Source organism: Hypanus sabinus, chromosome 9 (genome assembly GCF_030144855.1).
Source record: "Hypanus sabinus isolate sHypSab1 chromosome 9, sHypSab1.hap1, whole genome shotgun sequence".
NCBI lineage: Eukaryota > Metazoa > Chordata > Chondrichthyes > Myliobatiformes > Dasyatidae > Hypanus > Hypanus sabinus.
Genome location: NC_082714.1, coordinates 107,824,795 through 107,892,852, shown reverse-complemented (window position 1 = coordinate 107,892,852; position 68,058 = coordinate 107,824,795). Strand labels below are relative to the sequence as shown.

Below are 68,058 nucleotides of genomic sequence, written 5' to 3'. Positions count from 1 at the left end.
AAGTCTACAATCAGTTCCTTGGTCTCACTGACATTGAGGGAAAAGTTTTACTACTCAGTCAGATTTTCAATCTCCCTCCTTTGCTGATTCTTCATCTCCTTTGATACAGTCCACAACAGTGATGTCATCAGCAAACTTGAATATAGTATTGGAGCTGTACTTAGCCCACAGTCATAGGTGTAAAGAAAGTAGAGCTGAGGGCTAAGCACACAGCCTTGTGGTGTATATGTGCCGGTGGAGATTGTGGAGGAAATGTTGTTGCCAGTCTGAACTGATTGAGGTCTGCAAGTAAGGAAATCCAGGATCCAATTGTACAAGGGAGTAATGAGGCCCAGATCTTGAAGATTATTGATTAGTTTTGAAGGGATGATGGTATTAAATGCTGAGCTGCAGTCGATAAAGAGCATCCTGATGTATGCATCTTTGTTGTCCAGATGTTCCAATATTGAGTGAAGAGCCAATGATATGGTATCTGCTGTGGACCTATTGCTCTGGTAGCCAAATTGGAGTAGATCCAAGTCACCTTTCAGGCAGAAGCTGAGAATTTTCATCACCAACCTCCCAAAACACTTAATCTCTGTGCATGCAAATGCAATAGTCATTGACGCTCTTCACGAGCACCGGTCTACAGCTATTTTAATGAAATCTGTTACAACCATGGTGAATTCATTCAGATCTCAAGATGAGTGCTTGAACATGGCTCAGTCCACCGACTCAAAACAATCCTATAATCATTCTTCTGCCTCCTGCAACCACCTCTTAGTTGCCCTAATTTCTGGAGCCTTGCTTTTTAGGCTCTGCATGTATGCAGGTAGGAGAAGGACAGCCCCCACTGATCTGATTTACCAAAATGTGGTCTGGGTAAGGGACAGTAGGCATTCCTTATCTTAGTATAACAGCGGTCTAGTATGTTAGAACATCTGGTGCTACAGCTTATATGCTCATGATAATAGGGCAGGGTTTTCTTCAAACAAGTCTGGTTAAAGTTTCCAACTATAATTTAATATGCGTTGGGATGGGCAATCTCTTGTTTGGAGACGGCATCATGCAGTGTTGCGTTTGGTTGATTATAGTTGGCCACTGGTGGTATATACATTGCAGTCAGGATTACACAGGAGAACTCCTGAGGTAGATAAAATGGATGGCATTTGACCATTAGGTGTTCTAAGTCAGGCAAAAGTGAGTTCAACAGAACCACCACATTGGAGCACTAATAAGAGTTAACCATAAATCCCACACCTCCACCCTTTGCCTTACCCGAGTCCGCTGTTTGGTCCATCTGGTCTGACTGCTTCATCCGGCACGTCCAGAGATAACCATGTTTTGATAAAGCACAGAATGGAGCAAACTTCCATCTGACTCCAATACAATAGTCTTGCCCTCAGATCCTCAGATTTATTCTCCAGCGACTCCACATTTGTCAACAAGTTGCTGGGTAGAGGAGGCCCCACCCCTCTGTGTTTCAGCCTGGCTTGGATTCCCCCTCTCCTGCCATGCCAATGAGCCATTAAGGCACCGTGTCTGACTGGTCCAGGTTCTTCAGCTGATTGTGAGATCGGAAGATCGTTGGGGTGATTTAAAAATCCATTCTTCTGTGGAAAGTTACATGCTGCAGATTGCAGCAAAAGTAATTCAAAGGAAGTACATTTAAGAGGGATTTTGGAACAATTTTCTGCAGCCCACAGAAAGCCGCTGATGATCGCTGATGCCACGTGACAGTCCAGGGCCTCCTCTTGTGCCAAGATTTACACATGATAAATAAATCTAAATCCAAATCAGAGTAAATGAGAAGCACAGAGCAGCTGTGATGGAACTGAAAGGCAGAAGAGGTTCATGGAGCTGGAAGGCATACGCCTGCTTCCACATCAATACTTTGGATGGATCACTACACAACATGAATGGGAAAATGTAAATAAAAGGCAAAGAATTGAGGTGGCCAGATTAGAAAATGTCTGATTAGTGGTCAAGTATACAGATGAGAGTCCTGACCTCACTTACTTCTTACTATCACACGTATTGAACTACAGTGAAAATCTTGTTGGTGTGCCAACCAGGCAGATAAAGCCATACGTCAAGGTACTGAAAAAACGCAGAATGCAGAATATAGGGACAAGAGATTCTGCAGATGCTGGAAATCCAGAGCAGCAAGCACAAAATGCTGGAGGCACTCAGCAAGTCAGGCAGATTATTGGAGGGGAATAAACAGTCAATATTTCGGGCCAAGACCCTTCATCAGGACTCGAAATGTTGACTGTTTATTCCCCTCCATAGATGCTGCCTGATCTGTTGAGTTTCTTCAGCATTTTGTGTGTGATGCAGAATATAGGGTTGCAGTCGCAGAGAAAGTAGTGCTGGGAAATGCCTAAGGTAGAATGAGATGAGTAATTAACTTCAAACTTTCTGCATAATTACCTAAATTGAACTGCACATGCATGTAACAAAAGCTGTATAACTCATGTCCTTCTACCTTAGGCTACAAACTTATCAATCACCCTGCTGTGGACCACTTCTGGAGGTCCAAGATGCCAACTTCTACAAAGAAGGGATCCGTATGCTCCATGACCGCTGGACTAAGTGTGTAAATGTAGGAGGGGACTATATTGAAAAATAAATGTGCTAGGTTTTCTAAAATTGACTCCTTTGACCTTAGGCGACGAACTTATCAATCACCCCCGTATATTCTGGGTCCTCTGAAATAATAAAACCTAAGAATTTAAAGATGCCAACCCTCTCCATGTCTGATCCTCCAATGAAGACTAGCTCATGGACCTCTGGGTTCCTTCTCCTGCAGTCTATAATCAGCTCCTTGGTCTTGCTGACATTGACTAAGAGGTTGTTGTTATGACACCACTCAGCCGAATTTTCAATCTCACCACCTTTGGTTCTGCCTATGACAGTGGTGTCATCAGCAATCCTGAATGTGGTATTGGAGCTGTCTTAGCCACACAGTCATAATTGTAAAGTGAGTAGAGCGTTGGGCTAAGCACACAGCCTTGTGGTGAACTTGTGCTGATGGAGATTGTGGAGGAGATGTTGTTGCCAATCTGAACTGACTGGTGACTGCAAGTAAGGAAATCCAGGATCCAGTTGCACAAGAAAGTATTGATGCCAAGGTCTTGGAGCTTATTGATTAGTTTTGAGGGAATGATGGTATTGAATGCTGAGCTTTAGTCAATAAAGGACATCCTGATATGCATCTTTGCTGTCCAGATGATCCAGGGTGGAGTGAGAAGCCAATGAGATGACACCTGCTGTGGACCTGTTAGGCAAATTAGAGTGGATCTAAGTCACTTCTCAGACAGGAGTTGATATGTTTCAATATCAACCTTGCAAAACACTTCAACCCTTCACAGATTAGACCATAGAACTTTAAGACAAAGTGGCAAATTAGGCCATTTGGCCCATCGAGTCTGCTCCACCATTCCATCATGGCTGATTTATTATCCCTCTCAACCCCATTCTCCTGCTTTCTTCCTATAAATTTGACACCTTGACTAATCAAGAACCTATCAATCTCAACTTTAACTATACTGGCCTCCTTAGTCATCTGTGGCAATGAATTCCACAGCTTCACTATCCTCTAGCTGAAGAAATTCCTTTTCATCTCTGTTCTAAATGGACATCCCTCTTCTGAGGCTGTGCCTTCTGGTCCTAGATTCCCCCACTATGGGAAACATCCTCTCCACATCAACTCTGTCTTGCCCTTTCAATATTTGATAGGTCTCAATAAGATTCCCCCTCATTCTTCTAATCTCCAGTGAGTACATGTCCAGAGTCATCAAATGCTCCTCATACATAAAGCCTTACAGTCCTGGAATCATTCTCATGAACCTCCTCTGGATCACCTCCAATGCCAGTGCATCTTTCGTAATTAATTTGTACCTTACTACTCACAATACTCCAAGTGTGGTTTGACTAATGCCTTATAACGCCTCAGTATTACATCCTTGCTTTTATATTCTAGCCCTCTTGTAAAGAATGCTAATGTTGCATTTCCCTTCCTTACCACCGACTCAGCCTACAAGTTAACCTTTAAGGAATGCTGCATGAGGACTTCCAAGTCCCTTTGTATCCCTGATTTTTGAATTTTCTCCTCCCTTGGAAAATATTCTATGCCTTTATTCCGTCTACCAAATTATATCACCATACATTTCCACACATTGTATTCCATCAGCCACTTCTTTGCTCATTCTCCTAATATGTGCAAGTCCTGAAGACTCCCTGCTTCCTCAACAGTTCCTGTCCTTCCATCTACCTTTGTATCGTCTGCAAACTTGGCCATAAAAACATCATAACATGAAAAGCAGTCCCAACATTGAATCTGTGGAACACCACTAGTCACTGGCAGCCAACCAGAAAAGGCCTCCTTCATTCCCACTTTTTGCCTTCAGCCAGTCAACCAATGTTCTATCCATGTTACATAGGAATCAGAATCAGGTTTAATATCACAGGCCTACTAAGGTAATGTACGTGGGTTTATCGTCCATTCAGAAATCTGATGCTGGTGGGGGTGGGGGAGGAGGGAAGAGTAGAAGCTGCCTAAAACATTAAGCATGTCTCTTCAGGCTCCTGCACCTCCTCCTTGGTGGTAGTAACGTGAACAGGGCATGTCCTGGGTGATGGATGCAGCTGCTTTGAGGCATTGCCTTTCAAAGATGTCTGCAATGCTGGGGAGTCCAGTGCCCCTGATGGAGCCAGCTGAGTGTTCAACTCTCTGCAGCTTTTTCCAGTCCTGTGCATTGGCCCCTCCACACCAGACAGTGATGCAACCAAACAGAACACTTTCCACCGTATGTCCGTAGAAATTTGTTAAGAAGTCTTTGGTGACATACCAAATCTCCTCGAACTCTTAATGAAATATAGCTGCTGTCATGCCTTCTTTGGAATTGCATCATATTAACTTTACTTTATTACTTTATTGTTGCCAAACAATTGAAACTAGAGTGTACAATCATCACAGCAATATTTTGATTCTGTGTTTTGCGCTCCCTGGAGTATAATCTTACAAAGTTTAATCTTATAGCCAATTTTATAAAGTTTTTCGAGGAGGTTGCCAGGAAAGGTGATGAAGGAAAAGCAGTGGATGTTATCTACATGGACTTTAACAAGGTCTTGCACAGGAGGTTAGTCCAGACGGTTCAGCAGCTTACCTTCAGGATGAAGTAGTAAATTGGATTCAACATTGGTTTAGCGGGAAAAACCAGTGTGTGGTAGTAGATGTTTGATAGCAGGTGGCGGCCAGTGACTAGTGGTGGTGCTGCAGGAATCAGTTGATGTTTGCCACCTATATCAACAATCTGATGATAATATGGTTAACTGGATCAGCAAACTTGTGGATGACACCAAGGTTGGGAGCTTAGTAGACAGTAAGGAAGACTATCAAAGCTTGCAGTGGGATCTGGACCCACAATTTAGGGGGACAAACCATAGTGAACAATAGGGCACTGAGGGGTGTGGTAGAACAAAGAGATCTGGGATTCACAATTCCTTGAATTATGAATCTTACATATTCAGAATCTGAATCTGAACCTGAAAGTGGTGTCACAGGGTTGTAAAAAGAGCTTTTGGCACATTGGCCTTAATAAATCAAAGTATTGAGTACAGGAGTTAGGATGTAATGTTGGAGTTGCATAAAATATTGGTGAGGCCAAATTTGGAGTATAGTGTGCATTCTGGTCACCTATCCACAGGAAAGATATCAATAAGATTTAAAGAGTAAGGAGGTAGTTTATGAGGATGTTGCTGGGCTTGATGACCTGAGTTATGGGAAAGGGTTGAATAAGGGTAGGGCTTTATTTTCAGGAGCATAGGAGAATAAGGGAAGATTTGATAGAGGTATACGAGATTATGAGGGATATAGTTAGGGTAAATGCAAGCAGGCTGTTTCCTTTGAGATTGAGTAAGGCACATAGTTTAAGTGTGCAAGGTAAAATATTTAAGGTAAACCTGAGGAGGATATTCTTCACTCAGAGGATGGTGTAATTGTGGAACAAACTGCAAGTGGAAGTGGTGGATGTGAGTTTGATAGAGGTTTGTATAAGTACATGAATGGGAGAGGTAGGGAGGTTTGCATGTAGGTGTGAGTCAATAGGACTAGGCAGAATAACAGTCTGGCATTGGGGGGGGGTGGGGGAGAGAGAGAGAGAGAGAGAGAGAAAGAGAGATGCCTCTATTTTCTGAGGAGGCTGAAGAGAGCTGCATTATGCACATCAATACTCACAACTTTCTACAGGTGAGCAGTTGCTCCATAACTCCATAACTGGGTGGGTATGGAAACTGCACCATGGTGGATAAGAGGGCTCTACAACAGATAGTTAAAACTGCCCAATGCATCACCAGCACCAGTCTATCTGCCGTCAAGGACATACAGTAAATACTGAGAGATGCCAGAAAAAGGCCAGCAAGATCATGAGGGAACACACTCACCCTGTTTATGGACTGTTTGTCCCACTCCCAACAGGGAAGAGGCAACAATGTGTCCACACCAGGACCACTAGACTCAAGATCAGTTACTTCCCCCAAACCATCAGGCGCCCTATCACCTCCATCATGACTACATACACATCACTTAGTGTCACTTTATGTACATAGGATCAGTCTATGTACATATATAAGAGTTACTTGTAATTGTTTTATAGGATTGTATTGTAAATAAAATATATTTATTCTGTTTTTAATGAGGTCTTTATGCTTATTGTTTGTTATGCTTCATAGAATCTGGAGTAACGATCCTTTCATTTTGTTGTGAACTGAAGAATGACAATAAAAAATTTTGAATCTTGAATCTTACCAGTATAGTTTTGATCTCCTAATCTAAGAAGCAGAGAAAGTTTGATCTAACAGCCAGAAAAGGTGGCTTTGCAATGCTCTGTGAAGATCGAAGGGCATGACAAGGCGCCAAAGAAGTCATTTATCTCAATCAAGGAAGACCCTCCGTCGACTTCATTAACTTCGCCTCCAACTTTCACCCTGCCCTCAAATTCACCTGGTCTATTTCCGACACCTCCCTCCCCTTTCTTGATCTTTCTGCTTCTATCTCTGGAGACAGCCTATCCACCGACGTCTACTACAAACCTACCAACTCCCACAGCTACCTAGACTATTCCTCCTCCCACCCTGTTTCCTGCAAAAATGCTATCCCTTTCTCTCAATTCCTCCGCCTCCGCCGCATCTGTTCTCAGGATAAGGCCTTTCATTCTAGGACAGTCTTCCTTTTTTAAAGAAAGGGGCTTCTCTTCGTCCACTATCAACTCTGTCCTCCATCGCGTCTCCCGTATTTCACGCACCTCTGCCCTCACCCCATTCCCCCGCCAGCCCACCAGGGATAGAGTCCCCCTGGTCCTCACCTATCATCCTACCAGCGTATAATCCACCATAACTTCCGCCACCTCCTACGTGATCCCACCACTAGCCACACCTTCCCCTCCCCCCCCACTCTTGGCTTTCCACAGGGATCGCTCCCTACACGACTCCCTTGTCCGTTCATCCCCCACCACTGACCTCCCTCCAGGCACTCATCCCTGCAAACGGAAGAAGTGCTACACCTGTCCCCACACTTCTTCCCTCACCATCATCCCAGGCCCCAGTCAGTCCTTTCAGGTGAGGCACCACTTCACCTGCGAGTCAACTGGGGTGATGTACTGTATCCGGTGCTCCCGATGTGGCCATTTATACATTGGGGAGACCCGCCGCAGACTGGGAGACTGTTTCGCCGAACACCAGCGCTCAGTTCTCCAGAAGTTACGGGATCTCCCTGTGCCCACACACTTCAATTCCACAGACCACTCCCACTCTGACATGTCCGTCCATGGCCTCCTTTACCATCAAGATGAGGCCGCACGCAGGTCGATGGAGCAATACCTTATCCCATCTGGGTAGCCTCCTACCTGCCGGCATGAACATTCAACTCACAGACCTCCGTTGATACCCCTGCTCCCTCTTACCCCCATCCCCATCTATTATTTCAGTCTGGTTCTCTTTCTCTCTCTTTTCTCCCCCCTCACTATAATCTACCCCCAGCCCTACCTTTCTTTCTCTTTTATTTCCCATAATTCTCCACCTTCCCCCAGCCCATTTCCCTCCAACCTATCACTTCCCAGCTCTCTACTTCATCCCTCCCCCCACCTCTTATTCCCCCCTTGACCATCCCATGTTACTTCACTCCTGATGAAGGGTTTCGGCCCGAAACATGGTCGCTACCTCCTCCCATAGATGCTGTCTGGCCTGCTGAGTTCTGCCAGCATTTTGTGTTTTTACCTCCTTTGTGATACTTGTTTGTACCACAGGACCCAGACTTCCAAAGTTGAGAGGCTGGGATGGCTTTTCTACTTTAAAATCTCTCCTGCACAGGTTTCCTGTCATCATTGGACACGATGGACAACCACTGCAGAGGAAGTTCAGTGAAGATCATTGGATTGGTAGTGTGCCTCTTTTCTCAGGAGTTCAGAGGGTAAGAGGTGATAGCATTGAAATGAACAAAAGTCTTAGTGAATTTGATAGGCTGGATGCTGAAAGGTTGTTTCCCCTTACTGAAGAATCTAGAAGCAGGGCTTACAGTCTCAATACAAGAGATAGACTATTTAGGACTGAAGTGGGGAGAAATTTACTCAAGCAGAATTTGATCTCTTTTCCAGAAATCTCTGGAGAATCTATCAATGATTGCACTCAACGCTAATAAATAGTTTTGCACTTTACCAGAATCGAATAAATATGTGGACAAGGCAGAAAACAAGTACTGAGGTGGAAGATCAGACAAAATCTTGCTGAAAGTACAGAGCAATTTGAGGGGCTGAATGGACTACTTCTGCTCCTATTTCTTGTTATGTTCCTAATTTCACTTCTGAAAGGTCTCCTTCAAATTCTCAAGCAACATTTCATTGTTCGAGACTGCACAACGTTACTACAGTGAACACATTGATCAAAAAAAACCTTTAGCCTTTTGCAACACTGGTTTGAGTCATTTCTTGTAAAGATGGGCCAGATATCTTTCTGTTGTGTTCGCTTCTAAGCTGCATTCTCCAAAGCCAAGATATTTCTCCTCATACATCTCCAAGTGTGGACTTATTAAGCTTTGTATAGCTATACATGATTTCCGTCAAATTCAGTGCCCTAGATGTAATGGCTATCATTTCATGTTTTTTTCTTTAAAACTGTTTTATTCAATTCTTGTTATAAATTTGCTGAATAATTGAAGATCTAACTCAAATCCCTTGTTAGATCTTGTTAACATAGAATGCCTTTAATTCCCAGAGACTAATATTGATTTTCTATTCCTGACACTGCTCACTCATTGACTAATATTGGTTTCTCAGTAGCTGTTAATGGTTCCCAGTGATATCAGTCTTTAGCTAACTGATAGAACACCCATCCCTCGCTAACAGATATCTTGCAGGAGATACAGAAAGCACTGGAAATACTCAGCAGATCAGGCAGCACTGGTGGAGAGATAAAGAGTTGAAGGTTAGACTTTTTATCGGAACTGGTGAAATGAGAAAACATGTTACTTCTCAAGTTGCAGATAGAGTGGGTAGAGACGGATAAGACAAGGAGGACATATTTGATAGGGCGAGGTTTAGGTTGCCTTGTGACGTGCTGTTTATGAAGCCAGCTGGTTGATAGATTGGAAGGAAACAAACACAGGAATATGGAAACACTGTGAAATTCTGGTCAGAGCTGAAACCTACAGGAAAATCTAGCAGTGTCTGTGAAAGTAGAAAAATTGAGTTATTTTTACAGATTACAATTAACTTTGTGACATTATTGACTCCAGAAGGCTATACCATTGCAGATAGCAGGTGAGGTGCTGTTTCTCAAGATATGGACTTCTAATGATTGATGTACTTCTCTCAGTAATTGGAATCTAATGCTGCATTGAGTTATACTGACTCTCATTGCTGTTATTTGTCTCTTGGTAACCAGTGTGGACATCCTTATGACTGATATCCACCCCTAATATTGACACTGGGCTCTCAGTAATTTGTATCTGCTCCCATTGACATTCCACAAGTATATCAGGAGCAGAAGGGTGGCCAGGGAATGGGCTCCTTTAGAGATCAAAAGGATAATCTATGTAACACACACAAAATGCTGGTGGAACACTGCAGGCCAGGCAGCATCTATAGGGAGAAGCACTGTCGACGTTTCAGGCCCAGACCCTTAGTCAGGACTTTGTGCTTCTCCCTATTGATGCTGCCTGGCCTGCCGTGTTCCACCATCATTTTGTGTGTGTTGCTTGAATTTCCCGCATCTGCAGATTCCCTCAGATAATCTATGTGTAGGGCCAAGGTATGTAGACAAGTTCCCAAATGAATACCTTGCACCTGTGCTCACCCAAAGAAGAACATGGGAAATAGTGAGTTCAGGGCTGTATCTGGATAAGATCAGCATTCTAAGGGGGAGATGTTAGCCAGGTAATGACTAGTTCATTAGCTGGTGCTTATGTCAGAGGGAAATTATTGAAGAAAATCCTAAGGGATAAAATTAATTACATTTGAGGAGGCAGAGTCTGATCACGGGTAGTCTGTTTGGCTCCGTATGGGGGAAGTCCCTTCTCACTAATTTGATTGTATGTTCTAAGGAGGTAGAGTTAAAGATAAAAGAAAAAGAATAGCTTTTTTGTCACATGGACATCGACACATATGGTGAAACGCTTTGTCATTTTTCTTGTGTCAATAATCAACACATTCCAAGGATTGTGCTAGGCAAATATTGCCACATTTCTAGTGTCAGTATAACATGCCCTCAACTCTCTAACCCTAACTGCATGTCTTTGGAATATGGGAGCACCCAGAGGAAACCCATGCGGCCGCAGAATGAATGTACAATCTCCTTATGGACAGCGGTGGGGATCACACCCTGAATGGCGATCACTGAAGCTGTAAAGTGATTGCGCTAACCACTACACTACTGTGCTACCGAAAGGAGATTGACGAAGGCCGGGTGGTAGGTATTCTCTAAATGAATTTTAGTGAGGCATTTGATAGAAGTTCATGGTGGGCTGGTCCAGAAGGTTAAGGTTAAGGATGATCTGGCTACTGGGACCCAAGACTGATTGAATGATGAAGATAGAGGTTTCTCTGACAGGAACACATGAGCAGTGTTGTACTGGTTAGTGTTAGTACTGGGACACTTGTTATTTCTTATATATGTTAATGACTTGGATGTGTAGGAGATAGTAGAAAGTCTGTGTGTAACACAAACGTTGCTGGTGTTGTGGATAACCAGTATGGTTATCTTAGGCTACAACGGGATATAAATCAGATGGAGAATTGGGCAGAGCCTTGGCCGATTCAACTTAATCCTGTCAAGTCTGAGGTCATGTGTTTTGGGAAATCAAATAGGGGTCAGTAACAAATCAAGTACATGATAGGGCACTAAGAGATGTTGAGGAACAGAGGTTCAGGTCTCTGTTATAGTTTCCTGAAAGTAGCAACACAGGTAGATAGGTTGGCGAAGAAGGCATATGATATGCTTGTCTTCATTGATCAGAGCATTGAATTCAAAAGCTGGAATGTTATGAACTTTACAAAACCTTGAGGGCTGCATGCAGTTGTGGTTGGCCCACCATAGGAAGGGTGTGCCTGTGCAAGAGAGACTGCAGAGGAGATTCATCAGGCTACTGCCTTGATTGGAGGGCTTTAGTTATGAGGACAGACTTGTTGGAAATCCTTACTTAGCGATGCAGCACAGAGTAGACCCTTCAAGCTACACTACCCGAGCAACACCCGACAAACCCTAACCAAATCACAAGACAATTTACAATGGACAATTAAACTACCCGGTAGGTCTTTGGACTGAGGGAGGAAACCAGAGCACTCTGGGAAAACCCACAAATTCCATGGACTCCTTACAGACGGCGTCAGAATTGAACTCCGAACTCTGGACCACTCCAAGCCGTAACGGTGTTGTGCTGACTACACTACTGTGGCACTCAAAGTGTCTTCCTTGGATTGGAGGCTGAGGGGTGACCTGAAGAAAGTAGGTAAAACAGGCATAAAATTATAAGATAGTCAGGATCTCGACCTGAACTATTAATTATCCTTTTCCCTCCACAGATGCTATCTGACCTTCAGGGTCAGTTTGTTGTTCCGGACTGCAGCGTCTGCATTCTCTTGTGTCTCCTAGATGCTCAGAAACTATTTCCCATAGAAGGCGATCATAAAACAATAAGGTATAGGTGAGAGAAAGCTTTAAATAGAATTTGAGAATTTTTTTTACCCACAGTTATTAATACCTGGAACTCCTTGACCCAGGTGGTGGTGAGGTCACATACAATCACTTACAGTATGTTGAAGAGATAGCAACACGTACAAGCTGGAGGAACTCAGCAGGTCGGGCAGCATCCGTGGAAACGAACAGTCAATGCTTCAGGCCGAGACCCTTCGTCAGGACTGAAGGCGGAGGCAGGGGCCCCATGTGTTTACTGTGTTGAAGAGATGTTTAGTCAGACACTTAAATAGGTAGGGCACAGAAAGACCTAAAGACAGGCAAATGGGATTTGAGTAGATAGGCAAAAAAGTCAGTAGGAACACGGTGTGATGAAGGGCCCTTTTCTGTGCTGTATATTCTATGATATCAATTCCTCTTTATTGATACTGGGCCTTGACAGATAATTGACAAGACATCTCTCAGGAACAGGTTAAATGACCAATATTGACTACCAATGTCTGTATTCAGAGACACAGAACAATACACAGAAACAGGCCCTTCTGCCTAAGCAGTCCATGCTGACCTGTGTCCACTCGGTTAATGCCGTGTTTTGCCCACATCTCTCTAAGCCCTGTCCTTCCATGTACCTATCCAACTGCTTCTTAGATGATACTATTGTACCTGCCTCAACCACTTCTGACAGCTCGTTTCATATACTCAGCACCTCCTGCATGAAAAAGTTGCCCCTCAACTCCCTTTTAAATCTTCCCCTCTCACACTTTATCTATGCCCTTTAGTTTTGGAATCCCCTCCCCTGAGGAAATGATTGTTAACATCTATGCCTCTCATAATTTTAAATCCTTCCATTACATTGGTTCTCATTCTCTTACATTCCAAAGAATAAAGACCAACCTCTCCCTATAACTCAGGCTCTCAGTAACCGATACCAGCCACCTGGGACATTCTCTCTTCCCCCTTCCCTACAAGATACAAAAACCTGAAAGCACATACCACCAGGCTCAAAGAAAGCTTCTATCCTGCATTAGAAGACTATGGAATAGTTCTCTGGAACAAGATAGACTTGACTTCACAATTCACCTTGTTATGGCCCTGCACTTTATTGTCCACCTGCACTGTACTGGTGTCCACCTGTAGCTGTTACACTTTATTCTGCATTCTGTTCTTGATTTCCCTTCTACTGCCTCAATGCACTGTTGCAATCTGTATTAATAGGATGCAGAAGCTTTTCACTACATCTTTGTACATGTAACAATAAAACATTTCCATTTCCAATTCTATCTATCGTCTGTTGAATGTGAAATGATGTCCTCTGCAATAGAGAACAATTTCCAGGAACTGATGTGGGGATCCCGAGGATTGATATTGATTCCCAAACATTTGTTAACAGTCTGTCAGCAACTTTATTATTTATCCTCAGCGCCTCGAGCCACACTGCCCAGCAACCCTCCAATTAACCTTAGCCTCTTCATGGGCTCTCAATGTTGCAAGAACTCAGCAGGTCAAGTAGCATCCATGGAGGCAAATGGACATTCAACATTTCATAAAACCTAGAACATTACAGCACAGTACAGCCTTTTCAGCCCACAATGTAGTGCCAACCTTTTAACCGTCTCCAAGGTCAATCTAGCCCTTCTCTCCTTCATAGCCTTATATTTTTCTACCACCCACGCACCTGTCTAAGAGTCGGACTGAGACCCTTTCCAGGACAGGAATGAGTATTAAGGATTATTTGTCACGTGCACATCAAAACCTAAAGTGAGATGCATTGTTCGCGTTAACAACACTTGAGGGTGTGCTGGGGCAGCCTGCAACACTTTTCAACCAAGGGGTGTAGAAAACAGAATAAAAGGGTGGGGAGGGCAAGGGGGGAGAGGAGCAGGGGCTGGCGAATGATGAGTAAATCCAGGTGGGTGGTGGGGGGAGGGGAGGCAGGAGGGAATGATGTGAGAAGCTGGGAGGTGACAGGTGGGTAAGGTGAAGAAGGACTCTGATACAGGACAATACACCAAGGGATAAAGGAAACTAGAAGGAGGTGGGTGATGCTGTTAGACAGGGAAACAGAAAGAGAAGGGGTGAAAAAGGCACAAAAACATGGGGAAGAAGAGCAACCTAAATCGGTTCACAGTGCACGCTGTCGATTCCTGATTGGAGGTATCCATTGCTCAGGAAGAGGTATTGGTCCCTAATTGCAGATATCGACAACTGATTAGACCCTCCTCTCGGAGCAGCACCCATCACTCTACCACTGGGTGCCGAGGAGGGTCCTGCCTTAACTGGGCATGACGCAACGTCCGGTCCACCCGGAAGAGGTGCTTCGGCGCTGGCGGTTCCCATGGCGATGGGGCCTAGTTCAGTCCCGGGCTGTAGGCTCCTATTCGCCGCTGGGCTGTTGGCGGCCGCTGGCTGGGCGCTGCAGCCGGAGCAGCGTCAGTGTGTACAGCGGGACCGCTTCGAGGAGGAGCTGGTGCTGAAGCCGCTCGGCTCCGGCGATGTGGCGGCTAGCTTTCAGTTCCGCAGCCATTGGGACGTGGAGCCGGGGTGGGGAGACGGAAGCCGGAGCCGGGGTGAGTGTCAGTGGAGGTGTGGAGAGTCTGGTGGTGGGGGTGATGGAGGAGTGATTCTTTGGTTGGAGTGGAATGTTAGGGGGTAGACAATGGGTGATATAAGAAGTTCAGTGCTATCCCAGCTCGATCATTGTAGAGTGATAGAGGAATATTTCACCACAGAGTGGTGAATCTTTGGAATTCTCTGTCACAGGAAAACAGTTAAGGCCGTTGATTGGCTATATTTAAGAGGAAGTTAGATATGGTCCTTGTGGCTAAAGGGATCGGGGGTAAGGAGAGAAAGCAGGTACAAGGTTTTTGAGTTGGATGATCAACCATGATCATACCGAATGGCGGTTCAGGCTCGAAGAGCCGAATGGCCTACTCCTGCACATATTTTCTATGTTTCTATTTTCAAAGAAGTAAATACAGAACTATAAAAGCAAGGAGGTAGTTCTATTGGTGCATGAGTCTGAACTGATCAGCAACCATTATAGTCTAAAACTATATAGCAAACCAATCTTCTGTTCATCCAACACTCCCATCAACATCCCCCCCACCCCGCCCCAGATAATATGCTACAGCAATTTAAAATGGCCAATTAACTGACCAGTCTGTACATCTTGGGATGCAGGAGGAAAAGAAAACAATATGAAACACATCCAGTCATAGTGAGAGCGTGCAAACTCCACAAAGACAGCATGCGAGGGCAGGATTGAACCTCGCTCTCTGAGGTTGTGAACCAGTGGCTCCATTAGTTGAACCATTATGCTGCCCACATTCGCAAAGCATCCTTGAATAAATCCAGCATCCCTGATTCCTGCGATCACTAAAAGTGGAAAGAGAGCTTTCACTCTGCCCTTATGCAAAGGATGATAAGAGTGCACAGCTCACAAAATAGCCCCTGTAGCCACCACTGCTCCATCAGATAAAGAATCTTCCATTGGCATCAATCAGCACAGAACCACAGTGGAAGCAAGTTCTTCATGATCCCGAAGCACTGTGTAGGAATGGTTACACCATCTCCTCTGCTGCTGAGTTACTCATTTAAAGGTATTTAAGTTTGATGTTGTTTCTCTTTATTAGTAAATCACCACACTGAATGAAGCGATAATGCTACAATGCTGTATATTTGTGCAACTGATATTAATATCCAGGTTGTGTCTGCAGTCTCTCATTACAGACTCTTTCCAAAATCACTGGGGCAAGTACTCTCCAAATTTGCTGTGCGTGAGCTGCACCTTTCTTTCACTCATGGTTTCTGGAGGCGGGCAGCATGGGGGCAACCGTTCCTTCAAGCCCCACCAGGGGCAGAGCTCTGGGTCTGGTTCCAGCCATCAGTTACAGAGTAAGTGGCAAGCTCTCTTGATGTGACAATGTGTTAAACTCTTGTATCTTGTGTATTTAAATACCTTTAAATGAGTATTGTATTTTTGTGTGCTTCTGGTTGGTTTTCCTATATAAATTTTAAGTTCAAATTTGTAATGTAAGCTATCGCTCTCTGGAGTTTTGGAAGGACTGTAGTGCCCTTACTAGCTTGAGTGTTGTTTTCCTTTCCTCTTTTCACAGGAATTTATAATGGGATGGTTAAGGCCAGGGTGTCTGAATGAACACTAAATTCTGACCTTTAACTCAGCTGAAGATAGTATCGCTGTTTCACAGCTTCAGTGACCTGAGTTTGATTCTTCATCAGGACCCAATGAAGGGTCTCAGTCCAAAGTGTTGACTGTTTATTCCTTTCCATAGATGCTATCTGAACTGCTGAGTTCCTCTAGCATTTTCTATGTGTTCCTGTGGATCTGCAGAATCAGTTGTGTTTTTAGGTCTGATTCTGGTGTCTGTGTGGAATTTACACTTTTTCCATGTGACTGTGCAGGTTTCTCCATTGTGTTCTGATTTCCTCCCCTTTCTGTATGTGGCTAGTAGTGAAATTATGGGCTTTGAATCGGTTAGGGAATTAAATAGCTGGGAGTGAACATTAACTCTTTTAGTCATATGGAAATGTACACTTGTCTAATGTGCATCCTTCCATATACGTGCCAGTAAAGTAGCAAATGCAGTTGTCTACTGTGTCAACGTTGTAATCCTACTGACTCTACTGACAGGCTGTTTGGAGCGCCATACAGATTTTGCAGTTGTGCATAGCCCTCTTCTGCTCCTTTCCTCAAGATGCTAACCATCACTGGAAGAACACAGCCTGTCAAATAACAAGTGGAATGAGAAACTAGTTAATACTTCATCTCAAAGACCTTCATCAGCCCCTTGTTAACCATCAGTGAACATTACTGTGGTCTGATAACTTGTCTGTCTTGCTACTTGTCATTGAGTGTCCTAGCCTATTGTAGGAAATGTATTGGGTTTTCAGTTAGTCAGTCAGATATTTAAGATAGCAATTAAGATTAGGTGCTGTACTATTCTATGTCCTATGTCCTAATTGCTGTTACGTTTTGAACTCCTTTCACTTGGCCAAGAGATGCTACTTACAGAAAAGTTTCTTTGGCTTGGCAAAATGCTTTAAAATTCTAAACCAGGTTTTATATTGTTAATCACAGTTATTAATGCTAAATTGAACATTGTGTAACACTGGATAGTAAACCAGGGATGCACATTGACCTTTTGTTTCTGAACATTGACCTTGAATTTAGTGTTCAATGCATGAATATTTTGACACTTTAGAAGTCTGATGTGACATCAATTCTTAATGGGCAGAAGCCTGAAATACAGAGTTAGCCACCATTTGGTGTAAGTTGACATGTCTGATTAGTGTACCATTGGGTGTGCATTAAATGTGGTTCTAAATGGTGTGTGGAGTAGGTTTTCATGTGTATATTATCATGACCTTAAAATTAATGCCAGAGCATAAAGGTGACACAATTTTCACATGCATCCAAAGGTTTGATTACAATATATTTTCTTGTACATTAAGAATTAAGTGTACAATTTTAGATCAGTTATATTTAAACTTTTTTCTTACAGTGTTGACACTACCTGGAAGGAACTGACTAACGTTCTCTCAGGCTTGTTCTGTGCATCTCTTAATTTCATTGATTCAACAAACACCGTTACTCCAACAGCTTCTTTCAAACCTCTTGGCATTATTAATGGTAAGTATCAGACTATATTGGCAGGGCAAGTCTAGTTCAAAGGCATTTAGGAATGCGTTGCCGGGCAGCTTCAACCCACTGAATTTTGCCTACCACTGAAACAGTTCCAGAGCAGATGACACCTCCCTGGCCAGCATTCATCTCTGAAGCATCTGGACAGTAAAGACGCCTATATTAGACTATTGTTTATTGATTACAGCTCCACCATCAATATAATAATTCCAAGTAAACTTGTCTCCATACTCTTAAGCCTGGGACTCAACACTACCTTCAGAAGCTGGATCCTTGACTTCCTAGCCAACATAATTAGTAAGGATAGGCAGCAAAACCTCTGCTGGTAACAGCACTGGTGCCCACGAGGCTGTGTCCTCACCGCCCTACTGCAATCCCTGTGTGCTCACAACTGCTTGGCCTGATCCTGCTCAAACTCCTCACACAGGTTTGCAGGTGATGCCACAGTAGTGGTCAGAATCTCAAATGAGTCAGAGTACAAGAAGGAGATAGCCCAGTGGTGTGTTGTCATGACAACAACCTTTCATTCGGTGTCAGTTAAACAAAAGAGCTGGTCATTGACTTCAGGAAGGGGTCACTGCTCACATGCCTGTGGTTGAACGCTACCTGGAATAGAGAATTCTAATAATTAATGTCTAAGAAAGTACTTCCTCCATTTCTAATCACAACTACTTGCATTGAAATTATGCCCTTTAGTTCTAGATACTCCCACTTAGGGGAATTGTTCTTTCAGCATTCACCTTGTCAATCCTGTTCAGAATCTTCAGAATTGAGAATAAGATCACCTTTTATTCTAAACTTCTGTGGTTATAGGCCCAACCTTCCTTCCTTCATCATCTCCTGCATCCCTGGAATCTACCTAGTAAAGTTTCTGTGCTCTGCCTCCAGTGCTCAAGTATGGACACCAAACTGTCCACAATACTCCCTCCAGGTGCAGTTTCACCAACAGCTGATAAACTTGCATCAAAACTGCCTTCTGTACACCACACCCCATGCAAAAAAGGCCAGCACTCCTTTGGCTTTCCTAATGACTTGCCGATGTGCATGCTATTTATTCACTTTTATGTACTGAGGCCAACATATCCCTCTGTAAAAATGTATTTTGTGGTCTCAGATCATGTAATTATAAATTTAGTTGTTGTGGTAGTAACAATTATCTGCCCTTTCCTTCTAGAATGTGTATTCTCATTTTCCCACAGAAAGAGCTGTTCCATTAGATAAAACTCCATTCAAACTTGTCTAGAACTAGTGTCCAATTGAAAAACAGGGGCTATAGATAGTGCTTGAAAATAAAAAAAATAAGCTGAGTAAAGCTTTCAAGTGAGAGGAAATTTGGAATGACAGGCCGTGTTGCTAAGAAAAAGAATAGTTTAGTCATTTAGATAAGGCTATCATGTTGTCAAATTAAATTATAACACCACAACAGATTAAAAGAGTCAAATTTTGGGCACATTAATAGAAGATCAAAATTCACAGTTTGAGAAGTATAAGGAACAGATTAAATAATTAGTGGCACAAATGACATAGAAGTGCTTAATTGTCATTGGAGAGTCATGGTTGCAAGAAGACTAAAGTTGGGAACTAAATGTGCAAGGCTATGAGTTGTTCTGAAGACAAATTATTTTGGAGAATGGTGTTGTAACCCTGATAGTAAAGAAATTATCAAGGGTAATAGGATCACGAAGTATAAAGGAAGAAGAACAATGATGAGGGTCAGATATCATGAGTAGGAATATTTCATAGAGATCTGAATAAAAGCGATACATTGACCAGTATATCAGCAAATGCATAATAGGAACTTGCTTCAAAGGTGATCCATTTAGTTCTGAGGAATTTAAGTGGTGTTGTGATTAGCCAAAAACAGTTTAACTTAGAATGCAGTCAGATTCCTAGTATATAAACTAGATCCAAGCAGTGAACTAATAAATTTGGCATCTTGGGAGATTGATGGATATGGAGATGTGGAGGTGAGGTGGTTGAATAGCAAAACAAATTTGAATGGCAGCACCTGATTGTATCTTGTTGGTTACAACCACTCAGATGGCAAACTAGCTTTCATTTTCCCCGATTTGCCTTCCTAATTGCTTGCAATACCTACACGTTACCCTTTGTCAATGATTAATGTCCCTCAAATCTATCAATACCAGTATTTACTAGTGTTTTCTTTTTAAGAATGAATTCTTCTTGCACTATAGTGGATAATTTCACATATCACACTTTATCCACTTGTAGAGTTGGTATATATACCCTGGCTTGAAGCTTGTTTTTCATTTGAGCGTTATACTATCATTAGACTTGGAGGTATTACACCCACAGCCCTCTTTTAAGGTCATTGTTAGATATTCTAAATAGTTGAGGTCAAAGCACATCTTGCTATATTCTTTTGGTTGACCAGTTCTCTCAACATGCTAAGATATTATTCCCAATTCCACAAATACGCACTCTTTGTGGATTGCATTCTGAAGTTTGAAAAATACTATTTCTAATAGTTCTAGATTATCTTCAGTTTTGTCAAAACAAAACATTTTCCTGTGTTAATTCTGCCTGATTATATTTTGATTTTCTAATTTCCTGTTCCCAGATCCTTAGTAATAACTTCTAGCAAAATGTATAGTTCTGTACCTGGTTGAGGTATCCTTTGATAACATACTGATCTCACTCTATCATCATCTTTTATCTTGCTTGGTTTGCAACTTATAGTGTTCATAGCACAGTACGTTGCTCTGTTTCCCTACAGAAACCAATCATAATTATTTAAGGTACGCAGCACTGCCAAGAGAGATTGTGTGCACTGAAAATCTTACACCATGGAAGAAACTCTTACCCTGTGGTTCAAAGGTGAGTCTTCTTAGAGTGGAAGTAATGAACAGCATTAAAGATGTTGAAAATAAAATATGACTAAAGAAATCTAGAGTCAGGAAGAAGTGGAAGTAATTAAATTACAAATTACTTTTATGTAAACCAGTAGAAGTAATATGAAGTAGAAATCATATGATAATTCATCATTTATTATAGGTACTCAAAGATGATTGCATTATAATGAGCATCAGCCTTGTGTGAGATTTTGTGTAGCTAGTTATCCAGATGTATAGAATAGTTAAGCCCAGAACCAAAATTTGAATAAGTTTGGATTTGCTACTGTTTAGCAACTCAATATCCAGGCTCGAGAGTGAGTGTGGTTTTGTCAGACTATCAGTGACTTGGGAGCTCAGGAAGGGACAGGAGCTGCAGAGTTGTTTTGTGAATGGATGATTATTGGGAGTATTACTATTGTAATATCGCTTGAGGCTTGTTGGACCATTCCTGTTACACCAAGTTCCATTGATTAGATTTTAACAAATTTAATTGGGTAACCCTCGCAAATATACTTTAATAAATAAAGTAAATATTTTAAAAATGTAGTTAAATAGGTACTATATTTTGGAGGTTAATAGTTGATACATAATAAGTACAAAGGAAAATAACCTAAAACTCTGTTAAAGGTGAAATGTTTATTCTAGGTTGACTGCTGATTAAAGACAGAAAAGATAATGTTTTTGTCACAGTATGGTATCTGATGTGACAAATACATGTTAGATGCAACCTGAGATCTGAGGCACAACAGGTGTTTGTTACATTGAAAGACTAGCGTTGAGCGTGTGCTTGATGTGAAGAGTTGAGATCTGGTTTTTTTAAGATGCACACATCTGTCCTTGACCAGATATTTAGAAGAATACTGGATATGAGGCATGTCTGCAGGGTGTTGGAAATAATATCTAGAATGTGCCAGTTGTGATAGTTTTAACTAGATGTGTTGTGTGATATTTGATGTGAGTTGATAAGTGCGGAATTCTTTAGGTGTGAGGAACGATATCTATGCAGAAGTCATGATATTTCGAGCGTGACATGCATGCTACTTTTAATGTGCAATATTGAGCTTTTTTAATTGTATTAAATATTAGTATTTAAAGATTCAACATTTTGAGCTTTTTCTCTACTGTCTTGCATCCTTTTTGCTCTTAGTAAGAAAGTATTTTGTGTTCAGGCAGGATTGGGAGTGCTGCTGAAAGCAGAGAGGTTATTTCACACCAGTTATCATTTGCAGGCTGTTCATGTCAGACCTGTTTGTCGGGTGAGTGCAAAACACCTTTTCATTTTGTCTTGGTTAGCACAGCCATTTCTGAATTAAGCAGAGTCTTATTTGTAGTGTTTATGTAGAATACATTCAAATTTATATTCATGTCATGCCATGCATCACCACTTGCAAATAGGATACACTATTCAAAGTCTATTGTTCTTTGAGTTTCACAGAGGATATGATAGAATTTTATACCAGAAAATGCTACTTGATTGTATTGGTCCAGCAGGTTGTTGAAGCAGTTCAGCTTTTCCAGTGTCTTGTCCATTAATTCTAGCTGTCCCTAATATTTATATAACTTTTCTCAAAGTGTATTCCAGTCCAATCACATCCAATGGCAATTCATTATGTTCTTCCCACTCAAGATTTAAACTCACTCGGTTTGTGAACATTTTAATTTGGCTCTGTTGTCCCTAACTGTCCACAGGGTATAATCAGCTTTCTCTATCAAATTCTGGGTGCCTATATTATGTAAACTACGTTAATAAGCAGGATAGAGCTTTTAGATTGAGGATTGAACTAACGGGCTTTGTGGAACAGTGATAAGGAATAGAAACAGTGATAATATTGTTTTTGGTGTATTTGAGTCAAAAAAAGTCAGAAGACCCATTGTGTTTTGTAAACTGACCTCAATCTGGGCAGTGATTGGAATGCCCCAAATAGTTTGAGCCTTTGACTTGTATCCCTTGGTACAGTATGTGATGGACAAGTTAATCTCAGACTGGTCTTTGCTTGGAGTGCTTAAACCATCTTTAGCACCTGAATTGTATTTTTATTTCCAAAGCTGTCATTGATGGATATCAAATAGAATTGAATTTGGACATGAAGGAACCTAGTATCATGTGATTAGTACCACAATGTTTTCAGATTGTATGTGCATGGAACAGTTCAGGCAATTAATTTAAAGCCTACTGTTGCTGCAGATGGAAATGAATACAATGGTAAGGGATTTTTTCTATTTGATATTTTACGCAACCAGCATCAGACTTTCAGAGCTACAAGTATTAAATTTGTTATTCTGATTGCTAGTAATTCATTAAATGCCTTTCAATGTCTCTCTCTGTACCGCACTGACCTTTGTGTAGCACCTGAACCCATAATATGAGTGTTGCCATTGAGTCTGTGTTAACATCTGAAACATTAACTTGCTCTTTCTAATGAAAGAAATGTTCTAACCTGCCGTAAGCTTCACATATTCCAATTGTCGAATACTGAATATATTTTCATGCTGTCTCTAGGATCACCTATGCACCAGTACCTCCTGGGAGCTGACACTGAGCCTATCTGTCGTATTTGACCTCCATGCAGCTGGCTCTGGGAGAAGGGGTAGGTTTATTAAATATGAAATGAGGAAAGGAAATACAGGAACAACAGCAGGCAGATCACCATATGAAGAGAAAGTAAAAGTTATTGATTTATGTGTAAACTTTTCATTAAAGAGTAAAAGAAAGAAAGAATCGGTCTACAGTATATAGTGGCTTCCATGAATTCCAGATGCAGCTTTAACGTCAAAAAAGTGGTAGCCAGTTATGGTGTCAGCTACAGTATGGGTTCCCACCTCATTCTATCATGGTCACATCTGCCTTGGGAACTCAGCCCATTCCAGTGTTGTATCCGTCACTTGTAGCTGATCTTTATCCCATGTGCTTGTCAATACCTGACCCAACTATTCTAATACTTAAAGATATTTTGAGCATAAGATGAGTCTGACTTCCTCATGGCATTTCAAATTTATGCTCTAAGATGAGCGTCAAAAATAAGTTTTATTCTTCAAATTGTAAACTCACTTCTCCATAATGTCTAGAAGTCTTATTCCATTCACTGTTTGTTTTTCATGGCGCATAAACAACATCCTTGAATGAACAGTGGTTTCCACCATCATAATTTCCACTGCCACCTGCATAACATCACTGATTTTATTTCTGCCTCACCTAATGCTGGAGGAACTCTCATCAATGCCTTTATTGTATATAGAACATAGAAAAGTACAGCACAGCATAAGCCTTTCAGTCCATGATATTATGCTAACCCTTCTTGTGGACCTGCCCAATCAAAGATTCATATATGCAGCCACCTATTCTCCACCTTTGGTATTAACTCATCCATACTCCACTATCTTTATTGTGAATCAAATCACTTTTTTCACACATTCTGCCAGTATTTAATGACTTATAACCATATAACAATCACAGCACGGAAACAGGCCATCTTGGCCCTCCTAGTCCGTGCCGAACCCTTAATCTCACCTAGTCCCACCTACCCGCACTCAGCCCATAACCCTCCACTCCTTTCCTGTCCATATACCTATCCAATTTTACCTTAAATGACACAACTGAACTGGCCTCTACTACTTCTACAGGAAGCTCATTCCACACAGCTATCACTCTTTGAGTAAAGAAATACCCCCTCGTGTTTCCCTTAAACTTCTGCCCCCTAACTCTCAAATCATGTCCTCTAGTTTGAATCTCCCCTACTCTCAATGGAAACAGCCTGTTCACGTCAACTCTGTCTATCCCTCTCAAAATTTTAAATACCTCGATCAAATCCCCACTCAACCTTCTACGCTCCAATGAATAGAGACCTAACTTGTTCAACTTTTCTCTGTAACTTAATTGCTGAAACCCAGGTAACATCCTAGTAAATCGTCTCTGCACTCTCTCTAATTTATTGATATCTTACCTATAATTCGGTGACCAGAACTGCACACAATATTCCAAATTTGGCCTTACCAATGCCTTGTACAACTTTAGCATTACATCCCAACTTCTGTACTCAATGTTTGCTTCAGGTCCATCAGTGCCTCTGATTAAAATTTCTCAGCCCTATGTTTGAGTTCTTCTGTAGCACTTCTCTCTCTTTTCACTGACCACTTCCTTGTCTGTCCTGTAACCTCTTTCTTGAATTTTGGCTTGTACGTTGTACAGTTTTGGCTGTACTCCCAAAGCACCTCACAATTTTTCATGGGGCTGCCAGGCTGTATGGTTGGTGAGGGTGTTTAGTTCCCTGGATGGTGGAATGAGCAGTATTGTTTCAGTATAGGAACGTATGCAAATCATAAAATTGGCGATGCTGGTAATCTCAAATAAAGCAAAAAATACTGCAAGCACTCAGGTACTCATGTGTGGTAAATGTTTTCTGTATTATCTTAGGAAGCATATTCCCCAATATGCTGCTAAAAAGCTTTAGTAAACACAAATAAGTTAATGATCAAGATTTTATTTTACGATGTTTATTGAGGGTTCAGTATTGGCCAGAACTCCTGGGAAAAAAAACTTCCCTACTCTTTAAAATTAAGTCTATAGTCTTTTTTTTGTGGTACACAAGGCCTCATGCTTAATATTTTAACTGAAAGATATTTCTGACAATGTGCCACAGCTGTAGTAATATTAAAGAAGTTGTATTTTTCATGAAATGAACTTGATATCCTTTTTTTGATGTTCCTCAGTCAGATTAAAGTATTTAGCTGGTTGTCAGGTCAGTATCTGATGTTATGCCCAAGAACCCTTGAACCTCAGCGTGCAATGTAAATAGGTTCAAATAGAAGCCAGTTACAATGAAACGTTTGCTCTCAATCCCCATACTCGCGTTCCCTAAGTGCACGAACACAAAGGCACACGTACAAATTTTTTTTTGTAAAGATGTTAGTAGCCACATGTCACTGAGCATAATTTTCTTACTGTGTAGTTGATGTTTTACAGAGTGGTCACTGTTTAAGATGTTTACACGAACACTAACAGAAGTATGTCCTCTGGCATCACAAAGTACAGTTTACGTGGACGTCACAGACAAGGAGAAGGTACTATACAGATTCAAGTTTTAATTCACGTACACCGTACATCCAGGGAGATTTTAAAGGATGGGTGCACTGAGGGCCAGCTGTGATCTTCAAGAATGTAGGCCATATTTACCCTCATGGTTACTGGCGTAATTTATTCTGAGGTGGCAACTATTGAATGGGGAGATCCGTAAGTTATAGGGGAGAGCTGCAAATGCCTTGTGGCAATCGGTTAGAAACTTCATTGATGGCAGAGTTAGTATGGTTGATACTTCCTCCTTCAAATCCAGAGAAGACCAGAATTTGCGTTACTCTTTCGGAACATCCTTTTAACAAATTGTGTATTTTTGAAATGTTTCTTGTAATGTAGGATAAACAGCTAATTGAAATGATCTCATATTAGTTGAGGAATAAGCCTTAGCCATGTGTCACGTACCCTGTGACCGGGTTAAAGAACCAGCAGAAATGGAAAACACATTGGAGTCTGGTATTGCTATAGACTAATAGTGTTTATTAGTAAACTACACAATACGGTACTATAAATGCACATATATCAAACAGGTTAGCAATGACATATGTGTGTATATATATATTATCACCCAGGCAAGGATGGATACACAAATAATTCCCCACTAGTCGCACCTTTTTACACTGTGAGCCACTGATCGATTTCCCCAAATCGATCCTCCAAAACCCCACCTTCCTGTGGGTGCAAAAACGCTCATTCAGTGTCCAAAACTGCGTGTCTGTCTGTGCATGAGCGGACCTGGTTTTTATCTCCAAATGTTGGACACCAGCTGTCCATCAACCTGCTCCACCCTCCTCTCTCTGCAGGAACTTTAACAAGCAGGCAAGTGTCCTTGTGGAAAGGTAAACAACTTTCAGAGAAATCATAACATCAATCTTTCGAGCAGTTTCTGTCTGTCTCTCTCTTAATAACAAGATCTTTGTGTCGGACACCTCCCCCTCTCTCTTTGTAACATCTCAAACAGTGTCCCAGCATTTTAAAGTGATTGTCCACAGGAAATATGAACCCGAGGAGTACATAACTCATGACATCAAGGAAAATAGAGAGGCCTGTAATGTGCTGCAGATTTCTATGTTCTATGTTCTTTTATTGAATATGATTGAGATACTTTAGATTTACCTGAGGGTAGGACTTGATTAAAGTTTGTGAAAAGTGACAATTTTCAATAGTTCAACTTTCTTTGGTGTATTGGCTTCAAAAATGTTCAGGTTCAAAAATGATGGTACAGGTTGAAAGCAAAAATAAAGATTAATTTCTAATTAAGTAGCTATTCTACAGTCCAGGGGTATCAAAATTGCTCTTAAAAGCTTTCTTCCAACTTTCTAGGTGAATGACACCTATGAACTGACGCCACCGGCATTCACACGGCTTAACACAACAGTACATGGTCAGTGGAGATCCTATGCTGTGTACAATTTGCTAGATCCTCAGCTGTACAGTGTATCATCACGCTCCTTAAACATAGTGTTGAAATGGAAACCATCTAAACAGTTTGGTGAGTTACAGCTTATTTGATGTCTGTTTTGGAATCTCTGGTTATGTATAGTCAACAGAAGAGCCTAAGTCTTAATCTGCTGACAAAAGACTGCAGTTGCTGGGGCAAAAGAGAAGCAGCTGGAGGAATACGATTGCTAACTTGGCCTGAACTACTGAGTTCCTCCAGCAATTTTTGCTAAGTCCAAATTTATTCTGCAACAAAAGTGAAACTGACTCGGCACAAAAACAATGAATAAGTTTGTACTGTAATTGCAGGAACTGGGGGGTTGCTGTCTTCAAATTTAGGAAAATATAATTGGCTAGTTAGGTACAAAAAAGACTTAATCTACATATACTAGTACCAAATATTGCATCAGCTATATATTCTTGTGTGCACATAAATTTCATTGTTATTTAATTATTGAAAGTATAAGGGGAATAGACATTCCAAAATTAGTGGACTAGGGCTAGGGAATTGGGTAAGGTTTCCAATCTTCAACGTGTAAATATTTCATTTGGAAGTGTAAGTGAGGACTGCTTGGTTATAAATTGACTGCCTTTGGATAATCTATCAGTGGCTATAGGAAATGAAAAAAAGGGGAACAAAAGTGTGGCTTATTTAAACTGGGTTTTCAACACTAGTAACAATGTATTGTGTCACCGAGAATGAATAGCCTACGATGATAGTATGAACATGAAACTCTATTCTGTAGGTTCCCAATTTCAACTTGGTGGTGATGGTAGGTAATGCATGGAGAGGGACTGAAATATCAGGCAATTAATCATTGCCATTGTGGGTTAAACAGGATGGAGTTGTTTGAAATAATAAATTGACAGGATAAACTTTAGTCTGTTTTTACTTGCAGTTGGGATATCAAGAAATTATTCAATTTGTATCATATGTGCTAAGCATTTAGACGAGGACTTCTGTTTATTGGGTTGGTTCAAACTTAGAGCCCTCTAACTATTATGGCCAGGCACTGACTTGTTATTCTCATTTATTTGCAGTGGTACCTGAAGCACCTGTCTTCCATGCAGAGCGATATGTGAGTGGCTTTGGCCTTTGGACAGGAAAGATCAACACCTTGATCTACAATAATCACCCCTACCGATCATACCCAGTGTTGCTGATGGAGGTTGTACCATGGTACCTTCGGCTCTATGTTCACACACTCACTATCAACACCAAGGGCAAGGAAAACAAGCCAAGTAAGAGATTTCTCCCCCTCTCTCCCCACTGCATTTCTCTTCTCATGGTCCCCTTTCCCCTCATCTCTATGGAATAAAATGATGAGATGGCCTGTGTAAAATAAGTCCATATATACTTAGGTGTGACAAATGTTACCAGCCTACATGTAATTTAGATTTTTCTTCAGCTGAACAGGCTACTTTCATTATTTTAGGAGAAACATTTGAGTTTAATGATCAATAAGGAACATCCTTTTGACTATATTGAGTCAGGGGTGAGGGGGGTGTGTGGTCATGTAGTCAGTGATGATTGGGACATGTGTACTTGCCCTGAGAAACAACATCTTCAGGCTGAGATGAATGCCTTAAAATGTCACAATCATTTTCTTTTGTGACTAAATTGGAATTTCTTTCCCCATTCCACTTCTTACTGCCTCACTTTTCAAATGTTGCCTTGATGTGAGCAGTAGTCACTCACATCTTGGCTCTAAAATTAGCTTTTATCCAGATTTGCAGAATGGAGCCAGATGCTCTTGACATTTTCTAAACTCAGCTGCAGAGAACTGATTCTGGAAATCCCCTTAAATACAAATGCTCAGATTTGCTCTAGCTACTGTTCCTGGCAAGTGGAGGTCACTCTTCATCACTATAGACCTAGTACAATGACAGAGGAAAGTGTTTTGGGAGAATTTTTATGAGTATGTTGGAGATCAGAAGGGTGAGTATCTGCACCTCATTCCTAATTTCTTATATTCAAACTTGTGTTAGATGAAGGTCCTTTCAGTGGTGTTCTGGAGCAAAGAGAGGTTGTAATTCTTGTGAATCTATGAGCAGCCACTTGATGGTACTGTAACTCTGATAAACACAACTATTACCAATGAAGGGAAAACTGCATTCAAAATGTTTTCTTCAAGTCCATTAACTCCCCTTTCATAGTAACTAATTTGATTTTGATTAGCTACCAAAACTTATGTCTCTTTTAACCCAGTAATAAATTATCCTCAATGCTCCAGTAAACACTTGTTCATATGACAAGCAAAAATCTAAGAAAAATCATTTATATCCTTTAATTATGCCAGTTAATCCATTCCTGCTGTAACCTTTATGCTCTGACATGTACTTTTCATTTTTATTGGCTGGGCTGTAATATGCAGCATGAATTATATTCATCAGGGGTATCTTGCCTGAATTCATCTGGGGCAGACTTAGACACGTTTTACTGCATACATTAAAGCCTAAGCAGTGAAGGGTAAATGCTACCACACTGAAGTGGTTCAAAAAAATTATTTCTTTAAGAATGACTTTGAGTATACCTGTTATCATCTTGTTTGTGTGGTGAAGATACACTGCTCATTTCCAAGTGCTTGAAGATTTTGATTTGGTGATGATGAGGAAGCAACAATATATTTCCAGTTAAGGGTGGTGTGAACTTACAGTTAATGATATTTTCGCAGGCTTCCAACCTTGTTCTAGGGCAGTAAAGATAATGAAGATGTAAGTTGTAGTGGGACCTGTGCTATATGTCAGAAACAGATGTTCATTGATTGCACAAAGATCCTGACAGTATGAATCCTGTTGTCCTAACTTCTCCTTAGTGTATTCTCCCCGTATTCCCATGACTCATCTGATGTTACTCACTAGGAACAATTTACAATGGCCAATTAACCTGTTAGCCTGCATGTATGAGTAGGTACAGAGGAGATGTCAGGGGTAAGTTTTTTTTACTCAGTGCATGGAATAGGCTGCTGGCAACAGTGGAGGAGGCGAATGCAATAGGGTCTTTTAAGAGGCTTTTAGATAGGTATATGGTGCTTAGTAAAATAGAGGGTTATAGGTAAGCCTAGTAATTTCTGAGGTAGGGACATGTTCGGCACAACTTGGTGGGCTGAAGGGCCAGTATTATGCTGTAGGTTTTTTATGTTTTTTCTTTTTGAGATGTGGGAGAAAGCCAGAATATGGAGAGAATGTGCAAGTTCCATACAAACAATTGAACCCAAGTCATTGGAGCTGTGAGGCAGCAGCTCCGCTAGTTATGCTACTGTGCTGCTCCCCATCCTGTCGATGATCTCTACCACCAAGTAAACAAGGACAGCTAGTGCACGAGCCCACCACCACACAGGGATCCCTTTGAATTGTATGCCATACTGACTTGGAAATATGTGGCTGATCCTTCATCTTAATATAATTCCTGTAGCTCACCGCTACTTTGAGGGCATTTAGGGATGGGCAACAGATACGGGCTTTGCCATTGATGTTCAGGTCTTGAAAATGTATGAAGCAGACAAAAATTCTGCAGAGGGAATAGATGCTTAATCTGATGGAAAGGCTGTGAAGTGGATAGCGTGTCCATCTTTGCACTGGATAATGCTACCCTCATCAATTTACTGTATCTGTTTAATCCAGACAAGCAGTACACTTCGTTACAATCTTGGGTTATACATTGAAGATTGTAGAAAGGCTTTGAAAAGACAAGGTGAATGATGTGCTTGTGATTTCCTTGGGCTGTGACATGTCATTGTAGCCACAGCTATTAGAGAATCGAGGATTAGACATGCCTGTACTCAGCACTGCCCATTTTAGGGATAACCTACTACTGTGGATTCTGGTAATCTGGACACATTGGGACCATTTTGGCCCAATTAAGCAGCTTCCTCAATTAGCTGAAGTTCCACGGAAATCGTTGAAAGAAAGAAAAAAGTGACAAACTAAATGAGTAACAATTTAAGTATTTAAATGAAGTACAGAACAAATTTAAACACTACCAATACCTCTACAGTACAGTAAAACTGTATTAGTTCCTAATAGTTACAGACAGAGGTATTCATCTGATGTATTTGGTTGACTGTAAGTAAACTAAATCAGTGCAGACACCTAGTGCAGATAATGAACTCCCTTCGTACAACGTTTTAGACAATTGCATCCTTCAGATCTACATTTTAATTGTAACACTCAAGATAATTGTAGGTACTTTTGTAATTCCTAACTTGTTGAGGTAGTGAAATCATTTCACTTTCACTCGCATCCATTTCTGACATCTTCAAGCCTAACTGAAACCATGATGAGTGAAACAGTTCTGAGTTATTGCTTATTTCTCACAACTATCAGTAACAAAAATCACTGTTTTTGAACACAAGCACATGCAACTGATGCTCTCTAAAATCTGATCACTTTAAGCACGGAGTAGTATCTAACAGCCACTGAAGAACATGCGAGTGACACTATTTAGAAGCTGTTCGGCAACAGCCCCCTACACCAGTTAAGCGACTTAGTGTCCCAAATATATGAAGGGAATCCCAGCTATTTCACTCGATTTAGTTTTTGTACTTTGAGTTGACCCAATTAAACAATTGCCCCAATTAACTGGAATCCACTATACACCCTGTCCTCGTTATATGCGGGGGATATGTTCTTCGCAGTTGGTGCATAATGTGAATAATTATTTAAATGGAGAAAACAGGGATGCATTCCAGAGGGCTTCCTAAATATGTTTTATCTGTAATTTATTCACATTTTCACACCAATATGACACAAAAGCAGTACCACAAGGCAATATTCGTATTATATTTCATCAATTTACGGTAATATTCAACATAATAAATCATAGAAAGTTAACATACTAAGGTGTACAGTACTCACTAACAGCGGCTTGTGTGTTCGCTCTGGGAGATGAGTGGTTGTTGTGGTGTTGGGATCATATCAAGCACAGCAAGGGGTGAAGGAAGGCTCACAGAACTCCTAGAACTGCCGGCAGCAGGAGATGACACCGGTTTGAATAAAGTGGAGAGGGTTGTTTGCTTGGCAGCATTTTGTTTTTCAGCATAAATTTGCTTGTAGGGAAGAAGGGTTGACGACAGGGAACGACTGAAATGCTGACTCCGTTCTAAACTTGGGTCCATGTCCATCGCCATTTGTGCCAAATGTTCTTACTTCCACCATTCCCTCACCGCTGGTAAACCCCCGGGATTTTCAAAATCACCTGTTGCTTGCAGCATCTGAGAGATAGTTCACCATAAAAAAAAACGCCTTGAATGTGGATAACAACTTGGTCGAGTGGCTGAATCAGCAATGTTGTTTTAGGCGGCAGGAATCGCACTGTTATATTAGGATGAATGCTGGTCCAAATGTTTAGGGTGGGCTGGCGCATTGTCAAGCAACTAAAGAACTTTAAAGGCAAGATTCTGTTCTCGGCAGTAGCATCCCAGAGCTGTGTTACCTTTAGCTGATGCCGCGCTGTTTATAATTTTCAACTTTTTTTCAAATATTAAAGCGGTTCTCTGCCGCTCAGCTGATGGCCCAGAACATGACATCGGACGCTTAGGAGGCACAGTTAAATATTTCAAGCACAAATCACTGTACCGTAGGTAAAACCAACAAAAGTTCAAGAGCGCAAGATTGCACATCCACACCTTCCCAAAACCAATGCGAGACTGGCAGGCAAACACAAGGAAATCTGCAGATGCTGGAAATTCAACCAACTCACACAAAATGCTGGTGTGAATGCAGCAGGCCAGGCAGCATCTATAGGAAGAAGCACTGTCTACGTTTCGGGCTGAGTCCTGAAGGGTCTCGGCCCGAAACATCGACAGTGCTTCTTCCTATGGATGCTGCCTCACCTGCTGCATTTCACCAGCATTTTGTGTGTGTTGCAAGACTGGCGGGAGTGAGATTGTGAGATGCGTGCACCTCATTTGTATTGGCAGGAAAGTGGTGCTTCTCGTCCCAACAGTGAGACTGAGGTGTGCGCACATGACTTGTATTGGCGGAAGAGCAGTGCTCCTCGCATAACTGAGTTTTGGACACATATAAGGAGGATAGGGTGTATTATCCTCCACACAACAACTTTTAGTTTCTGAATTTAAATGTTTTTCTTGCTTCTCTTGTCATGTACCCCGTGATTGGGTTAAAGAACCAGCAGAAATGGGAAACACATTGGAGTCGAGGATAGTGTTTATTAGTAAACTACGCAATACAGTAATATAAATGCAGGTATATTAAACAGGTTAGCAATGAGAAACACACACAAAGCTTCTTCAAGTCTAGGGGTAAATGAATACAGTCTTACGATGATATGTAAGAAAAGGTCAGTTCAATGCACGAGGTTGCTGTTGTTGGTAAGAGAGAAAGATTTGTAATCCAAAGGCATATGTTGTGAGAAGGCAATTATGTCGATATTCCAAAATAACAATAGCAGTAGGTTTTATCTCCGGAGTTGTTTCACTCCACACACGAAGTATCACCAACAGTGATCTTCAACGAATATCCTTTCAACATAAGTGGTACCACACCCGAATTCAGCTATGGGTCATCCCAAAGTGGTGGCCACAGGATACTGGAACAAAATCCACGTACAGATTATCACCAACAGTAGCTTGTCACTGAGGTACCATCTTCAAGTGGTATAACTACCAACTACCAACACAGGTAGTTTCCACACAATGTTACCCCAAACACACAACTGTGATAGCCACATACCCAGTTCCATGACATACAAAATAACTCCTACAGTGATTCGCCACAGGGGTGCCTTTCTTCAGTGAACTACCATACCCAAACAAGGGTAACACTCAAGTGGTAATTACAAAGGTTTCCACCCTCACCAGAGAACCCACTCCTGTGGATTAACTAAGTGACAGTCACACCTTCGTATTCGAATGGAACTCAAACTCACCCTTACGGGCTACAGAGCAGAGAGTCCAAACAGTGACCTCTTTGTCACTAGGTTTCTTCTGTTTCAAACCTTCTTCTCCTCTCTTCTCTTCCTTTAAAGTCACCGACTGTGACCATAACCAAAGTGACCGTTCTTCTGTGGTAGAGTTATCAACCCAGGCGAGGGTTGGACACACAAATAACTCCCCACTGGTTGCACCTTTTCTGTACTGTGAGAGCCACTGATCGATTCTCCCGATCGATCCTCCAAAAACCCACCTTACTGTGGGCATAACAAGCTCATCCAGTCTCCAAAACCGTGTGTGTCTGGGTAACAGCGGACCTGTTTTTTATCTCCACATGTTGGACACCAGCTGTCCCATCAATCTGCTCCGCCCTCCTCTCTCTGCAGGAACTTTAACAAGCAGGCAAGTGTCCTTGCAGAAAGGTAAACAACTTTCAGAGAAATCATAACATCAATCTTTCAAGCAGTCTCTCTCTCTCTCTCTCTCTCTCTCTCTCCCTCTCTCCCTCTCTCCCTCTCTCCCTCTCTCCCTCTCTCCCTCTCTCCCTCTCTCCCTCTCTCCCTCTCTCCCTCTCTCCCTCTCTCCCTCTCTCCCTCTCTCCCTCTCTCCCTCTCTCCCTCTCTCCCTCTCTCCCTCTCTCCCTCTCTCCCTCTCTCCCTCTCTCCCTCTCTCCCTCTCCCTCTCCCCCTCTCATTGCACTAGACACCTCCCTTTCTCTCTCATAATAGCAGCACAGTGACCAAAAGCCAGTCTCATTATCCCAACATTTTAAAGTAATAGTCCACAGAAAATATGAACCCAAGGGGTACATAACACTCTCCATTTTCTTTTGCTTTAAGTTTACCTGATGACCTGTAGATGTTCTGGTTTGTTTTGTTACCATTTTTAAATATTAGTATATTTGTTTGCTTCCAAGCCACTGCAAAGCTAGAAATTCCTTGTTTCACTGCAATATTCTGTAGGTTTCTGGTGTGCTGAATATATTGGATTTCAATGAATATTTCAGATTATTTATTGAACATTATTAGATTACAGTTTTATTGTTTGTGAAATGTATTTGGCAGCATCTTATAATTTCTGGTATATTTAATGGCAGGTTACATTCACTATCAGCCAGCAAGAGACCGAGAGTGCCCTCATTTACTGGAGATGCTAATTCAGTTGCCTGCCAATTCCATCACAAAGATCGGCATCGAGTTTGAACGAGCTCTATTAAAATGGACGGAGTACCCTCCTGATCCCAATCATGGCTTCTACGTTGGGTAAGGAGATGGAAGTGCATTGGAGCCTATAAAGGATATGGAGGCTATGAGAGAGTATATAATTGCCAGAATAGCTTTGTGGATGAATAACATGTGGAAGGTTTGGAGAAGAGTTGGGAAGGATGTACAAATTTAAGTTGAGATAGAATAAATGGTGAGAAACTTCCAACGGTGGAAGGGCGGAGACTTGAGGTGAATATTAAAATAATCTAAAATGATTTGAATCTGTTTTAGGGAGCTCTTCTTGCAGAGAGTCAGCATGGACCCAAAGGAACAAATGACCTTCTCTGCTATGAATACTGCTCTTAGTTTGCATAAAGGATATCGCTTCAAATAATATTTTTGAAATAGAAGGGAAAGAAACAATGCACACAAAATGAAGTGCAAATATTAAGAGCTATGTTCAATGTGTAAAAGTCATTGTCTTTTGACTCTGCGATAAACAGACAAAAGAAAGCAAAGCAACAGAAAGGCCTTAGAATATTTGCCTTATCTCAAGACAAATGAAAGGACTACTTCTGTTGGGCTTAGTCTGACCATTCCTGAAGTACCTGAAAAATCAGGCATTATTTCACTTTCTGCTTGGAAGCCTGAAAATTACAGGCATTTTATGCATTTCTAGTTGACAGTAGAAGTTGAATTAAATTATTGGAATTTGTGGGTCTTGTAAGGCTTTCTTGACCAGTGAATTTGATGTCCAGGTATGAGCTAAGCATATGGTCATGATGCTGGGTCTATCTCAGTGTGAGATCTCATTGTTTTTTTTATAGCTCTTCTGTTCTGAGTGCACTGGTGCCAAGCAGTGTAACTATGGAAGCCAACACCACTAAACCGATGCCTCTTTTCAATAAACTGTAAGTATGAGTGATCTGCACTATTTTCTGGTCTTTGTGCTGATTTCTTCACAGGGAAGATCTTGTGCTTTTGACTCAACTATTCACCTAACTAAAGCAGAATCAATGGGTGGCACTGCCTCAGTTCAAGGGACATGCATTCAATTCTGTCTTTTAGGTGCTGACTGTAGAGAATTTGCACACTCTCCCTGATTCTGCTTTCCTCCAATTTCCTCCCACATCTGGTAGGTGCCAGTAAATTCATTGGTAACTCTAAGTTCTTGTAGTTTAATCTCTTATTAGATTAATAGTTAATTTGGTGTAGGGACACAGAAATAAGGAATAATGTTTAATAAAGTGCAGAGACTCAGAAGAAAATGTAGATGGGCTAATTTTTGGTGGAATTCTGGATAGTGAGGGATGTTGCCAAAGGACATAGCTGGATATAGAGCAGTTGGTTGATATGGGTTTAATCTGGGTAAATGTGAGTTGTTGCACTTGAGATCAAATGTAAAGTGAATGTACACAAGCTAATGGCAGAACCCTTAAGAGCACTGATGTATAGATGGAACTGGGAGTCCAAGCCCATAGTTCTTTGGAAGTGGCAATGCAAGCAGACAGAGTAGTAAAGAAGTCACATGGAATGCTTGCTTTCCTCAGTCAGAGCACTGAGTATCTGAATCAGATAGTTGTGTTGCAGCTTTTTGAAACTCTGGTTAGGTTACATTTGAAGTTTTGTGTTCAGTTCTAGTCTCCCAATTATAGGAGCAATATGTAGACTCTGACTTTGACAAGGGTGCAGAGGAGGCTCACCAAGATGCTGCCTGGTTAAGAGAGTATTACTAAAAGGAGAGGTTGGACAGATTCGGATTGTTTTCTTGGAATGTCAGAGGCTGAATAGAAACAACAGAAGATGATAAAATTATGAGAAGCATAGATAAGGTTGATGGTCATTGTCGCTTTTCCAGGGTAGAAATGTGGACTGCTTGAGGGTGTTTACCTGAAATTATTAACCTGCTCAGTTGAGGAAAAAACACCAGAGACACAAAATTACCTCTGAAGTGGTTTTTATTCAGAGAGGAGTTCCTCCTACACTTCCCCAATGACATACTCTGGCCCTAGTCCTGTACGCATACTTTGCTACACTTACCCCTTGTCCCCCCCTTCTACATGTACCCCTTACCCTCTCCACATTCTCATTTCCCTTCTTTGATCATTTCAATGATCAATCGTCAATATCGTGAAAATCCTCTGGTGCAGGTTCGAGGAGTTCGGTGGCCTCGACGGTTGCTCGTACTACCATCAGTGGCTTAGCTGGCAGCAGGTCCCTAACGAGGCCAACATGCAGTTCAGGACACATCTGACAATGGCAATACAGACAAAAATCCCAATAATGGCTGTCAATGCGTAGATAGCCCCATTGATCAACCAGTCCTTCCATGTACTTAGTCCCCAATCCCCCCATCCTGCCCAACCTGTTCCTTCCTTAATGGATCGTAACTGTTCATCTGTTTTGTTTATATACCGTGTTATGTTGGCGGTAGCATCGGCTAGCCCCATTATGCATTTGTCCTTTATGATAGCACAGAGCCCTCCCTCTCTGGCGAGGAAATGCATAACGGTTTTGCATGGAGAAGAGCCACAGTTGGTTAAGGCTGTCAGTTATGAGTATTAATGCTCCCCTGGTGGTGTTCCCAAGGCTCATGAGACCACAGGCCAGATAGTTCCGATTGTGGGCCGCCATAGTGCCTCCTGATGCCCCGTATCCGGCCACCTAACCTGTGGTGAGGGTAGTCAGGACTTGGTAATCCGCACAAAATTCCTGGGAGACCGCTCTCTTGTGCCTCCCAGACAGGCGGGATAGGGGACCCCAAGTCCCAGGGCAAGGGACCGCGGTGGGGAGGCCGCCGAGGAAGGGTAAGGGTACTCCAGGAAGTTGGTAGCAATGCCATTATAGAAGAAAAAAATACCCCGGGAGGGTATACATGATCTCAGTGCAACCTTTACCCTTTAGGTTTTTGTCGTCGCTCCACTCTCCCACACTGGTAGAGGGGTACAGTCGCTTGGTACCCCTGCGATAGTCAGGTAGTGGGAATACATGATCATTGACTTGGAGGTGGGTGCAGTTCCCCTCCCCACAAAGGAGTTGCACCCCCTGGGCCAGGGACTGGCACTTTGTCTCATGGCAAGAGCAAGATATCCCTAAGGGGTCCTTGGTGGGGTGACACTCCCTTTTCCTACAAGGCTTGGAGATGCAGGTGACGTTAATCAAGACATAAACGTCTGAACACCCCCACCCTGTTCCAAAGTAGCAGTTCTCATATACTCGGACACCCTTCGGGGGCTTGGGATTCCCCTCCCACCAAAGATCTTCTTTCATCCACGGGAAGAGTCAAACCGCTCTTATATGATCTGACCGCTTAATGATGGATGGGGGAAAAGTAGACAGTCCGCGACAGGGGCCTTGGAAGAGTCATAAGTGAGTTCCACCCTCTTTCCCACAGGCAATGTTTCGCTGGTGGGGGCGCATTGGAAGGGTTGATCGGCACGATCCCAGTGAGGGAAAATGGTGAAGAGCGAGGAGACACTGGCAGGGTGGGGATAGCAAATGATGGTCGTAGTTCCATACAGTCGTTTGTGCACGTTTTGGAAATAGTTCTCACTTATAAACCCCCGAGGGGTCTTCCAAGGGTGGGGCCTTTGGGGAAACTCCAATCCCTTTTCTGCCTTGAAATGTCCCCCTTCGATCTCTTTAGGGGGTGTGGTCCCTCATCCAGAGCATCCCGCAAACACTTCCCCTTGTGTAACAGGCCCCTTAATCGACCCTCTGCCCGATTTCTCTTGCAAATAAAGTCGAACCTGCAATTCTGGTCCTGACAGGGGAGGGCCCAATAGTTCCTTTCACCTAGGACCAGTTGACAGTCCAGTTGTGCAAGTCTCCCAGTACAATAATTAACCCTGGTTACATTCCATTTCCCCAATTGGCCTTCACCATCATCGCCACAGACCAGGACATCCTGGCTGCAAAGGTGATATACTCTACTGTCCTTTCCCGGGTGGCATCGATAGACCCGTCCCTCGACCTTTGCCCTATACCCCACTTTCCCTAAAAGAATATAGATAACCAACAGCATCCTACCTTCCATTACTAGAGTACAGTTTCAAGAATGTGGCACCACAAGGAAAAAAGGAACTTAAACACACAACAGTTCAATCAAGTCCGTTTCTCAGTCCCTTCATTTATCTGTAGTTCCTAGCGGGTCCGGGGTCCAGTGCTTGCAGTCGCTCAGACGAATCCAACGTTCTTGTCCTTTCACTTTTACAGCAGAGGGGGTCTGCAGGAGGACCTGGTATGGTCCTTTCCACTGGGGTCCCAGCTTGGGTCGATCCCAGTTCCTTATTAGCACCCAATCTCCTGGTTCTGCTCCCTGCCACTTGCCTTCTCTGTCAGGCACAGGTCTTGAGGCTTCCTTCACCTGAGTGTGTAGAGACTTAAGAGACAAAGTTAAATGCTTGAGGAAGCACTGCAATTCCTCGCCCATCATTTGTAAATCTACTTGCACTGGCGGGGGGGTTTTGGTCACTGCCCCATGGGGTTCTATTCGGGCATCCATAAAATATCTCAGCAGCAGTTAATCCGGTACCAGTTTGAGGTGTAATGCGCATGTGATACAGTGCCAGGGGAAGGACTTTAAGCCAATTTAGTCCTGTTTCAAGGGTCAATTTAGTTAATTTATCCTTCAGGATGCCATTTGCACATTCCACAATTCCTGTGGCTCGGGTGGGGGGGGGGGGGTGATAGGCACAGTGGAATTGTTGTTCAATCTTTAGTATTTTGCAGAGTTCTTTGTTTACTTTCCCAATGAAATGCGGACCGTTATCAGATGAGAGTCTTTGTGGGATACCAAAACGAGGAATAACTTCTTTCAGCAGTATTCACACTACTGTGGAAGCCTTGTTGTTTGTTGTAGGGAAGGCTTCAATCCATTTACTGAAGACATCAATTATAATTAAACAGTACTTGTAACAATTCACCTTGGGTAACTCAATAAAGTCCATTTGTAATGTGTCAAATGGTCCTGCTGGGGTTGGGGTGCACCCTTTATCACATCTAATAGATTTACCCGGGTTTACTTTATGGCAAATTAAGCGCAACCCCTTGCCCATCTCTCCGCTGCCTCATTTAAACTGGGGGATCACCATGTTTTTAATAACAACATACACATTTCCTCCTTGTCGAGGTGGGAGTCAGAGTGGAGGCGGTCTATTAGGACAGGCAGGAGAGTATCAGGAATACAAGTCTGGCCTGCTGGGGTCTGCCAGAGGCCCGTTGCGTTATTAATAATACAACCATGTTTCTTTCAAACATCAATCTCTGTCGCGGGGCGTCCCCCTGTAATCACGCGATGTCGGATATGCCTGGGCTATCAGCCGGCTGTCTGGCAGGCAGAAGGCGTGGGGCCGAATCCACAGTTATTGTTTTAGAGGAGGAGGCTCGCTTGGCTGCCGTGTCTGCTCTGGCATTGCCTTTACTAACGGGAGAGTCATCAGATAAGTGGGTGGCACATTTTATAATAGCAAGCTTACCGGGAAGCTGGATGGCTTGGAGCAAATTGTCAATGTAGAGGCCATTGGCAATGCTTTTGCCAGCCGACGTTTGGAAACCCCGCTGCGCCCAGAATGTACCAAAATCGTGAGTGACCCCAAATGCGTAGCGTGAATCTGTGTAAATAATGGCTATCTGACCCGAGGTGAGGATGCATGCGCGAGTGAGAGCGAAAAGTTCAGCCTGTTGGGCCGAGACTGGTGGGTCCGCCTCCAAGGTGGTTTGTGGGGTCACGACGGCATAGCCTGATTGCCGGCTACCATCTGGGGAGACAGAGGACGAGCCATCCACAAAAAGTATCAGGTCCAGATTGTCGAACTCAATGTCCTGGAGGTCTGGCCGTGGGGAAATGAGGAAGTGATTTCGCTTGACGCAGGAGTGGGGAGGCTTGTATAGAATGGCGGGCGGGTGTTCTACAAAGGTAGCAGAGTTAAGTCTGGTGCAATAGGCGAATGTTAGCAACAGATTATGGAGAAGAGCAATCTCGTAGAGGCTGAGTGGCGCCTGAGTGAGATGCTGAGTTTGGTGCGTGGTTAGAAGGGCAGTTACCGCATGGGAAGAGTAAACCATCACCGGTTGATGCAGGGAAACTAAAAATATCCCATGGGGTCACCCTGTAGATTTTAATAGTACTCAGCAAATATTCGATAAATTCCTCCGGCTTCTGCTTTCGGTCCGGGGCGCTCTGCATCACTACCAGCATTTCAATGGGCTTCCAGGGGGTATACACAGGAACAGTCAAGGGATTTTGCACAGCATCCTCAGGCTGGGCTTGATTGTGACGAGGGTTGGAGACCTGTCGCATTGGCATCTGTCGGTGGGGGCTTGGGTCTACCTGGATATTTAGTGGGGTAGGGCCAATCAAGGTACTTTCAAGCAAGGGCCGCGTCAGGATTATCCTCGGGGTCAGTATCATCACAGGAGGTGGTAAGTTCTGAGTCAGGGTCAAACTCGTTCCCTTGGGTCTATCAAAGGGCCATCACTCACATAGAGGTTCTGTCTTGTAGTCCATTTATGAGCCATACGGTTCTTAGGGGTCGCAGGTTTAGTACCTTGTGTGTCCCCTTTCCTGGTTTTAGCTCGGGTATGGGCTGCAATAGGGTCGGTGAACCATGGGCTTAGGGTCGGGAGTGCATGGGGGGGGGGGATGATCATGGGTCAAGGGCACAGGGGGAGCGGAAGGTTCTGAAGGTACAGGCAGGACGGGATTTGCAGCCCCCGCAGGCTAAGGGACCTGCTGCTCCTCCTCCTCCTCAGTGTCCTCATTAGGGTGAAATAGGGTCTGCAGCCCAGTCATATCCAATGCCGGCCTTTTATCACCAAGTTTTACATTATGGTCATCAATCCTACACTGCTCATCATAGATTTCATGTAAGGCCTTCGGTACTGGCCAGCTGCTGGGTTTTCCATCACTATCATTGATGGGTATCTTTCTATTTTTGCATTCACCTCCCAGGAGGTCTGGCGGGAACACTTATTAAGTCTGCTGCCCACGGTATGCCAATGCATAATTAGGTCTTTCCATTTCTGTGAGACATTCTGGCACCACACCTGTCCCTCTGCTTGCTTACACTTCTCAAGATCCCAGGTTCCCCCTAATGGCCAAAATTCATTCCCCAGCTTCTTATTCATCCGCGCACTCAGTCTCCGTAAATCTGTCTCGTTTTCAGGGAATTCTTTACACATTTTCCATAATGGTGTATTTGGTTCTGATTTATCCAGAGTCTGGCCCATTTTGGTAACTTACTCTCAACATCCACTTCATTTTCCTGACCTTCGCGTGGCAGATTTCTGCTCTTAACAACCAGTCTAAGGCAGGATGTGGTTTCTGTTAGATGTTGGAACCAGACCTTAATCAACTTGAGGATGTATTGCTCCGGAGCTTCTAACCCCATACCCCATGCAGGGACTCTAACCCCACTTCCTAAACCAGGGGACTCGAACCCCAAACTCTGCAGGGACTCTAACCCCACTTCCTAAACCAGGGGACTCGAACCCCAAACTCTATGCAGGGACTCTAACCCCGCTTCCTAAACCAGGGGACTCGAACCCCAAACTCTATGCAGGGACTCTAACCCCGCTTCCTAAACCAGGGGACTCGAACCCCAAACTCTATGCAGGGACTCTAACCCCGCTTCCTAAACCAGGGGACTCGAATCCCAAACTCTATGCAGGGACTCTAACCCCACTTCCTAAACCAGGGGACTCGAACCCCAAACTTTATGCAGGGACTCTAACCCCACTTCCTAAACCAGGGGACTCGAACCCCAAACTCTATGCAGGGACTCTAACCCCGCTTCCTAAACCAGGGGACTCGAATCCCAAACTCTATGCAGGGACTCTAACCCCACTTCCTAAACCAGGGGACTCGAACCCCAAACTCTATGCAGGGACTCTAACCCCGCTTCCTAAACCAGGGGACTCGAATCCCAAACTCTATGCAGGGACTCTAACCCCGCTTCCTAAACCAGGGGACTCGAATCCCAAACTCTATGCAGGGACTCTAACCCCGCTTCCTAAACCAGGGGACTCGAACCCCAAACTCTATGCAGGGACTCTAACCCCGCTTCCTAAACCAGGGGACTCGAACCCCACTTCCTAAACCAGGGGGCTCGAACCCCAAACTCTATGCAGGGACTCTAACCCCACTTCCCAAACCAGGGGACTCGAACCCCAAACTTTATGCAGGGATTCTAACCCCGTTTCCTAAACCAGGGGACTCGAACCCCAAACTCTATGCAATTCTTACCTGTTATCTGTGTCTCCCAACTGAGGTTCTCTGTTTTGTCCGTGGAGGCCGTAGGATGGTCAGCCGGAACCGAAGGGGTCGGAATGGGGAGTCAGAGAGAGAGAGAGAGAAAAACTGAGAAAAATCTCTCGGAGGGCCCTTCCGTCTCAACCCGCTCGTACCTGCCTGCCGATCTCTTACGCCGGACCCTGAACTGCCAACTGTTTGGCTCCTGGCTGGCTCGCCAAATTGTCAACCTGAAATTATTAACCTGCTCAGTTGAGGAAAAAACACCAGAGACACAAAATTACCTCTGAAGCGGTTTTTATTCAGAGAGGAGTTCGCAGCCACACGCACTTCAGGCGTAAGGTAGCCAACTCCCAATTTGTTGGTTCACAGAGGTCATACTTATACCCAAAAATGGGGCACTACTTTCGCAAATATGATTACCGATTCAAATTCATCGATTGATTGGCTATTGCATAGAATACTTGGAATAAGTATAGACACAAATGAAATACTTGGAATAAGTAAGGACGCAAGCAAAACACTCAAAATAGGTATACAGCTCAGTTACTTTGCCAGACACATTGCCTTGCGGTGGCAAGGTTCCCCTTTCCTTGTGGTTGCCATGTCTGTTTGGTACTCTATTTTAGTTACCTGTTCCCGTCCTCCTACACTTCCCCAATGACATACCCTGTCCCTAGTCCTGTACGCATACTTTGCTACACTTACCCCTTACCCTCTCCACATTCTCAAGGTGGGGGGGGAGTTTAAGGGAGATGTGTGGCATGAGTTATTTTTTACATTGAGTTGTAGGTGCCTGGAATGTACTGTGAGGCACGGTAGTGGAAGCTGACTTGATCGTGATGTTGAAGAGGCACTTAGACAGCCTCATGAGCTTGGAGAGAGAAGGGTCATATTCAGGCAGATGGAATTGGGTTCATTTGGCATCATGGTCAGCACAGACATTGTGGGCTGAAGGGCCTGCTTTACTCTACTGTTCCAATGCTACTGTTCTTTGGGAGCCATCATAGTCCAGATAGCATATCGGCTTCTTCCTGTGTGGCTACAGTGTTAGAAACTGAGTGACACTGAATGTTAGGGGAAGTGTGTAGCTTCAGAGTTCCATCATATACAGGCCTTTGTTGCCTCCAACTCACAGCTCTGTCACTACCTCCAGACTTCCCCCCTCCATCTACATATCACCCCTCCTCATCTATATTTGATTATTGGTTGCCAGGTTTGGCTCCATCCCTTCTGTTCATCTCTTTATACTGGCTACCTCTTCTCCATATTTCAGTCAAGATGAAGAGTTTCAACCTGAAATATTGACTGTCCATTTCCCCCACAGGTGCCGCTGACCCACTTGAGTTCCTCCAGCAGTTTTTGCTCCAGATTCCAGTAACTGTAGTATCTCTTTTTGTAGACCTATTATATGACTTAACACATTTAATGAAGTTTAATTGTGTTTAAATTTGAAATGTTTAATAATTTCTGGGTTTTTGAATATTTGTGAATGTTGATGAACATTTGGTGTCAGTGACAGCTTTAATTACTGATGGACTTGAGGCTGGGATCTTAGCAGCTGTCAAATCCATTCTGTGAGTGTAGTAAGCCACTTCTGCTGGAGAAAACTGCTCCCACTGTCACTATGGAAGAAAGCGTGTGATCATGGATAGGTGGAAGATTTGCCCCTAACCTTGACAGTGAATGTGGACTGTAACAAGAGGTCAGATGTACTGCATTTGACTTGTATTCCATAATGTACAGGCATGGAAACCTAATCCCTAGAAACAGGTTGTGCTGTTAAAGTATAAGAATGCCATTTACCAAAGAGATGATTAGGTTGATTTGGACATCCTCTAGTAGTCAGGCAGTGACCAACAGTTCCTATTAGGGAGGCTCAGCAATTCACTGAATTTATAAATGACTAAAATGATAGGATTAAAAGCCACTTATTCCAGTTTATCAAGGACACAAAATTGGTTGGCTTTTTAAAATTTATAATTGGAAGCATTAAATTTCAAAGCACTATTAATCAATGAATTGAATAGACAAAACTGGAGTAAATGCAACATTAGCAAAGTAGAAGTCATCTCTGTGGATCCAAAAGCAATGTATTAAAGTACTTCAAAATGGTGAAAAACTGAATGCAGTAGAGATTGCAAAAGACGTGGTACGTAGGTATCAACTATCAGCATCATCGTCAGGTATAGAAAGTAACTTAATAGAAACTTAGTCCATAAGACCATAAGATTTAGGAGCAGAAGTAGGCCATTTGACCCATTGAGTCTGCTCCACCATTCAATCATGGGCTGATCCACTTCATCCAGTCCTCCCCACTCCCCTGCTTTTACCCCATACCCTTTGATGTCCTGGCTAATCAAGAACCTATCTATCTCTGCCATAAATAGGGGTAGGGTACTAACATGGATAGAAAATTGGTTGGCAGACAGGAAACAAAGAGTAGGGATTAATGGGTTCTTTTCAGAATGGCAGGCTGTGACTACTGAGACCGCAGCTATTTACTATATTAATGATTTAGATGAAGGGATTAAGAGTAACATTAACAAATTTGCAGATGACACAAAGCTGGGTGGCAGTGTGAAATATGAGGAGGATGTTAGGAGAATGCAGGGTGACTTGGACAGGTTGGGTGAGTGGGCAGATGCATGGCAGATGCAGTTTAATGTGGATAAATGTGAGGTTATCCACTTTGGTGGCAAGAACAGGAAGGCAGATTTCTATCTGAATGGTGTCAAGTTAGGAAAAGGGGAAGTACAATGAGATCTAGGTGTCCTTGTTCATCAGTCACTGAAAGTAAGCATGCAGGTACAGCAGGCAGTGAAGAAAGCTAATGACATGTTGGCCTTCATAACAAGGGGGGTTGAGTATAGGAGCAAAGAGGTCCTTCTGCAGTTGTACAGGTGGTGAGACCACACCTGGAGTATTGTGTTCAGTTGTGGTCTCCAAATTTGAGGAAGGACATTCTTGTTATTGAGGGAGTGCAGTGTAGGTTCACGAGGTTGATTCCCAGGATGGTGGGACTGTCATATGTTGAAAGATTGGAGCGACTGGGCTTGTATACACTGGAATTTAGAAGGATGAGAGGGGATCTGATTGAAACATATAAGATTATTAAGGGATTGGACACGCTAGAGGCAGGAAACATGTTCCTGGTGTTGGAGCAGTCCAGAACTAGAGGCCACAGTTTAAGAATAAGGGGTAGGCCATTTAGAACAGAGTTGATGAAGAACTTTTTCACCCAGAGAGTTGTGGATCTATGGAATGCTCTGCCTCAGAAGGCAATGGAAGCCAATTCTCTGGATGCTTTCAAGAAAGAGTAAGATAGAGCTCTTAAAGATGGTGGAGTCAAGGGATATGGGGAGAAGGCAGGAATGGGGTGCTGATTGTGGATGATCAGCCATGATCACATTGAATGGTGGTGCTGGCTTGAAGGGCCAAATGGCCTATTCCTGCACCTATTGTCTAAATACACCCAATGACTGGGCCTCCACAGCCGCTTGTAGCAACAAATTCCACAGATTTACCACCCTCTGACTAAAGTAATAGTTTGGATTATAACCTGAGGTTTTAAGTCCTGCTGTAGCTAGAGTGCTTTATTAAGGTATTGTATTCAGTTGTGGGCACCTTACCATTATGGAAAATTTGTTTTATTCTTGGAAGGAGTACATTATACATTTATTAAAATGACACCTGAACTCCAAAATGTTAAGTTAAAAACTTGATAATGTTCCCAGAAATTTAGAAAATTAAAGGTGACTTGTTGAAGTTTATAAGATACTAAGGAGATTATGCAAAAGCAATGATACTTGTATTTAGTTGCGGGGCATTTCTGAAGTTTAAAGCCAAGCCTTTCAAGAGTGAAATTAGGAAATTCATCTCCATGCATATAATGCTAGAAATTTGTAGAACATGAAATTGGGTCACAATGATACCAATAAATATCAAAGGAGACTAGGAGCTAAATAACTTTGCTTAAAGAGTGCAGCAACTTCAGCTGGAAATAATGTAGAATGGCATTTAGTTTGTTGAAGAGGTGCAGAATCTACTTTGTAACCAGTTATGTATGCATTTTGTTGCAGGTTTCCACTCATCGATCCCTCGGTTTACTTTGTCAGGCTCTACACTGAAGCCTTGCTGGTGAATTTACCCACGCCTGATTTCAGCATGCCCTATAATGTCATCTGCCTGACTTGTACTGTGATTGCAGTTGGTTATGGCTCCTTCTACAACTTGCTCACAAGGACATTCCAAATCGCCGAGCCCACTGGTGGGGTGGCAAAGAAGATTGCTAATGTAATCCGTAGGCTGCGTGGCGTTCCACCCATCTGAAGTTGCCAAGTGGGGCCGGGAAAAGCACTGATATCAAAGTCAGCAACTGCCCTGAGTTGAGTTATCTGTATTTCACATTTTAAAATCTGTGTTGCAGTGGTTTCACATGCTGTTCAGTTGAAATGAATTGGGTACTGGAAAACATTGTGCTGTGCACCTGCTGTTTTCACCAGGTCAGGCACCATGAATGATTTGTTGGGAGTGGGAGGTGTGCATTGAGCTGCTTTTTGTTGCAGTATGCAGTAGAGGGAAGAGGAAACCATTCAGCAAAATTGATAAACTACAATCTGTGGTGTCTATGCATTTTAAATAGTTATATCTGGTGTCTTTGCTAGAAACTCAGATCTGTACACACCAGCTTCTACATCTTGAGGCTGATTTTTATAAATGAACACTGCAAACTGAAAAGGATGGGGTTGGTGAGAAGGGAATAATCTTATCATTTAGTTACTTATTATCCACAGCCTGGGGTGCTGTGCTGTGCTTTATGGCAGAGAGCCCCATTTTGTACTATAATCTATACTCTGGTTTGCATTGACACCTTGGCAGCTAGCAACAGACATCTTTTGAGAGATCATTTGTCAGTCACATTGCAAGTACAAGCCTCAAGACAATGGAGCTTGCAACAGGCATTTAACTCCTAATAACATTTACAAATAGCCTCATTCCAGTGGGATTAACAAAAAGGAAGGAGTGAATGGTACTGTGCAAAGCTTGGATTTTATTTTTTCACTGATAACAAGCTCTTGGAAAGATTTGCAATGGTTTAAATGGGCTGATTTTATAGAGGCTGTCTCACACTTTTAAAGTACAATTTACATGGGTTATGATGTTTCCCCACTCTTTTCTGTGAACTCTGCCTTGAACTTCACATGTGTTTTCTTCAATTTTCTGTAGCTTGTGAGCTTTAAAACCCTGATTACAGTCTTTCCATGGCATTAACTAACTTGTGTATGATCTTTCTCTATGTTCAGCATTAGCCCACCAGTCCCTGTAAATGAGTTAATTCTCCTTGCTGTACATTAGAGTTTCCTGTAAACAATTTTTTTTCTCTGTTTAGGAAGTACTCCACTGGTTATGAGAAACTAATTCTTCATTTCTAGATCCAATTATAGTGAGAAATTTTGTCCTCACTTCTAATCTTATGGAGTAATTGCAGTATTATGTTTAAGAGACAGTGAACGTTGAGTGATGTTGCAATTTCACAGGAAAGGTTGTTGCAATGATTGGAGTTATGGATAGAATATCTACAATTGTCACCAAATATCTTTTGTCTGCAGTGAATAATGGGATTGAAGATACTGAATTGCTGTAAAGAGCTATGTTTGCACCCCTAAAACTCTCCTCTGCATTCATCTACTAAATAAAATATTGTCTGCTCTTCCTGGGCCTAACTGTGTTTCAGACTGAGTGTTACTTTTGCTAGGAATGTCAACTTTAAAATTACAACCAGCACAGCATGCATTTGATACACAAATTGAAGGAAGCCAAATGGATAAATGTTTCCCACTGGGATTCAGAATTTGAAGTGAATCATTTCCTAAATGAGCGTCAGTTGTTGTGATAACTAAGCAAAAATTGGAATTGATTTTTTTAAAAGGCAGCCCTTCCAGGAATCCACTAGACAACAACTTTTATGCTTTTATATAGTACCTTTTAACAAAATTAAATATTGCAAGATGTTTAGGGGTATTATTAAACAAAATTTGACACTGAGCCACAGCTGTTAGTGTAAATAATCAAGATCTTGGTCAAAGAGGTAGATTTTTTAAGGTATCTTAAAGGCAAGCCAGAGTTTGAAAATGGGAATTACAGAGCTTGGTATCAAAGCAGCTCAAATAGTCACTGATAAAGGAGCAATGGAAACTGAGTGCAAAAAGCCTGAATTTGATAAACCCAAAGATCTGGAAGGCTTGATCTGAGCAAGAGGCTGCAGAGATGGGTGTTGTTGCAAGATTGCAGAAACAATTGGAAAGAAGCAAGAGAATTTTAAGAAGTGTTCAGTGTGGGCACCAGTACAAGTATGGTGGACAAATAAGACTTGGACCAACCTTTGCAAGCAGAGCTTAAATAGGGAAGGAAGTGAAGTTTATATAGGCTGGTCAGGAGAGTATTGGAGTACAGCAGGCAGTTAAGTATGGATGAGGTTTCAGCTGCAACTGAGCTACAGCAAGGGATGACTGGATGATAATATGAGGTGAAAATTAGTACACTTTGCCTGGGAATGGTTACATGAATTAAAACTTGCATGGATCATACACAATGCAAAGATTTCAAGCTAACTTGGCTTCAACCATTTTCCTGAATCTGAAAGGTGACAAGAGAGAAGAATCTGTTGTATGATGCCAAGGATTCTTAAGGCTTTGGTCTTCCTAGTGTTTAGTTGGATGTCATAAACAATAGGGCAAACCTGAGACGAGGGTATAGCTGAGGGCTGTCAGTACATAATGAGAACTAGATCTGGCTAAACATACTATGCCAAGAAGAATATGTAGACTAGAAACAGCTTTTTTTCTATAACATCTGTGGTTAATTACAGATTCTTGGGTAGCTTGGGATGTAAGGAATATGAGATAATCAGAAGTAATTCTCAACTACAATTGAATAAATGTGAACAGAACCAAGCCATCTGAATAATGTAGGATGAAGTGATTGAATTTGTTGCCCATCTCTGCGAAAATTTGGAATATTTTAATATAGTCAAGGTCGTAGATTACCATGGTAAAGAGCATGGTGTTGCATTGCTGAGAGGGGAATAGAGGCCTGATCAATTTCAAGTGGAAAGATGGGGATGGATTTGAGAGGAGGTAACAATTTTAAGGACTTTAGACAGGAGAGAGAAGGTGCAGGCAAGATTTGTTCGAAAAGGCTAGATAGGAGATGGGTTGAATCTAGAGGAACATTTCAGGACTAAAGCAGCCAGAAGCATTCAGTTGATGGAAAACAGGAGGGAATCAATAGAAGCAGCTGATTGGGGCCGGTGACTATCTCTGTGCCAATATATCCATGAGCCTTTTTGGATAGTAGTTGTATAGGAGAGGGTGATGTGCATGAACTGGCTTTTGATTAAAAGCTTAGTCAAGAAGGATCTAAAAGTTCAAAGTAAATTTATTATCAAAGTACATGTATGTCACCATATACAACCCCAAGATCAGTTTTCTTGCAGGCCTACTCTAAATCCAAGAAACAATATAATCAATGAAAGACCACGCCCAACAGGACAGAAAACCAATGTCTGAAAGACGACAAACTGCTAATTCAAAAGAAAAGAATTAAACAATAATAAATGCACTGTAAATAGAGAACATGAGATGAAGAGTCCTTGAAAGTGAGGTCATGGGAACAGTTCAGTGATGGGGTGAATGAAGTTATCCCCTTTGGTGGTTCAAGAGCCTGATGGTTAAAGAGTAATAACTTCCTGAATCTGTTGGTGTGGGCCCAGAGGCTCCTATACCTTCCTGAAGGCAGCAGTGGGTGGTGAGGGTCCTTGATGAATGATGCTCCCCTGCAATGGTACTTAGTGTGGGGAGGGATTTACCCATGACCCATGGGCCATAACTACCATCTTTTGTAGACTTTTCCATTCAAGGGCATTGGTGATTCTACACCAGGCCATGATGCATCCAGTCACTATACTCGCAACTACACATCTATAGAAGCTTGTCAAGATTTTAGATGTCATGCTGAATGTAAACTTTTAAGTAAGTGCTACTGTACTTTCTTCATAATGGCAGGACAGATCCTGTGGAAGTGATAAAACGGAGGAATTTGAAGTTGCTGACTCAGCCCCTCTGATCCCCCATTGAGAACTTTGGTTTCCTCCTCCCGAAGTCAATTAATAGCTCTTTGGTCTTGCTGACATTGAGTGAATGATTGTTGTTGTGGCACCACTCAGCCAGATTTTCAGTCTCCCTCCTATATCCTGATTTATCACCACCTTTGATTTGGCCAGTGACAATGCTGCCTGTCATCATCAAACTTAAATATGGCATTGCAGCTGAGCTTAGCTTCACAGTCATTGGTATAGAGTGAGTAGAGCAGGGGACTAAGCACACAGCCTTGTGGTGCACCTGTTCTGATGGAGACTGTGGAGGAGATATTGCCAATCCAAACTGACAGGTCTGAAATTGAGGATCCTATTGAAAGGAGGTATTGAGGCCAACGTCTTGAAGCTTATTGACTAGTTTTGAGGGAATGATAGTATTGAATGCTGAGCTGATGCACCTTTGCTGTCCAAATGCTCCAGAGTTGAATGAGAAGCCAACAAAATGGTGTCTGTTGTGGCGGAAGGCTAATTGGAGCAGATCCAAGTCACTTCTCAAGCAGGAATTGATGTTCATCACCGTCCTCGCCAAACAAATCATCACAGTGGATGTAAGTGCTACTGGATGATAGTCATTGAAGCAGATTACCATGCTCTTTATTAGGCACTGGTATAATTGAAGCCTTTTTGAAGTAGGTGTGTACCTCAGATTGCTGAAGTGAAATTGTAAGGATATCAGTGGACATTCCAGCTAGTTGATTAGCACAGGTCTTTAGTAATTGGCCAGGTACCCCGGCAGGCCAAATCCTTTCTGTGGGTTCACCCTCCTGAAGGATGCTCTCACATTGGACTCGGAGACAGAAATAACAGGGTCATTGGGGGCTGTGGGGATTTATGAAGGTTCCTCCATGGCTATAAAAGTTAAGTAAGTCAAGGGATTAGGAAGAGGTTTCTCAGATATTGTGGCCATATATTCTTCAAAGCACATCAGTGATGGCTCTCTTTCACTTGAATCAGTACAGTGGTTTGAGGTAGCATAGATAATTAAGGGAAATAGCCATGCTGGTAAGTGCACTGTTATTTGTGGTCTCCATGGCTCAACATACTCTCTTATGGATGAGATCTTAGACTGAGTTTCTCTGTGGACATATGAGGTCTGGTGGCAAACAAATTTTCTAGAGCCCTGACCAAGATTTATTCATCCACCAATACACCACAACACTGAAACTGGCCCTTTAGCCTGTTTAGTCTGTTTCAAACTATTCTGCCTTGTCCTATGGATCCAAACTTGGACCATAGCCCTCCAGACCTCTCTCATCCATGTACTTCCCCAACTCTTGAATGCTGAAATAGGCATGGTACTTAGCTGCAGAGGAGAGTTGAAAATGAGAAAGCTTAGTCATAATTTCAAGCCTTCCAAATGAAACTTGAGGAATGGTCACTTGTAATAGTGGAACTGCAGCTTGCTTGTTCATAAGAAGATTCCACAATCAGCAGTGTGACCAGATCCTTTAATGATGTCCATGAAGAGATAATTCCAGACACAAAGGAAAGCTCCAATTTATCATGGTGATGAAACCTTTCATATCCATCCTCATTCACAGATGAACACTATCCAAATGACAGCACTCTACTGTCACTTGTACTGCAATGTACCATGGATTATTGGTTTAAGCCTCCCGAGTGGGATGTAAAAATGGAGTTAACTACTTCAGAGAGAATGTTAATATTTTCTGAATAGATTGGGCAGGGTCCATCAGCAAGCCCAGAGCACTATTTTGCTACTTGTGTGCTTCTTTGTTTAAAGGGGTTTTGAAGGATTTTTTTTCTGGACCAAGTGAGGAGCATTAACAAGGTGAAGCAAAGCAAATCATAGGACAGTTCTCTGGAAGAGCGATTATCCAATAAATTGTTTTCATCTAACCTTCCTTTTCAGTTCGCTTTCAATATGACCAATCTGGTCACATACTGTAATAATCCTTCAATCAATGCAGCTTCAGCATGCTCCTATAACATTTATAATATTGTGATGCTTTCTCCATCAGCAAGGTCCATATCATGATGTCTGTTTACAAATCTCCCTTGTGCAAAGCCCCTCATATTCACCTTCTCAGTCTTTGTAAGTTCAAGAAGATGCATGGCAAAATGTCATGAGTTTTCAATAGATCTTTGAACTATCAAAGTTTCTGTCACTTCAGGTTTCTCCAGTGGTTCGAGAGCTGATCATTCCATCTACGATTAACACCATGCATCAATCAACTTCTGTTCTTTATCACACATATACAAGGTGGAGTATCTCCAAGTGTAGACTTGTTTAGGCAGACTTCTGAGCAATAGTCATTCAGGGTTAAATGATGACTCCTTGTGGGGAGAGCTACCCAGAAGAAAAATGGAGGATATGGGCTGTGCAGGAGGGAAGTGTGAGGTTGATTGTGCAGTAGGTTAAGAGGTTGGCACAACATTGTGAGTTAAAATACAGGTACTATACTCTGCTGTACTATTCTATGATCTATTTCACCTCCTCTCTGAAATTCAGCTCTATGGTCTGTGAGATAAAGTCTGGAGCCAAGGGGTCCTAACAAAAAAAAAACTAGGCATCCCTGAAGAGTAGCTTGTTTTGGAGTACCAATCTTCATTACAGTTTGTTTTCTAGCCTCATAGCCTTTGATTTATGCAGTGCTCCCAGCCATTTGTGAATATCACGTGTGGTGAGTTGCACTGGGTGCTAAATGGTTTTAGTAATGGCAGGGACCTCAGGAGAAAGCCAAGACAGACCGCACAATCGACAGTTCTGGGCAAACATTGTTTTGAATGTGTTAGCCTCATCTTTATCACTCACACTCATTGGATTCTGCCATGGGGAAGAGGGTGCTTTTCAAGTCTTTTCTCACTTGCCATTGAATTGTCCACCACCATTCATGACCAGATGTGACATGAGCTTTGATCTTACCCATTGGAGGGGATCATGGCGTGCTGTTTTATAGCTCAGTGTTGGCACCTCACTATGTATTTATCAATACATAGTGCCCTTCCTGGCTTACCCTTCTGCCCTTCTCACTGAAGCTGAAATTATCCCCTGTGGCTTGTTAGTAGCGGAGTGTGAAGGCCATGAGGTTACAGGTTGTGGCAGTATAATTCCTGCTGGGGCTGATGGATGTCCAGGTTTGAGCTGGCCTGAATGAATTTGCAGAGGAGATTTACCAGGATTAGAGAACATGTCTTGTGTGTAAAGGTTGGGCAAGCTAAGATTTATCTTTTTGGAGCAAAGGAGGATGAGAATAGACTTGACAAAAATGTGCAAGATTTTAAGACACATAGGTAGCGTGGAAAGCCAGTGCCTTTTCCTAGGGTGGCAATGGCCTAGGAAATCAATTCAAGGTGAGTGGAGGAAAGGGTAGGGGAGGTGTCAAGAACTAGGTATTTTTTCCCCACAGAGAGTATTAAATATCTGGAATACACTGCCAGGGATGGTGGTAGAAACTAATACATAAGGGACATAAACACATGATGAAAGGAAAATAGGGGGTATGGTCTATGTAGGAGCGAAGGGTTAGACTGATTGTGGGTGAGGTTGTGGGCCAATGGACCTGTGTTGTTCTGTATTGCTCTAGGTTCTTTTCATTTACTATGTGATGGGGGAGTCTTTGGTGCTAAGATAGCCAACAGCCAGCTGAAGGAAAGCAGGGAGGAATACTAACTCAGAATTGAGGGAATGTGAAGATTTTGAGAATAGTGAGACTGCAGGACATGGGAAGGAGTGAAGTCATATAGGGTCCATGCTGCTGCCTGAAATTGTTGTCTGTCTTATCCAGCTATACCTCTAAACAGGCTGTGCTGTCCCAGTTTCTTGCAATTGAAAGTCATTTCTGAACTCTAAGAATTCACACTCACCTTTTCCTCCCCTGACTGCAGAACACAAGGAGGCTCAAGCAAGCACTTTGCATTTGAGTCTGCATCGTATGGTCAGAGATTTGTTTCCTCCAGTGACTGACTCAGAACCACCTGGCCAGACGGAAAAAGAGCAAATGAGTGAAAGGAGAGAGGAAATAGGGGCATCCCTCTTCTCATTACAGGAGCCTAAAGACCCACACTGAATGTTTTAGGAACAGCTTCTTCCCCTCTGCCATCAGATTTCTGAGCGGTCCATGAACCCGCGAACATCATCTCCTTCGCTCTATTGGTTTATTATTACTTAAACTTACAGTAATTTTTTAATGTCTTGCCTTGGCCGGTTGCCACGGAACAACAAATTTCACAGCACAATAATATGTCAGTGATAATAAAAGCTGATTCTGATTAGGTCATGTATGAGCTGTGACATGGTTAACTGGAGTCACTAGGGATGGGTTCAGGGTTATTTAGAGAAGCTTATCAAGTATGAGTGTAGAACACATGTCCTGTGCTTGATGACATTATTGGTTCATGTGAAGGAGTCCTGTCCATAAACACGTGGTGACAGATGGTATCACAGCACTGCAGCACTGATCCTATATGAAGTGGTAACCAGCTCAGAGACTACTGCTTTGTTAGAGTGATTGGGATCAGAAATGCCAGCAAGGACCTCAAAGGCACCACTCACTGCACAGCTCTTTCTGTCCTGCAGTCTGTGTATCCAACACTGCAACTAGTTTGGTTCCTTGCTCATAGGACACTCTCCCATTCAATCTACCCACTGCTGGGAAACGAGGACAATCATCTCTCAGGAAGAACAGACAGACAGCCAAATCCCGACAATCAAGATTCGTTCCAGACTTGAATGGGTTCTCTTGGAAATTTGTGCTCCCGGTGGCCTGGACTGAAGGTGTTGTATCTGAATCTGCGCAGTATACGGAATAAGGTAGATGAACTTGCAGCGCAGTAGCATATTGGCAGGTATGATGTTGTAGGCATCACTGAATCATGGCTGAAAGTGGGAGCTGGGAGCTTAATGTCCAAGGACACACATTGCATTGAAAGAACAGACAGGAAGGCAGAGGGGGTGGCATGGCTCTGTTGGTAAAATATGAAGTCAATTTATTAGAAAGAGGTGACATAGGGTCGGAAGGCGTTGAGTCATTGTGGATAGAGCTATGGAACTTCAGGGGTAAAATACCCAATCAGAGTTGTGTACAGACCCCCACAAACAGTAGTAAGGATGTGGCCTACAAATTACAATTGGAGATAGAAAATACACTCTCCCACTATGGGAAACATCTCTCCATGCATGTCCATTTTATCTAGGCCTTTGGATATTCAATAAATTTCAGTGAGATCCCCCTCATTTTTCTAAACTCCAGCAGGTACAGGCCCAGAGGCCTCAAAGATAGATTAACCCTTTCATTCCCAGAATCTTTCTTGAGAATCTTCTCTGGACCCTCTTCAAAACCAGTACATCCTTTCTTCAATAAGGGTCTCTAAACTGCTCACAGTAGTCCAAATGTGCTCTGGACCAGTGCCTCATGAAGCCTCAGCATTACATCCTTGCTTTTATATTCTAGTCCTCTTGAAATGAATGATGTGTTGGGCTGAAGGGCCTGTTTCTTTGCTGCATTACTCCCTGATCCCAGGGGAATCTTTTAAATGGGGATATGTTGGGAATTTGGACTTCAGTGCCTCTTCCCTCCTGCTGCTGACAAGGCCCTTTCTTAATGTAGTCAGGTTCACAAAACATAGTCTGTTGTTACCTCTGAGGAGAGAGAAACCTCTTTGAACATGACTCTTCTGTTCTCCCTCTCACCCACACCAAGTACAGCTCCTGATGGAGGTTGCATTTGAAGCACCCTGGTTTCCTTGGCTGTACAGGTCTAGGGAAGACCATCTGTGACCTCACCAAATGTGTGAGATTGAGGCGCAAGCCCACTCCAAACTCCCTGTCTTTGTGGATTAAAATAAAATGAGTGCCACGAAATAACAGACAGTACACTGCATACAATTAAAAGATTGAGCTTTGTAATTCTTAATTTGACTGAAGAGTTAGGAAAGAAAAGAACAACAAAAAAAAAAGGCCCAGTTTAGTGAACCAGTCTAATGTACATAAGTTGTTCACGGTTTTCCCAAGTCACCGATCCTCAATCGATCTCGCCCCAGGCTTCGTCGAATCACGGTCCTGCTTCGGGTTGAATCCAACGGCCTCTTCTCTCTGGCGTCTTCTCCCCTCATCTCTCTTGAACCGCACAAAAAAACCCAGGCCCAACCTTAGTGTCCCTCACCAGAGAACCCTCCCCTTCAATTCGACCATCGTAATTGGATGGCAGACATTTCTCCTCATCTCCTGTCTTCAACAATAATCCAAACATGAGCTGAAAACAAGCAGCTCTCACAGAACAGCACAAAGTGAAATATGGAACAGCATAGCAGTAAAAATATGAACCTGGGCTTTACACTCTCCCCCCACCGAAATAGTCATGTCCTCATGACCTTGAAATAATATGTCACCTCATCTTAATACCATCGCTTTCAAAGGAATTTCATGATGCCAGCACCTCCAATCTATCTGTTAAGGGCAGTGACATATCTCACTAGGGGGATAGCCATAGCACTCTGTTTCCCTGGTGCTACATAGGCCAGCCTAATGGGGGGTCTCCTGATTCTTTGCGATCTCCTTACCCCATCACCTAAGTTTTCAGTTTCAGACCCTCCTTGGGATACTTCTGGTCTATATGGCTTCCCTCGGTCTATCACTCTTGCCCTCCTGAAACTCGTATCCCTCTGCCACTTGGCTGGGCCCCATTTCATCCCCTTCATGGTCCTGCTGAAACCCAGCCTGTCCACAGATAGTCCCCCCAATTTCATCTGCCTCAGCGTGAGAAGGGTTGGGAATCTCTTCCTCAGTCAGTGGGGAGTTAGCAAAAGGCAGCATATACCACACCCCCATTTCCTCATCCTCCCGAGTCCTTATCCCATTCAGGGGCGGGGGCCTGTCTAATCTCTCCTGCTGCTAGTCCTTCAGACTATCCACGTCACCGCAAAGCCATCTTACTAGGTGTAGAGTCCAGGTCAGGCTCTAGGTCAACACGCATCTCTTGTCCCAGAGGTAGAAAGTGGAGATGGAGAAGCTTGACAGGTCCATTCACATCCTCTGGTTTCACCCGGAGATCTGGTATGTTTGGCATCTGACTCTCCACCACATAGGATGTAGTCACCCAGCGGTCAGCCAACTTGTGCTTCTCTGGTAGCCCCAAATTCTGTATGAGGACTCAGTCTCCCGGCATTATTTGAGAGAACCTAACCTTTTGGTCATACCTCCACTTATTTCCTCGATTCTGCTTTGCAGTCGTGACCTCAGCTAATTCATGCACCTTTTCCAGCTCCCCTCTCATATCAGACATGTACTTCAGATAAGTCTTCAGCGGTAGGTCATCCTCGCCAGTCCCAATCACAGGTCAATGGGCAACTTCACCTCGTACCCAAACATCAGGTAGTATGGCAAGTACCTGGTAGCTTCATTTTGTGTACAGTTGTAACAGTGGACCAGATGTCCAATAGGTTGACTCCACTTGCTTTTGCTGACTTCCAAGGTTCTGAGGATGTCTAGCAAGGTCCAATTAAACAGGCTGCTGATCACGCTGTGTGTGATAAGGCATGATCCTCGACTTCTCAACTCCAAGCATGCTCAGGAACTCATGTTCGAGCCTACTCTCGAAATCCCATCCCATGGGAAGACCATAATAAATGAAATACTTCTCCCATAACGCTGTGGACGCCCTCTGATCCTTCGTAGGGAGATAGTGCGCATTTCTGGTATAGTGATCTGTAATGACCAAGACATTCGCCACGTTGCTGGTATCTGGCTCTATTGACAGGAAATCCATACACTTCAGGACAAGTGGCACCACACTCTGTAAATGGGACAATGGAGCAGCATTCCGTATGCATCGAATGCACGACTAGCAGCATTCTTTGACCTCTGATTTCATTCAAGGCCAGTAGAACTGATCTCTGAGCGATCCATAGGTCTTTTCAGCCCACAAATGGCCAGAATCATCATGAGGTGACTTCACCACTATCCTCTAAAGCTTCTCAGGCAGAATCAGCTGGGATCGCCAAGGATGATCCAGAGGCAACATGACCTGGTACAGGATTTGGTTCCTCAACTCCAATCTGAGCCATTCTCTCAGTAAAGGAGGCACCTCAGTGTGTTTCATCTTCCCTGCTTGGGCCACGTCTCCTTTTATCAACCACTGACCAAATGATACCAATGCCTGGGTCATCCTGCTGAGCAGCTGCGACTTCCCCAGGACTCTATTCCAGTAACTGATGTAAGGGGGTTTCTTCTTTTGTCGGGTTTTTTGTGCAAGGGGGTTCTTTTGTTACTGTGTATGTTAATCAAAATGGCTTCTTTGTTTTGTTACAAGTAGGAATGCTTCTTTGTTATGATAAGTGCTTTCTCTCACAGTTAGTTTGGGTTTAGAATTACTGATAACAAGAATTGTATTCATTTGTTAACCAATCAGGATTAATGTTATTCTCTCTCTCTTCTGAGTCTGTAAACTATTGTTGGCGGGCTTTTGGGGAGTCGGCGCGAGGGGGTGAGAGAGAGAGGACACGATGCTGTAAGCTGGGTGACGGAACGGACCCCGAGCGGGGGTCCAAGGCCAGGGTTTTCAGCGAGGAGAGGAGACAAATGATCACTCGGGTGGTCGTGAGCTACAAGTCGAGGAGGTCTGAGGGGATTGAATGGTGGCCAGAAGACTTTGTTAATTGAGCTCCAACAGTTGTGCGCAAAGCGATTTGGACTTTTATAAGTTTTGGCGCCTTTTCTTTATTTTTCTTTTCCTTCATATATACTGTATCATTATTAATCACTTAGTTTTAGTAATCTCTATAAAGTGTAATCATTTAATCGCATATGGTGTACTGTCTGTTAATTGGCGGGGTTGGGGACATCACATATCATCCACACAACCACCTCTGCAGGGGCCAGTCGCCACGACCTTTCTCTAAATGGGGTGTCCTCTGTCATTTGGATGGTGTGGCAAGTGTTCTTGGAACAACCCACATCAAACTCGTCAGTAGAAAAAACACCTTCCAGTTTCAACATCATCTCTATCAACCTCTTCTTCCAACCCACAGGTACTGGAGCATCCCCAAAGTTGAATGACTCAGCAGTCAATTTTCCCTTTTTCAAAGAGAGTTTCTTCCCAGCTTGTCTCACAGGGACGCTAGACATTACCATCACCAGGAAGAGGTGTGCCGGGGCATTCTCTGCTTGAAGGTGACCTCCCTCTTTGTGGTGTTCCTGACACTCACTGCCAACCTGTTCACATGTACATCTGAGGGTTTCTGCAGTTCGGGCCTCACCAGTACCCCAGCAGGTAAGACTGACTCCTCTTCATGGTCTTCCGGAGAATCCACTAAGAGGATCTCAGCCTCAGGCATTCTGGAAAATCTGGGGTTTCCCATCACTCTTACTACTTCCCCAGGCCGTAACGTGGTTGGTTTTGTCTGGGCGAGCCACACAGTCCCTCCTCTATGCTCATTATCCAGCACAGTGCAGCCACACACTTCTGCAAAAGCAGCTTGAAACACTGGGAGAATGCATAATGATTTCAGAAAGCTCTCTGCAGCTCTCTCTTTGCAAGCTCCTATTAGCTTCCTCACAATAGGAGTATTTGTCCCCACAAGAATTGAAACTCCACCCTTCTCAACAGGGTCCAGACAAACCAGTGCTAATGTATCAAGGACCTCAGCCACTCCCACATCTGGCTCCAAAAACTCCAGCTTCTCTGACAAATAACCATTATACCGATAATCACCCACAGTAAGACCCTAGATCTCTAGTGCACTGAATGGAGTCAATGGTAAATATGTCAAATATTGATTGAAAAACGAACGGTACAGCAAAGTGACCGACCACCCTGCGTCAGGTATGGCTCCAGCATAAATACCCTCTATCTGTAGCAATACACTGGAGCATGGCCCCACTAAGCCTCCAGGAATAGGGATTTTTGCTTTAGGGCATTCCTTGATATATTGCTGGGAACTGCCAGGCCATGTCCTCACAGAGTCTCTTCTAACTTTCCTGATGTCTGTCTCTTCTTGGGTACCCAGAGGCTCACTCTCCGAGGGGTTTCCTGTCGATCACACTCCCAGCTGATGCGTCCCTCTTCACCACGGTATTAACAGACAATATCAGCTGCTCCTCTTCTCGTGGGATCCAGCCACAAGCAGCCCTCGACATAGTCCATCCCTTTAGGAGGTCTGCCTCCCTATCAGCTCCATCATACGGGGGAGCCAAACCTTTGCTCCACAATCATAACTGTTCCTATGCTAACGGAACTTAAAGTTCAATTAACAATTCATCAAGGATTCGAATGTCTACCCCACTCAACACACACACACACACACACACACACACACACACACTTGTTACCAGTAACCCTGTGGATTTGCACCACCGCTCAACCATAACCACGTACCGTAGTCACTTTACTGGACAACATTTAGCACAGACTTAAACACGCAACCCACTAGATCGATGCTCAGGGCAATCACGCAGCATTCAACAAAATCGATCCCGGACGAGCCCCCACAATGAAACACTGTGGTTTCCTCGGCTCCACAAGTCTGGGGAAGATGATCTCCGGCCCTGCCAAACGTGCGAGCTTGAGGCGCAAGCCTGCCCCAAAACCCCCTGTGTGTGTGGATGCAGTACACTGCATACAATTAAAAGGTTGAGCTATATAATTCTTCATTTGACTAAAGGGTTAGTAAAGAAAAGAACAAAAACACAAAGAAAGGGATAGCCCTGAGTGCATGCAGATCACATTCTTGGTAGGATCTCTAAGTGGTTTCTATGCGGCTGCAAACCTGGAAATAGGAAAGTGCCTGTGGCTAGGGGAGTATCTGTTCCACACACAGCTTCGCAGTGAGCTATGACAGACTCCTCCATCCCAGCGTCCGTCTGGTGTGTGGCTTTTTCCCTCTCCACCTGGTACACTCTCCTACAAGCAAATGGCATAATACCACAATCCTCACGTCCCCGATTGGGCTTCACTGTAGATCAGCTCGTACACTTCCAGTGCGACGAGGGCACACCCACCGTGTTTCTCACGCCTATATCAAACTCATTTGTGCTGTACAGCTGACAAGCAACCCTTTGGCGGAATGCAACGTGTCGAGCGGCAGCTGGGGGAGGAAAGGCGCTGCCAACGTTTTGGGTCAAAACCCTGCACCGATGCAGGGCTTCAATCAAAAAGCTCACCAACTCCTTCCCTCCCCCATTGTATTCCCTCTAGCAGGCTGCTCGTCGCTCCAGACTCCAGCATTTGATTCTCCATCACACGGTTCAACTGATGGCAAATCCCACATCCACCGTGAGTAACCCTGAACTGGGAGCTGCATCTAAGAACCCATCTTGTAAAAAGAATTAATCTTGTTCTTATCTGGCACCATTACTGTAATATTGTTTGTACATCATGTAAGTATGTGTTCCTTCTTCTCCAATCTCTTGGTCAATAAATCCTCCATCCGAGCCATTAAATTAGATTACACCTGTTTCGTCTTACACCTGCCTGCATGACCTTGCTGCTAATTAATTAGCTGCTGCATTTCCTGTAACCCAACTCTCATTATACCTCCAGCGTATTGCTATGGCTGGAAAAATCCTTTAGAGCATCCTGAGCTCATGGAAAACTTACAAATGCAAGCTGTTCCTTAGCATTCTCTTTATTAAATATAGACACGCAAGGCACTGCCATTTGCAGGTTATGGCATGACAGTATGGTGGTCAACAAGGTTCCTACCATCATTACTATCAACATGACGTGCTGCCTCAAGAGGGTAACATGCATCATCTAAGATCACCATGATCTGGGGCACACCATCAGGCAGGAGATACAGAAACCTGAAGTCCCACACCACCAACTTTAAGAACTGCTACTTCCCTTCAACCAGTTGGCATAACCCTGATCGCTACAGCATAGCAAACCTTTGACCACTTTGCATTATAGTTAACTCTATTTTTGTTGTAATTGCATTCTTGCTTGTAAAGTTTGTGTTTAATTTATGCTTTTCTTGGAACGTTGTGTATCCAATGTTATGTGTCTGTGATGAACTGGATACACATATGCTTACATATATGACCTTAAACTCTACACATGGCAGGCTAAGCACACTTCAATTAATCCTTACCCTTTAAATACTCCTTTGCCTCTGTCCGTCAGATGTACATTGTAGCTGTGGTTACCACAGAGTACAAACAAGCCAGATCTCATGGAAATAGTGGCAGATAACATCACTGCTGATGTCATTTCCTCCTGTGGATCTATTTGGCCTAAAATGGTGCAGGTGTCTTCAATAACCATTGGAAGATTGGAGGAGCATGAGAGCTTGTGGGCTCTGCCTGCTGGTAATGGTTCATCTGTGGGTCTGGTGGGAGCTTTTGGTCTCTATCTCAGCCAAGGATTCCACCATCTCAGAGTGAACAAGTTTCCTGTTGCATCTATGTTTCTCTCATCAATTTCCATTTGCTTACTGATTTAAGGTTAAAGCACCACTTTATTTTAAATTTGGTTTTCCACCACTTCCAGTATAATTCAATCACTTTATGATGGATAACACAGTGAGACTCTCCCTCATTTCCCTCCCTTGGAAAGCTTTCAGACCTTAACAGCTCTTTAAGAAATGATGTGCTGGATAAGTGCTTGCTAATTAACCCCTGACATTAATTCTCTTGAGCTTGTTTGCTGCAAACCTTCCTCAGCTGCTTGCTGGTGAACCTCCAGAAGAAGACCCTTGGGTGACACCCTTCCTTATTTGGCAGTGTCCCCTCGTGTATTGGGCTACAATGTCTGTGCCCTCACAGATATCTTTGTGTGAGTTGCTGTCGGTTCAAGGCCAGCCCGTGACCGAGGAGCAGGCGTGGGCTCTGTGTTACCATGGCTGTCGGGCTATCCAGCAGCAACAGCGTCAAGCCAGTAACTGGACTGACTGGCTGATGAACTGGGGGCAGCCTCAGTTCCAAACAATCGAAGACTTGATCCTGAATGAAGATGGAACGGTTGGGTGTGTTTCCACTGGTCACGGTAACGTAGGGGCAAAAGTATTGGCAGGTGAGTGGCAATAGAAAAGCCCATGCAACAGATGATCCTGGTGGTTTCATGCTTTAAAGTCTTATTGTTTTTGAGAAAGAGCACTTGTACTCTTGAGTCAGTGTACCACTAATATCTGCTCAATTTCTTTGATGTTCTTCTGGTGAAGTGCTGGTGTCGTTAGTATTAAGTATCCACTTCTAGTTGGCCAGGTGAACCCATTAAAGCCACTGCACCATTCCTCTTTTGTACTATTGATTTATTTATAATTTGTAATGATTTATATTTATGGCACAACTGCTGTCAAAAATAAACACATTTCACATGCTGGTGATAGTAAGCCTGATTCTGAAAATGGCAGGCTTACTTGTGATACTGCAGTAAATAGTAAAGAATTATTCCCTCCGCCCCAGGATATTTATCTCATGGAAGATGCATTGGATAGTTCCAAAACTAAAAGATGACCAACTCGGTTGAACAGTTGGAGTCAGTGGTGTTCCCATGTTTCTCCCCACCCTGTGCTTCTAATTCTTTAAGGGTCCTGTTTTAATTGATATTGCTGTAGAACTTATTTTAGGGTGCATTGGCATCTCTGTGTTTATGATGGAGCATTGGGTTGGCGAAAGGATGCTATCAAAAGTGTTTATGTGAAACTGCACTTGGAGAACACGAGTGTTCCTTTGCCCTGTTGCTAGTGCCTGTCAGGTGGAGGAGAGTCTTTGAGACCCTTGTTCTGGCCTGTACTGCTAGTCATGAGGTATTTGTTTGACTGAGCTGCTGCCATGTGTTGTGTTACCAGACACTACTGTAGAGCACTATTTTCATATGATCTTGAGTAGGGTCAAAAGGAAAGGAGACCTGTCATTGGGAGCTTGCATTGGTGTAATCCTCCATTGGTGTACATGAGTGAGGCAGCTTGCTCTATTCCTGCCCTTTTCTAAAGCAGAGTGTGAGAGGACAGCTTGGTGGTACTCCTACGGTTTCAATATTCACACACGTTTGTTACAGAAGCTGCTTGAGAGACCCAAAAGGTGTAGTTTGGACAGTGAAACTTCTTTTGCAGCATGGGGGCTCTTACAACTATGGGGGTATTGAGAAAGTAGTGAGGTGTTGGGAAAGCAGTGGCCTTTCCTTAAGGGCTTCCATTGTAGTTTACTATTTATTCCCAGTGTGTTCTCTAGTGTTGACATTGCAATTTGTCTTTTATTTGACATGATTTATTTTAGTTTGTTGTTCCTTTACTTTGTTGCTCCAAATCTTTAGTTTGTGTCATAAACAAGCAGGTAGTGCTGGGATGAGTTGGGGATGAGTTTAGTCAGAGGACCACAGACTCCGAGGAAGGAAATGTGGGTTTGAGCTCCTACTTGCCCTGGTGCTGCTTTTCATGTGAACAAAATGTAATGGTTTCACCCAGGCAACAAGTGTAACAGATGTTTACCTACAGGGTATTTATAACTAGCTCTTGTGATGTCCCAGGCAACAATTATTTCAGTCTTCCCAGTGCTTGGTGTTAATACAGTAATATCCATATTTGCTACTGCCCTTTGACTAGCCACATTAAGCAATCTTAAATTTTGAATTTCACGAACATTCTCCCAAGGAAGTGAAGAGTACTGTACTCTGAATAGCAACTGGCTTGTGTTGTAAAGGAGGAAGGGTCGGACCACTGGGGCTGATGAGGTTGTTATGGAAAAGTAGGTGAACTCACTACTTGAGGTGTAGGGGCAAGAGGTGATGGGTCAGTATAAAAATATAACTTCTAACTGCAGAGTTATGACATGTTGTGGAGAGAACATTGAGGGTGTACCTTGGGGTCTTGAGAATTCTTCCTGCTGAGAAGCTAAAATACTGAAATTTGATTAATGGGGGTTTTTGTCATCAGAATATGCAGACATGAACAGTTAATACACAAGATTTGTTTGATTAAAATAATGGTTCTATGGCTATAGGTGGCAGTGGACTATTTGTAGCCATCAAATTATTTAATGATAGGCCTGAGATTCAGAATAGAGTTTAGCAGAAATTCCCTCACTGTTGAGGGATTTCTTCCTGGGTCAGCAACTGAGGCAGGAATGTTTTCAACATCAGTAATCTGGGGGAAGTTGATGAAGGAGAAGGGGACAAAAGGATACAGAAAGGTAAATAACTGTGATGGGGTCTCTGCCCTTTGAAGTTGGGGCCAAGCACATGGCATGTGCTGAGATTGGATTCTGGATGATGTTGGTTTGACTTGTTGCTAAATGCAACTCCTTTTAATTTTCAGATGACAAGAAGAATACGTGCACAGAAGAGAAGGTAACTGGCTTCTACTTAACCCAGAATGAGATTTCTAATGGTGGTAGACAGACTGATTGCTGTGGAATGAGACTGAGCTTTATCTGCACTCTCCATAAATGGAAATAAACTTAATGGTGACCAAGTCAGAATATGGAAAGCCAAGAAGTTTGAGATTTGCTTTTGCACATGCTCATCAATGTGAAATTGTGTGTTCTTAACCTTTGGCTTTTATTATTATTATTATTATCGTCACATGTACTGAGATACAGTGAAGGGCTTGTCTTACATAGTGTTCACATAGATCAAGGGAAACAATAACAATGGAGAACAGAGTGTGATAGTGACAGAGAGCGCAGGTAAACAAGAAAGTGCATGATCATAATGAGGTAGATTGTGAAGTCAAGACTCCATTTGATTGTACTAAGGAACTATTTAATAGTCTTCTAACAGCGGGCTAGAGGCTGACGTGCTGAGCTCTGTCCACAACTCTCTGCAATTTCTTGCAGTCACGTGCAGAAGTGAATTCTGCACAGGATGTACCAGGTGGGATGTGCTGTTTAACGGAGTGTGAATGATCCCGCTTTCATTCTCACTTACAGTTACAGTTCTCAGAGGCCTGGTTAGAGTATCAGCCTGTTGATCCAGGGACATGTTCATTTCTCTCTATAGGAGGTTGGAAATTTAAATAATTAAATCAGATCAGTAATCATTTTTTTCTTTAAAAGCTAGACTTTGTGACATGGCTAGAAAACAATTGGGTTGGTGTAAAATCTCTTTTGGTCCAATCAGAGTACAATCTGCAGTGTCTGCCCGGTGTGCAATCCATGGCTCCAAGTCCATCCATGTTGTTTACCTTTTGGCTCGGTCTGAAGGCCAATAAACAGCAGCAACTTCCTAACAAATAAATAAAAAGACTCCGAGCCAGTCCTGGGACCACAGACAAGCACACAGAGCACAGACATTCCTTCTCAAGTCTGCTGGCAGGAGTTTCCTTGCCTGCTGTTTCTCCCATCCCCAACACCTGTATTAAATCTCCTAATTGACGGAGGTGGCTATGGAGGCTCAACTGTCCTCTACCTCTACCTCTACCTCTTGGTGATTTGTGATGGGCTGCATACATGACACACTGGCTGTTCT

General features: G+C 43.0%; 1 protein-coding gene across 1 annotated transcript; it reads left to right on the top strand.

Moving 5' to 3' along the window:
• The first annotated feature begins 14,060 nt into the window (after positions 1–14,060).
• Positions 14,061–49,270, top strand: pigt (phosphatidylinositol glycan anchor biosynthesis, class T). The gene is made up of 13 exons (XM_059981181.1): positions 14,061–14,064; positions 14,379–14,732; positions 15,882–16,059; positions 17,688–17,815; positions 20,565–20,665; positions 21,852–21,938; positions 23,183–23,270; positions 25,643–25,740; positions 27,074–27,242; positions 28,232–28,432; positions 35,180–35,345; positions 36,116–36,199; positions 47,622–49,270. The coding sequence occupies exons 1-13, from the start codon at positions 14,061–14,063 to the stop codon at positions 47,869–47,871; spliced, it is 1,908 nt and encodes a 635-aa protein (XP_059837164.1). The 3' UTR covers positions 47,872–49,270.
• Positions 49,271–68,058: the final 18,788 nt, after the last annotated feature.

Bases quoted from the DNA above. Each gene is read 5' to 3' on its own strand.
- pigt (XM_059981181.1), top strand. The intron at 14,733-15,881 runs GTGAGTGTCAGT...TTGTGTCTGCAG, and splicing joins AGACGGAAGCCGGAGCCGGG to TCTCTCATTACAGACTCTTT. The intron at 23,271-25,642 runs GTAGGTTTATTA...GATGTTTTACAG, and splicing joins AGCTGGCTCTGGGAGAAGGG to AGTGGTCACTGTTTAAGATG.